Source organism: Cetorhinus maximus, unplaced genomic scaffold (assembly GCF_964194155.1).
Source record: "Cetorhinus maximus unplaced genomic scaffold, sCetMax3.hap1.1 HAP1_SCAFFOLD_882, whole genome shotgun sequence".
NCBI classification, from domain to species: Eukaryota; Metazoa; Chordata; class Chondrichthyes; order Lamniformes; family Cetorhinidae; genus Cetorhinus; species Cetorhinus maximus.
In genome coordinates, this window is record NW_027596824.1 from 1,084 (window position 1) to 71,808 (window position 70,725).

The following is a 70,725-nucleotide window of genomic DNA, read 5'->3' on the forward strand; positions in this document are numbered from 1 at the left end:
CCCTCACACCTTCTCCTTTCTCCCAGAAACATGATAGGGTCCCCCTTGTCCTCACTTATCACCCCACCAGCCTCCGCATTCAAAGGATCATCGTCCGCCATTTCCGCCAACTCCAGCATGATGCCACCACCAAACACATCTTCCCTTCACCCCCCCTGGCGGCATTCCGTAGGAATCGTTCCCTCCGTGACACCCTGGTCCACTCCTCCATCACCCCCTACTCCTCAACCCCCTCCCAAGGTACTTTCCCATGCAATCGCAGAAGATGCAACACCTGCCCCTTCACTTACCCTCTCCTCACCGTCCAAGGGCCCAAACACTCTTTTCAAGTGAAGCAGCATTTCACTTGTACTTCCCTCAATTTAGTCTACTGCATTCGTTGCTCCCAATGCGGTTTCCTCTACATTAGAGAGACCAAACGCAGACTGGGTGATCGCTTTGCAGAACACCTTCGGTCTGTCCGCAAGCATTACCCAGACCTCCCTGTTGCTTGCCATTAACACTCCACCCTGCTCTCTTGCCCATATGTCCGTCCTTGGCTTGCTGCATTGTTCCAGTGAAGCTCAACGCAAACTGAAGGAACAGCACTTCATCTTCCGACTAGGCACTTTACAGCCTTCCGGACCGAATATTGAGTTCAACAATTTTAGAGCATGAACTCTCTCCTCCATCCCCACCCCCTTTCCGTTTTTTCCCCCTCCTTTTTGTTTCTTCCAATAATTTATATAGATTTTTCTATTCCTACCTATTTCCATTATTTTTAAATGTATTTCCATCCGTTGTTTTATCTCTACCTTTTAGCTTTTTAAAAAAAATTCCTGCTCCCACCCCACCCCTACTAGGGCTATCTGTACCTTGCCTGTCCTGCTTTCTACCCTTAATTAGCACATTCCTTTATATAATATCACCACCTTCAACACCTCTTTGTTCTTTTGTCTGTGACATCTTTTGGTTATCTCCACCTATACTGGCCCTCTACCTAGCTCTTCTTGTCCCAACCAACTCCTCCCCCCCTCCTTAAACCAGCTTATATTTCATCCCTTTTCTATTTTTACTTAGTTCTGTTGAAGGGTCATGAGGACTCAAAACGTCAACTGTGCTCTTCTCCACCGATGCTGCCAGACCTGCTGAGTTTTTCGAGGTATTTCTGTTTTTGTTTTCACTAATGACATGTTCATCTTCTCCCTTTTGGGTTCAGCAGCAGGCGCTCGCACTCAGGACCCTGAAGGGCCACCCCTGACCCCGGAATATCACTATGTTCCCCACGCACCTGCCTCACACCCGCTCTGTCAAGCAGGCACCAGCGCAGATACCAGCAGCTCGGTGGGCATTAGATGGCCGTCCAGTATCTCAGTGCACATTGGTGAGGGAACTTCACACTCGTTTGAGGTGCAGGCGGAGGCAGAGAGTGCCCAGGGTGCTGGCAGTCGGAGGACTGCTGGAGACCAGGACGATGCTCAGTCGAAGGCTGATGATGAGCCTCTGGAGTCGTCCATTAGGAAGCAGATGCTGGACGTCCAGCGGGGTGTGCGGGAGGATCTAGCGGAGATCCATGAGGGTATGTGCGCCATGGTCTCCGTTATGGAGGAGTCCATGCGGAGCATGACCACTGAGCGCACTGCCTCAGCCAAGGAGAGAGTGGCGACTGTCAGGGAGAGGCTGCCCCAGGGACAGGATCAGGGGTCCCTGGGGATGCACTCGGACCTGCAAGCGCTCACACCGGCAATGACCTCAGGTGGTCAGTGTCCGTGTGTGAGATGGATGGGGTACCCAGTATACCAGCTAGGTGTCCGTCCATCAATGGTGAGCAGGGAGGTCCTGAGTGACCTCACGTTGGCGCACGAGCTGCCTGTTGTCTCTGCGGGCTCCTCTCAGGGCTCTACGGATGATGGCAGCAGCCCCTCTGCCCCTCTGCCAGTGACCGTGGCATCTGATGAGGCTGCGGCGACTGGGGAGATGGCAGCCATGGCACTGGCCGCTCCCTCCCAGGTGGGGACAGCACAGGCTCCACTGGCCAGAGGACGACCGCCAAGGTCACCCAGGCCAACAAGGCAGCAGAGTCAGCAGGCTGCCTCCAATGCCAGTGCCAGCGAGGGGGCAGCACCTAGACATAGCACCCACAAATGTAAATTTAAAGCACCTTAAGCACAAGATGGTCTTGTCACGGGTGATGTTTTGTTCCCCCATTTTGCTTTGAGTTTTTTAATGGTGTGACAAACAACACCGGTTAATGTTCAGTTCAGGAATCTGTCACCTGCAACATTAAATGACATTTGATTTTGTGTTATTGGCCTGAGTTTGCTTCATTTGTTCTGCAGGTGCAGCGTAGGCCAATATTTAATGATGCACCGAAATATCGCGAGAGTGCGCGTTGACGTTGGGACGCTCGGCTGATGTCAACATGTTTCATTTCAGGCTCGAGCGAATCGGACACGCGCCCGCCCACCAAGCCAAAAATTCTGCCCATTGAGTTCAGTCTTTAGCCTATTTTGGGCAGTGAAAGAAGTTGTTTTGGACAATGGAGCCCCAAATCCTGGAAAACCGTTCATACAAAAGCACCATTCACTTGCAAATACACCTCTCCACCACTCTCTCTCTCTCTCTCTCACTCCACTGCAGCTTTTACCTCACAACATTTTAAACCAGTTCTCTGCTGCCGCTGCTGATACCGCTCTTAAAAGTACAGCAAGCTCCCAGCTCAAAGCTCATAGACTTTACACAGCTGCTGACAAGCATCTAAATTCACGATCACACAATGGTTACGGTGCATAAGCAGGCCAATCGGCCCATCGTGTCTGTACTGGCTCTCTGAATGAGCATCTCAATACCCAGTGCCATTCTCCTGCCCTCACCCAATAACCCTACAGATTGTTTCTTTTCAACTAATTATCTAATTCCCTCTTGAATGCTTTGATTGAACCACACTCTCAGTCAGTGCATTCCGGACCCTAGCCACTCACGGTGTGAAATCGGTTTCTCTTATGTCACTTCTGCTTCTTTGACCCGTTGCTTTAAATCTGTATCCCCTCATTTTCGATCATTTCACAAGTGGGGACAATTTCTCCCTATCTACTCTCTCCAGACCTCTCATGACTTTCAATACCTCTATCAACTCTCTTCTCAGCCTTCTTTTCTCTCAGGAAAACAGTCTCAACGTCTCCAATCTTACTCCGTAACTGATCTTCCACATCCCTCTTCGGCACTCTCTCCAATGCCTTCACATCCTCCCTAAAATGTGGTGCCCAGAACTGTACGCAGTACTCCAGCTGTGGTCTAACTCGTGTCTTATACAAGCCCCTATTAATAAAGCCTAGGATACTGAATGCTGTGTTAACTGCTCTCTCAACTTGTCCTGCCACCTTTAATGACTTATGCAAATACACACCCAGGTCCATCTGTGTCGACGCCCCCTTTATTTTGTGCTGTCTCTCTATGTTCTTCCTACCAAAATGCATCAGCTCATATTTCTCCACACTGAACTTCATCTGCCACATATCCGCCCATTCGACCAACTAGTCTGTGTCCTTTTCAAGTTCTCCACTGCCCTCTTCACGGTTCACAGTTGCTTCCAAGTTTTGTATCGTCTGCAAATTTTGAAAAATTTTCCTCTACTCTAAGGTCTAAACCATTCATATATATCAGGAAAAGCAAGGGTCCAATACTGACCCCTGGGGAACTCCACTACAAACCCGCCTCCAGCCCTAAAATCATCCATTAACTATTACTCTCTGTTTCTTGTCACTCAGTCAATTTTCTATCCACATTGCTACTGTCTGTTTTATTCCATGAGATATAACTTTTCTCACAAGTCTGTGTGGCACTGTATCAAATGCCTTTTGGAAGTCCATGTACACCACATCAACAGCATCACCTTCACCAACCCTCTCTGTTACCTCTTCAGAAAATTTCAGCAAGTTAGGGAAACGCCATTTTCCCTTAAGAAATCCATGCTGGCTCTTCTTAATTAACCCGCATTTGTCCCTGAATTTTCCGTGCCCGCTGGTGGTGGGCATGATAGGTGGCGCGATCGGTTTCACGATGGTGGGAAGGCAGGTTGTGATTGTCCGCTCAGCCCGCCAACGACAGGCCGCGTTTCCCACCATCGGTCATCGGGAACCTCATTGTAATACACCAGCATATCATTATCAGGCCATCCCGCCAGGCTCTTGCACCCCCGCTGGATCATCCGTCCACGTCAGCGGGAAAGCACGCTGACGTGTTTCACAACAGCACAGAGGTGACGTGCACTTGGCGGCTGCACTTTGGGTAAACTGGAGGTGAGTGAACAGCTCACTGGGGTTGCCTGTTGCTTTCCAGGCTTCAGGGGCACAGGGGGGGTCGGGGGTATGTGCTGCCCTGCCTCGGAGGCGACTTTTGTGGGTGAGGGGGAGTGGGGGGCAAGTGCAGCCTTGCCGTTGAGGTGACTGGTGGCTGAGGGTCATCGTTTGCTGTGCCCTTTACAACCTGGCGCTCCAACAGGGAGACGAGCTGGCTGAGGAGGAGCTGGAGGAGCTGCAGACCTCCTCCGATGAGGAGGACGCCGAAGGGGATGAGGCTGAGGAGGTCCTCGGAGGCGGCGATGACGGGGATGAGGACCTCGCACAGGCTAGACGAGGCAGGCACGCTCGGGAGGCCCTCATAGTTGCTAGATTTGTGGAGGATGATGATGACATGCAGTGAGGAGACACCATAGTCCCTCACATCACATTTGTGAACGTTTGGCTCCCGTCTGGCTTATGGCAGAATGTGAGAATGCTTCTGTCATGGAGACGCAGGGGAGGCCCTAATAGTCACTCAATTGCAGGAAGATGATGATGACCATGCACTGCGCACGCTCCATAAATCTTCACACAGCTTCTGAGAATGTTGCTCCAGCAACTGTGACATGAACGAATCCTTTGCAGCCCCTGCCCTGAGCTTTAGTGCGTCCCTCAGCACATATTCCTAGACCTTGGAATGTGCCAGTCTGCAACAATCCGTCGGGGACAACTCTTTGTGCTGGAAGACCAATAGGTTTCAGGCCAAAGAGCATCCTTCACCGAGTTGATGATCCTCCAGCTGCAGTTGATGTTTGTCTCAGTGTGTGTCCCTGGGAACAGCCCGTAGAGCACAGAGTCCTGTGTCACAGAACTGCTCGGCATGAACCTCAACAGAAACCACTGCATCTCTCTCCAGACCTTCTTTGCAAAGGCACAATCCACAAGGAGGTGAACAACGGTCTCTTCCCCACCACAGCCACCTCGAGGGCAACGTGCAGAGGGGGTGAGAATGCAGGCGTTTGGGAAGGATGTGACTTGGGGGAGGTTGTGACAAAGCGGTATTGTCACTGGACTAGTTATCCAGCGACTCAGCATAGTGCTCTGGGGAGCCGGGATCAAATCCCATCACGGTAAATGGTGGAATTTGAATTCAATAAAAATCTGGAATTATAATTCTAATGATGACCATGAAACCATTGTTGATTGTTGTAAAAACCCACCTGGTTCACTAATGTCCTTCAGGGAATGAAACCCGCTCTCCTTAGTGCTCTGGCCTACATGTCACGCCAGATCCACAGCAATGTGACTCTTAAATACCCTCTGAAATGGCCCAGCAAGACACTCATTGTATCAAACCGCTAAAATGTCAAAACAGAATGAAACCGGACTGACCACCCGGCATGGACCTAGACACCGGAAATGACAATGGCAATCTCAGCGCTGTCGACCTGGCAAAGTTCCCCTTAGTAACCTGCGGGGGCTGGTGCCAAGATTGGGATAGCTGCCTCACAGACGAGTCAAGCAACAATCTGACATGGTCATACTCTGAATCATAGCTTACAGGTAATGTCCCAGACACCAGCATCACCATCCCTGGTTATGTCCTGTCCCACTGGCAGGATTATACCCAGTAGAGGCAGTAGCACAGTGGTATACAGTCAGGATGGAGTTGGTCTGGGAGTTCTCAACATTGACTCTGGACTCTGAAGTCTTATGGCATCAGGTCAAACATGGACAAGGAAACCTCCTGCTGATTAGCACCTACCACCCCTCTCAGCTGAAGAATCAGTGTTCACCAATGTTCAGCACCACTTGGAAGAAGCACTGAGGGTGGCAAGGGTGCAGAATGTACTCTGGGTAGGAGACGGCAATGTCCATTTCGCCAAGAGTGGCTCGGTAGCACCACTACTGACCGAGCTGGCCGAGTCCTAAAGGACATAGCTGCTAGACTGGGTCTGTGGCAGGTGGTGAGGGAACCAACAAGAGGGGAAAGCATACTTGACCTCATCCTCACCAACCTACCTGCTGCAGAAGCATCTGTCCATGACAGTATCAGTAGGAGTGAGCACCACACGGTCCTTGTTGAGACAAAGTCCCATCTTCACATTGAGGATACCCTCTATTGTGTTGTGTAGCACTACCACTGTGCTAAATGGGATGGATTTCAAACAGACCTAGCAACTCAAGACTGCATCCATGAGGCTCTGTGGGCCATCAGCAGCAGTAGAATTGTACTCGAAACAATCTCTAACCTCATAAACCGGCAAGTTCCCTGCTCTGCCATTACCATCAAGCCAGGGGTTCAACCCAGGTTCATTGAAGAGTGCAGGGGGGCATGTCAGGAGCAGCTCCAGGCATACCTAAAAATGAGGTGTCAACCTGGTGAAGCTACATCACAGGACGACTTGCGAGCCAAACAGCATAAGCAGCAAATGACAGACAGAGTCAAGTGACTGACCTTGATATCAAGACAGCATTTGACCAAGTGTGGAGCGGAGCACATCAGTGTAAAAGATAAGGCTGAAGCACTTGCAATAATCTTCAGCCAGAAATGCCGAGTGGATGATCCATCTCGACCTCCTTCTGAGGTCCTCAGCATCACAGATGCCAGTTTTCAGCCAAAGCGATTCACTCCACTTGATATCAAGAAATGGCTGAAGACACTGGATACTGCAAAGGCTATGGGCCCTGACAATATTGCGGTAATGGTACTGAAACTTGTGCTCCGGAACATGCCGTGCCCCTAGCCAAGCTGTTCTAGTACAGCTACCACACTGGCATCTACCCGTCAATGTGGAAAATTGCCCAGGTATGTCTTGTACAGACAAATCAGGGCAAACGCAACCCAGCCAGTTACCGCCCCATCACTCTACTCTCGTTCATCAGTAAAGTCATGGAAGGGGGTCATCAACTGCGCAATCAAGCGGCCATTGCTTAGCAATAACCTGCTCACTGACAGGTTTGGGTTTGGCCAGGGTCACTCAGCTCCTGGCCTCATTACAGCCTTGGTTCGAGCATGGACAAAAAAGCTGAACTCCTGAGGTGACGTGAGAGTGACTGACCTTGATATCAAGACAGCATTTGACCGAGTGTGGAATCAAGGAGCCCGATCAAATCTGGAGACGATGGGAAATGGGGGGAAGCTCTCCGCTGGTTGGAGTCATACCCAGCACTAGGGAAGATGGTTGTGGTTGTTGGAGGTCAATCATCTCAGTTCCAGGACAACAGTGCAGGAGTTCCTCAGGGTAGTATCCTCAGCTCAACCATCTTCAGCTGCTTCATCAATGACCTTCCGTCCATCAAAAGGTCAGAAGCGGGGACGTTCGCTGATGATTTCACAATGTTCAGGACCGTTCGTGTCTCCTCAGTTACTGAAGCAGCCCATGTCCAAATGCAGCAAGACCTGGACAATATCCAGGCTTGGGCTAACAAGTGGCTAGTAACATTTACGCCACATAAGTGCCAAGAAATTACCACCTCCAACAAGAGAGAATCTAACCATCACCCCTTGACATTCAATGGCATTGCCATCGCTGAATCACCCACTATCAATGTGCTGGGGGTTACCATTGACCAGAAAATGAACTGGACTACCATCTCAATACTGTGGCTGCAAGAGCAGGTCAGAGGCCAGAAATCCTGCGCCGAGTAACTCACCTTCTGACTCCCCAAAGTCTGTCCACTACCTACAAGGCATAAGTCAGGAGTGTGATGGAATACTCTCCAATTGCCTGGGTGAGTGCCGCTCCAACAACACTCCAGAAGTTTGACACCATCCAGGACAAAGCAGACCGCTTAATTGGCACCCCATCCACAAACATTCACTCCCAACACCACCAACGCACAGCGGCACCAGTGTGTACCTTCTGCTAGATGCACAGCAGGAACTCCCCAAAGTTTCTTAGGCAGCACCTTGCAAACCCACGACCACTACCATCTGAAGGACAAGGACAACGGACACATGGGAACACCCCCACCTACAGATTCCCCTCCAATCCACTCACCATCCTGGCTTGGAAATATGTCACCGTTCCTTCACTGTCGCTGGATCCAAATCCTGGAAGCGCTCCCTAACACAATGTGGGTGTATCCACAGCACATGGACTGCAGCGGTTCAAGAAGGCAGCTCAGCACCACCTTCTCAAGGGCAATTAGGAATGGGCAATAAATGCTGGTCTAGCCAGTGATACCCACGTCCTGTGTAAATGAATGAAAAAAGACTGGAAGAGCCTTTCTCACCACCGGCCAAGCCAAGTCTTGCTGGAAGCTGTGTAAAACCCCTCGGGCTGTATGTTTAACATGAAATGAATGCTGTAATGTAACCTGTAACTCTAAGTGTAGTGAGGCACCCTGTATGGAATGAAACTGATGTGTTAAATTTGAACTGTTCTGGAATGTAGCTTTACACATTTTATGAAACAAAATGTACTTTTTCACAAGCTTAGAGATCAACAGCAAATCAAGTACAGTGACTGTTGTTTACTGGGCTGAGGGGAGGAGTCAAGGTGTTGGGCTTCTCTCTGTCCCTGATATCTGATCGATTCAGCAGCCTGGAATGTTTATTCAAATTCAGTGTGAGGAAAAGACCAGACTAGGAGCAGTGAGCGAACAGTGTAGCGGCATTTTAATTTTCGCATGGATGTTACTGATACAAGCCTTGATTGAAACAATCAAAGGTGAGCAGCCACTGCTGAGGACAGAAATACCGAGTGTTGATCTATCACGGAGCACTCACAAGAATTGACCAGCCCAGTGCATTGCCAGGAGGAACCTGAAAACTGTGCTAAGCACAAGAGACCAAGACAAATTCAATTGAAAAGAGGAAAGCTGAGATCTGGGAGAATTGAGCAGCAAAGACACTCAGGTAAGCATGCTAGTTTGAAGATCAAGTTCAAAATGTTGTGCAAGATGTATTTACAGCGCAGATAATTTTCACTTTCCTAGAACAAGCCTTTTCCTTTCTGCAAGTTGCTCAATCTGCACGGTTGTTCTTTTCTGCTGCCCCTTCCCACTCACCTTGCCTGTCGCACAGGGGCTTCATGAAATGATGGGGAGATGATTAAAAGTAAAGTGAGAGGAAATTGGTGCAACCTGGCAGATATTGTTCTGTGCTCACAAGTGATTTTGTTCCCAAGTTTGCCTTGCATTCAAATGCAGGTTGAGGTTGAAAAATTCCTAAAATGTTGTAGAAAATAACCTTGGAGAAGGACGGATAAACATTGTAAAAATGGAATCTCAAGTGATTGTGAAGGAAATAATGGTGTGACGGCAAAAGTTGATAATTTGTCTCATTGTATTGCACGGCCTCAATTGGGCTGAGCTGTGTCATGTTGCAGCTTCTGTAATTTTGAGATTGTTTTCCGAATGTCCGGCAGTAAAGCTTTTTTTAATAGTTTACTGTCGGCCCCACATGAAGCGTCTGGGTCCTGATTTGCACATGTAAGGGAGCCATCCACTCCAACAGGTCTTGTCTCGCTTTAGCTGTTGCCCCCATCCCCCACCAGGTTCCACCTCATGGCTAGGGGAGGGGTGCTGCTGAGGTGGGATTCTTTTGAAGAACCGAAACGTTTTTTGTGAAAAATATACTTTATTCATAAAATATCTGGAAGAACATTCCAAAATATTTCAAATTCACCATCACAAAAAGTACAGTCAGATTCAACTTTTACACATGGATCACCAGGTGCATCAATACGATCAATGAATATTACAATCATTTCAATCTGGTCATTACAGACAATCAGACAATGGGGTTGGAGTTATCAACATCCATCAAGTTGCTCTCTGAGGTGCTTCAATACAATTATAATACAATTAGCATTCAATGCATTCAATGCATTGTGAGCTGGACAGCCCGAGGGGCTCTGATTTAAAGCAACTGGCAGAAGAAGCAAAAACGATTTGAGAGAAAGCTTTTTCACACAGAGTGGCTAGGGTCCAGAACGCACTGACTGAGAGTGTGGTTCAATCAAAGCATTCAAGAGGGAATTAGATAATTAGTTGAAAAGAAACAATCTGTAGGGTTACTGGGAGAAGGTAGGAGAATGACACTCGGTATTGAGATGCTCATTCAGAGAGCCAGTACAGACACGATGGGCCGATTGGCCTGCTTATGCACCGTAACAATTGTGTGATCGTGAATTTAGACGCTTGTCAGCAGCTGTGTAAAGTCTATGAGCTTTGAGCTGGGAGCTTGCTGTACTTTTAAGAGCGGTATCAGCAGCGGCAGCAGAGAACTGGTTTAAAATGTTGTGAGGTAAAAGCTGCAGTGGAGTGAGGGAGAGAGAGAGAGAGAGAGAGTGTATTTGCAAGTGAATGGTGCTTTTGTTTGAACGGTTTTCCAGTATTTGGGGCTCCATTGTCCAAAACAACTTCTTTCACTGCCCAAATCAGGCTAAAGACTGAACTCAATGGGCAGAATTTTTCGCTTGGCGGGCGGGCGCGTGTCCCATTCACTCGAGCCTGAAATGACACATGTTGACATCAGCCGAGCGTCCCAACGTCAACGCGCACTCTCGCGATATTTCTGTGCATCATTAAACATTGGCCTACGCTGCACCTGCAGAACAAATGAAGCAAACTCAGGCCAATAACACAAAATCAAATGTCATTTAATGTTGCAGGTGACAGATCCCTGAACTGAACATTAATTACCGTTAATTAAATTGCACAATCAGAAAAGTAAAATCTAAAATAAACCAACGCAATCAGGCAGAATAATAGAAAGCAATCTTTTCTTTGTTTTCCATAAGCAGCGTTCCTTGAGCTATTTAATAGAGGCAGCACTGATGTTGATTCTATTGCTACCACTGAAAATACTGTAACTCCTTCCGCTGACTGGAAAGGCGTCAGCAACAGTTGCGCCTGCGCACTCGGGCCTCACTGTTGAATAGAAAAGTAGAGAGCTGATGCTTCAGTTATTCAGGGCATTGGTGTGACCCCATCTGGAGCACTGTGTACACTATTGGTCTCCTTATTTGAGGAAGAATGTCAATGCGTTGGAAGCCATTCAGATACGGTTTACCCAGCTAGTACCTGGATTGGGCGGATTGCCTTATGAGGAAGGATTGGACAGGCTAGGCCTGTATCTGCTGTAGTTCAGAAGAGTAAGGGGCGACTTGATTAAAACATACAAGAAGCTGAGGGGCCTTGAGAGGGTGGATGTGGAGAGGATGTTTCCTCTTGTGGGAGAATCTTGTATTTGGGGCCACTGTTTAAGACAGAGGTGAGGGGAAATTCTTTTCTCTCAGAGAGTCGTGAAACTTTGGAATTCTCTTCCTCAACAGGCGATGGAAGCAGAATCGTTGAATATTTTTAATTATTGAGAAGTAAGTGGGTGAAAGGTTATCGAGGGTAGGGGGTAATGTGGAAATGAGGTTACGATCAGATCAGCCGGGAGCTTATTGAGTGGCGAAGTGGGCTTGAAAGGCTGAGAGGCCGACTCCTGTTGCTAATTCATATGTTCATGTGTTTTTGTTAGTAACATGAAGAGGTTTTCACCCTCAAAGGTATTCAGAAGGCAAGAGAGAGAGGGAGAGGCTGGGGGAACGTTTCCCGTCTCCAGAAAAACCTGAACAAAAACAAAAATACCTGGAAAAACACAGCAGGTCTGACAGCATCTGCGGAGAGGGACACAGTTAATGTTTCGAGTCCGAATGACCCGTCAACAGAACTTCTCTGTTGAAGGGTCATTCGGACTTGAAACGTTAACTGTGTCCCTCTCCGCAGATGCTGCCAGAACTGCTGAGTTTTTCCGGTATTTTTGTTTTAGTTTTGGATATCCAGCGTCCGCAGTTTTTTGCTTTTATCCAGAAAAACCTGCTCCGGCTGCAGTCGATGGGGGTCGATATCAAGGAGGAACTCCAAGAGGTGAAGAGCCAGCAAGCCTCGCTCTTTGCCTCGGAGGCCTCTCAAGATGATCTTCCGGTCCAGAGTCCGCTCCGTGGAGCAGGATGAGACGTGCTCACGTTTCTTCTTCCAAAAGGTACACAGAGAGAGCTCTGTGATCAGCAGCCTGAAGGGAGAAGACAGCTCAGTAAAGTCATCGCAGTCCGACATTTTGAGGATCAGCAAATCCTTTTATGTCGGATTGTATGATGTGATGCCCACAGACAGTACGGAGTCCCAGTCCTTCCTGTCCACCATTACAAAGGGCTTTGATAACAGTACATGGGAGAGTCTGGACAAACATGGTGGATGTGCTCTCCAAAATGGGATTTGGGGAGGGAATCCGCAACACGCCTGGAGTCTCACCCCCTCTGCATGTTGCCCTCGAGGTGGCTGTGGTGGGGACAAGATCGTTGTTCACATCCTTGTGGATTGTGCCTTTGCAAAGAAGGTCTGGAGAGAGATTTTTTTTGCAAAAATATACTTTATTCATAAAATATCTTCAATCACATTCCAAACCATTTCAAAAACAGCATTACAAGGGTACAATCCAGGTTAAACTTTTACAAAATGTATCACCAAGTGCATCAGTACAAACAATATTACAATCATTTACAGCCTTTCATTTTGAGCTGTACAGCCCGAGGGGCTCTAAACAGTTCCCAGTCTCTCGGTGCGCTGTAGCACAAAAGGTCTTAGACAGCGACCCTTCCCCATTGTGCCTTTGCGGCGGCTGCCCCAAGCTTTAGTGCGTCCCTCAGCACGTAGTCCTGGACTTTGGAATGTGCCAGTCTGCAACACTCAGTCGGGGACAACTCTTTGCGCTGGAAGACCAACAAGTTTCGGGCAGACCAAAGCGCGTCTTTCACCGAGTTGATGATCCTCCAGCTGCAGTTGATGTTCCTCTCGGTGTGTGTCCCTGGGAACAGCCAGTAGAGCACAGAGTCCTGTGTCACAGAACTGATCGGGATGAACCTCGACAGAAACCACTGCATCTCTCTCCAGACCTTCTTTGCAAAGGCACAATCCATAAGGAGGTGAACAACGGTCTCGTGCCCAACACAGCCACCTCGAGGGCAACATGCAGAGGGGGTGAGACTCCTGGCGTGTAGGAAGGATCTGACCGGGAGGGCGTTTCTCACCACCAGCCAAGCTACGTCTTGGTGCTTGTTGGAAAGTTCTGGCGATGAGGCATTTTGCCAAATGACTTTCACAGTCTGCTGGGGAACCATCCGACAGGATTCTCCCTTTATTTTTCCCGCAGGGCCTCTAAGACGATATGTGCCGACCACTGCCTGATGGACTTGTGGTCAAAGGTGTTTCTCTGCATACATTTTTCCACCAGGGACGGGTGGTACGGCACGGGCCAACTACTTGGAGCGTTCCGCGGCAGCGTGGCCAGACCCATCCTTTGCAACACTGAGGACAAGTAGAACCTCAACACATAGTTACACTTGGTGTTTGCGTACCAAGGGTCTACGCACAGCGTGATGCAGCCGCACACAGTTTGAGGGCATGTTGGGAATGTATTCTCCCCCTTTATCCAGAGGCTTGTACATCGCGTTCCTGCTGACACGATCCATTTTCGACCTCCAGATAAAGCGGAAGATGGCTCGGGTGATCGCCATCGCGCAAGAGTCTGGAATGGGCCAGACGTGCGCCACGTACAGGAACAGCGAGAGTGCCTCACACCTGATGACCAGGTTCTTACCCGCAAATGAGAGGGAGCGTCGCTCCCACATGCCCACTTTTCTTTCCACCATTGATACTCGCTCTTTCAAGTTTCTAACACATGCCTCGGTCCCTCTGAACCATATCCCCAGCACCTTCAGGCCGACAGCCCTGACGGTGAAGGGGACAAAGGATCGGTCAGCCCAGTTCCCAAAGAACATGGCCTCGCTCTTCCCACGATTTACTTTGGCTCCCGAGGCCAGATCGAACAGGTCGCAGACCTGGATCAGTCTGCGCACCGACAGCGGATCCGAGCAGAAGACAGCGACATCGTCCATGTACAGGGCGGCGTTGACCTGAGTGCCTCCACTGCCTGGGATTGTCACTCCTCATATGCCCGGATCCTTCCTGATGGACACAGCAAAGGGTTCTATGCAACTCACAAACAGGACAGCGGAGAGAGGGAAGCCCTGCCTGACTCCTGATTTAATCGGAAAGCTATCTGATTCCCAGCCATTGATTGAGACTGCGCTGTTAGTGTACAGCAGTCGGATCCAATTGGGTTTTGAAACATGTACATGTTGGAAAGTAAAGAAAGCTTCGCTGTCCTTCACCGTCACCCGAACGGTGTTACGTACCCCATGATATGGGGCTCGACTGGTTATAGCCATTGCTTCACGACTACACTTGATCTTTGCCAAAAGGCCGAGAAGCGATTCCATTTGCCTTCCTTGTTACCTGCTGTACCTGCATACTAGCTTACAGCGATTCATGCGCGAGGACACCCAGATCCCTCTGTGCTGAAGCATTTCTGAAGTTTCTCTCCATTTAAATAATAAGTCACCTTTTTATTCTTCTGACCAAAATGGATAACCTCACACTTATCCACGTTAAACTCCATCTGCCAAATTTTGCCCCATTCACCTAACCTGTCCAAATCCATTTGTAAATTTCTTATTTCTTCATTGCAACTTACTTTCCCACCTATTTTGGTGTCATCTGCAAAGTTAGCTATAGTACCTTCTACCCCTGAATCCAAGTAAATAGTTGGGGCCAAAGGACCGAACCCTGTGGCACCCCACTAGTTACAGCTTGCCATCCACAAAAGACCCATTAATCCTGACTCTCTGCTTTCTGTTGGTTAGCCAATCCTCTAGCCAAGCTAATATATTACCCTTAGCTGCGTGTGATCTTATCTTGTGTATTAATCTTTTGTGCGGCACCTTATCAAATGCCTTCTGGAAGTCCAGACATGCTACATCTACAGGATCCCCATTATCCACTTTGCTTGTCACATCTTCAAAGAACTCCAGCAAATTAGTCAAACACGATTTACTCTTCGTAAAGCCATGCCGACTCTGACGGATTGCAATTTGACTTGCATTTTAGGAAGGTAGTGAAGGCATTGGAGAGAGTGCAGAAGAGGTTTACGAGTTTGGTTCCAGGGGCGAGGAAGTTGAGTTATGAAGTAAGATTGGGGAAGCTGGGAATGTATTCCTTGGGGAAAAGAAGTCCGAGAGGAGACTTGATAGAGGTATTGAAAATCATGAGGGGTCGGGAGAGAGTAGATAGGGAGAAACTGTTTGCACCGGGGAAAGGATCGAGAAGGAGAGGGCACAGGTTTAAAGTAACTGGCAAAAGAAGCAAAAGTGACAGGAGCAGCGAGTGGCCAGGGTCTGGAATGCACCGCCTGATAGCGCGGCGGAGGCAGGTTCAATTGAAGAGGGAATGAGATGATTATTTGAAAAGAAAGCATGTGCCGGGTTACGTGGAGAAGGCAGGAGAAAGGCACGAGGTGAAATGTTCATTGGGAGAACTGGTGCAGGCACGACGGGGGGAATGGGCTCCTTGTGCAATGTAAGGATTGTGTGAATGTGGATGTAGAGGTTTCGGAGTAGCTGTGTAAAGTGTGTGAGGTTTGAGGTGTGAGTTTTGATTGTTGCTGTATCAGCAGCAGCGGCAGCGGCAGCAGAGAGCTGGTTTAAAATGTTGTGAGGCGAAAGGTGCAGCTGAGAGAGTGTTTGAGAGGTGTATTTGCAAGTGAAAGATGTTTTTATATGAGTGAGGTAGAGTGTTTGTGAGATGAGAGTGCTGTCTGTGAGTGTTGGGTGAGCGTGCATGTTTTTTGTGTGTAGCTGCTGCGGGTGAGTGAGTGAGTGAGAGAGAGAGAGAGAGAGAAAGAAAGAAAGTTGGGTTTTGGAACATGTACATGTTGAAAAGTAAAGAAAGCAGATGTTTGTAAGAAAACTATTTTTAGCATTGAAAATCCCCTGGAAAGGGGAGGGTGCACCGTTCCCAGAGATACTGCAATACCGGGTCGATGCGTGGAGTGGACGGAGCAAGCCCCTATTCCATCTCCCTGCTCCAAAAATCAATTTAATATATGGTCCCCAGATAAGGGACGTATCAGATATTAAACTGATAAGAACAGATTTTTTTTTTTGTAAAAATATACTTTATTCATAAAATATCTTCAATCACATTCCAAACCATTTCAAAAACAACATTACAAGGGTACAATCCAGGTTAAACTTTTACAAAATGTATCAGCAGGTGCATCAGTACAAACAATATTACAATCATTTACAGCCTTTCATTTTGATCTGTACAGCCCGAGGGGCTCTAAACAGTTCCCAGTCTCTCGGTGCGCTGTGGTAGAAAGGTCTTAGACAGCGACCCTTCCCCATTGCGCCTTTGCGGCAGCTGCCCCAAGCTTTAGTGCGTCCCTCAGCACGTAGTCCTGGACTTTAGATTGTGCCAGTCCGCAACAATCGGTCGGGGACAACTCTTTGTGCTGGAAGACCAACAAGTTTCGGGCAGACCAAAGCGCCTCTTTCACCGAGTTGATGATCCTCCAGCTGCAGTCGATGTTTGTCTCGGTGTGTGTCCCTGGGAACAGCCCGTAGAGCACAGAGTCCTGTGTCACAGAACTGCTCGGGATGAACCTCGACAGCAACCATTGCATCTCTCTCCAGACTTTCTTTGCAAAGGCACAATCCACAAGGAGGTGGACAACGGTCTCTTCCCCACCACAGCCACCTTGAGGGCAACGTGCAGAGGGGGTGAGCTTCCTGGCGTGTAGGAAGGATCTGACGGGGAGGGCCTTTCTCACCACCAGCCAAGCTACGTCTTGGTGCTTGTTGGAAAGTTCTGGCGATGAGGCATTCTGCCAAATGACTTTGACAGTCTGCTCGGGGAAGCATCCCACAGGGTCCACCCTCTCCTTATCCCTCAGGGCCTCTAGGACGTTACGTGCTGACCACTGCCTGATGGACTTGTGGTCAAAGGTGTTTTTCTGCATAAATTTTTCCACCAGGGACAGGTGGTACGGCACGGTCCAACTACTTGGAGCGTTCCGTGGCAGCGTGGCCAGACCCATCCTTCGCAACACCGGGGACAGGTAGAACCTCAGCACGTAGTGACACTTGGTGTTTGCGTAGTGAGGGTCTACGCACCGCTTGATGCAGCCGCACACAAAGGTGGCCATCAGGATGAGGGCGATGTTGGGCACGTTTTTTCCCCCTTTATCTAGAGGCTTGTACATCGCGTCCCTGCGGACACGATCCATTTTCGACCTCCAGATAAAGCGGAAGATGGCTCGAGTGATCGCCGTCGCGCAGGAGTCTGGAATGGGCCAGACCTGCGCCACGTACAGCAACAGCGAGAGTACCTCACACCTGATGACCAGGTTCTTACCCGCAATGGAGAGGGAGCGTCGATCCCACATGCCCAGTTTCCTCTTCACCATAGCCACTCGCTCCTTCCAGTTTCTAACGCATGCCCCGGTCCCTCCGAACCATATCCCCAGCACCTTCAGGCCGTCAGCCCTGACAGTGAAGGGGACAAAGGATCGGTCAGCCCAGTTCCCAAAGAACATGGCCTCGCTCTTCCCACGATTTACCTTGGCTCCCGAGGCCAGTTCGAACTGGTCGCAGATGTGCATCAGTCTGCGCACCGACAGCGGATCCGAGCAGAAGACGGCGACGTCGTCCATGTACAGGGAGGCTTTTACCTGAGTGCCTCCACTGCCTGGGATCGTCACTCCTCTTATGCCTGGATCCTTCCTGATGGACTCGGCAAAGGGTTCTATGCAACACACGAAAAGGACAGGCGAGAGAGGACAGCCCTGCCTGACTCCAGATTTGATCGGGAAGCTATCTGTTTCCCACCCGTTGATTGAGACTGCGCTACTGATGTTAGTGTAGAGCAGTTGGATCCAATTTCGAATTCCCTCCCCAAAGCCCATTTTGGAGAGCACATCCCCCATGTAGGTGTGCGATATTCTGTCAAAGGCCTTCTCCTGATCCAAGCTGATGAGGCAGGTATCCACACCCCTGTCCTGTACATAGGCAATCGTATCCCTGAGCAGCGCCAGGCTGTCAGAGATCTTCCTGCCTGGCACAGAGCAGGTCTGGTCAGGGTGAATCACCAATTCCAGAGCGGATTTGACCCGATTGGCGATGACCTTGGACAGAATCTTATAGTCCATATTCAACAGTGAAATGGGTCGCCAATTTCTAATTTCCTCCCTTTCCCCCTTGTGCTTGTAGATGAGGGTGATGATGCCTTTCCTCATGGATTCTGACATACTACCGGCCAGGAGCATACTCTCGTACACCCCTAGCAGGTCTGGGCCGATCAAGTCCCACAGAGCCGAATACAACTCCGCCGGCAAGCCGTCGCTTCCGGGGGTTTTATTCTTCTCGAAGGACTCGAGGGCCTTAGTCAGTTCGTCAGGAGTTAGCGGTTTGTCCAGGCTCTCCCGCGTACTGTGGTCTAAGACCTCCGTGATAGAGGACAGGAAGGACTGGGAGGCCGTGCTGTCCGTGGGCTTCACGTCATACAATCCGGCATAAAAGGATTTGCTGATCCTCAGAATGTCGGACCGTGATGACTTTACTGAGCCGTCTTCTTCCTTCAGGCTGCTGATCACAGAGCGCTCTCTGTGTACCTTTTGGAAGAAGAAACGTGAGCACGTCTCATCCTGCTCCACGGAGCGGACCCTGGAACGGAAGATGATCTTGGAGGCCTCCGAGGCAAAGTGCGAGGCTTGCTGGCCCTTCACCTCTTGGAGCTCCTCCTTGACATCGACCCCCATCGACTGCAGCCGGAGCAGATTCTGCATCTTTTTCTGGAGTCGGGACATTTCCCTCTGTTCCTTTCTAGCTTTCTAGGTGCCTTTGCGGATGAAAAACCTCTTGATGCTTCCCTTGATCACTTCCCACCAGTGTGTCAGGGACTCAAAGAGGGGTTTCACGGTTCTCCAACCTTTGTAATCCCTCTTGAGCTCCTCAATGTTCTCTGGGGTCAGCAGTTGCACATTTAGCTTCCATGCCCCCCTGCCCACCCTCAGGTCCTTCTCCAAGTGGCAGTCCGCCAGTAGGAGGCAGTGGTCAGAGAAGAACACCGGCTTGACCTCGGTGGATCTGACTGTGAATGCACGGGACACAAACAGGAAGTCTATCCTGGAACGAATGGACCCGTCTGGCCGCGACCAGGTGTATCTACGCTGCGCTCCGTCTGCAGGGTTGCTGAAGACGTCGTGCAGCTTGGCATCCTTAACTGTTTCCATCAGGGATCTGGACGTAGCGTCCAATCTGCTTCCGGCCCTGCCGGCGAGTGTTGGGTGAGAGTGCGTGTTTTTTGTGTGTAGCTGCTGCGGGTGAGTGAGTGAGAGAGAGAGAGAGAGAGAGAGAGAAAGAAGGAAAGTTGGATTTTGGAACATGTACATGTTGAGAAGTAAAGAAAGCAGATGTTTGTAAGAAAACTATTTTTAGAATTGAAAATCCCCTGGAAAGGGGAGGGTGCACCGTTCCCAGAGATACTGCAATACCGGGTCGATGCGTGGAGTGGACGGAGCAAGCCCCTATTCCATCTCCCTGCTCCAAAAATCAATTTAATATATGGTCCCCAGATAAGGGACGTATCAGATATTAAACTGATAAGAACAGATTTTTTTTTTTGTAAAAATATACTTTATTCATAAAATATCTTCAATCACATTCCAAACCATTTCAAAAACAACATTACAAGGGTACAATCCAGGTTAAACTTTTACAAAATGTATCAGCAGGTGCATCAGTACAAACAATATTACAATCATTTACAGCCTTTCATTTTGATCTGTACAGCCCGAGGGGCTCTAAACAGTTCCCAGTCTCTCGGTGCGCTGTGGTAGAAAGGTCTTAGACAGCGACCCTTCCCCATTGCGCCTTTGCGGCAGCTGCCCCAAGCTTTAGTGCGTCCCTCAGCACGTAGTCCTGGACTTTGGATTGTGCCAGTCCGCAACAATCGGTCGGGGACAACTCTTTGTGCTGGAAGACCAACAAGTTTCGGGCAGACCAAAGCGCCTCTTTCACCGAGTTGATGATCCTCCAGCTGCAGTCGATGTTTGTCTCGGTGTGTGTCCCTGGGAACAGCCCGTAGAGCACAGAGTCCTGTGTCACAGAACTGCTCGGGATGAACCTCGACAGAAACCACTGCATCTCTCTCCAGACCTTCTTTGCAAAGACACAATCCACAAGGAGGTGAACAACGGTCTCTTCCCCACCACAGCCACCTCGAGGGCAACGTGCAGAGGGGGTGAGCTTCCTGGCGTGTAGGAAGGATCTGACGGGGACGGCCTTTCTTACCACCACCCATGCCACGTCTTGGTGCTTGTTGGAAAGTTCTGCCGATGAGGAATTCTGCCAAATGACTTTGACAGTCTGCTCGGGGAACCATCCCACAGGGTCCACCCTCTCCTTTTTCCTCAGGGCCTCTAGGACGTTACGTGCTGACCACTGCCTGATGGACTTGTGGTCAAAGGTGTTTTTCTGCATAAATCTTTCCACCAGGGACAGGTGGTACGGCACGGTCCAACTACTTGCAGCGTTCCGCGGCAGCGTGGCCAGACCCATCCTTCGCAACACCGGGGACAGGTAGAACCTCAGCACGTAGTGACACTTGGTGTTTGCGTACTGAGGGTCTACGCACCGCTTGATGCAGCCACACACAAAGGTGGCCATCAGTATGAGGGCGACGTTGGGCACGTTTTTTCCCCCTTTATCTAGAGGCTTGTACATCGCGTCCCTGCGGACACGATCCATTTTCGACCTCCAGATAAAGCGGAAGATGGCTCGAGTGATCGCCATCGCACAGGAGTCTGGAATGGGCCAGACCTGCGCCACGTACAGCAACAGCGAGAGTGCCTCGCACCTGATGACCAGGTTCTTACCCGCAAAGGAGAGGGAGCGTCGCTCCCACATGCCCAGTTTCCTTTTCACCATAGCCACTCGCTCCTTCCAGTTTCTAACGCATGCCCTGGTCCCTCCGAACCATATCCCCAGCACCTTCAGGCCGTCAGCCCTGACAGTGAAGGGGACAAGGGATCGGTCAGCCCAGTTCCCAAAGAACATGGCCTCGCTCTTCCCACGATTTACCTTGGCTCCCGAGGCCAGTTCGAACTGGTCGCAGATGTGGATCAGTCTGCGCACCGACAGCGGATCCGAACAGAAGACGGCGACGTCGTCCATGTACAGGGAGGCTTTTACCTGAGTGCCTCCACTGCCTGGGATCGTCACTCCTCTTATGCCCGGATCCTTCCTGATGGACTCGGCAAAGGATTCTATGCAACACACGAAAAGAACAGGCGAGAGAGGACAGCCCTGCCTGACTCCAGATTTAATCGGAAAGCTATCTGTTTCCCACCCATTGATTGAGACTGCGCTACTGATGTTAGTGTAGAGCAGTTGGATCCAATTTCGAATTCCCTCCCCAAACCCAATTTTGGAGAGCACATCCCCCATGTAGGTGTGCGATATTCTGTCAAAGGCCTTCTCCTGATCCCAGCTGATGAGGCAGGTATCCACACCCCTGTCCTGTACATAGGCAATCGTATCCCTGAGCAGTGCCAGGCTGTCAGAGATCTTCCTGCCTGGCACAGAGCAGGTCTGGTCAGGGTGAATCACCAATTCCAGAGCGGATTTGACCCGATTGGCGATGACCTTGGACAGAATCTTATAGTCCACATTCAACAGTGAAATGGGTCGCCAATTTCTAATTTCCTCCCTTCCCCCCTTGTGCTTGTAGATGAGGGTGATGATGCCTTTCCTCATGGATTCTGACATGCTGCCGGCCAGGAGCATACTCTCGTACACTCCTAGCAGGTCTGGGCCGATCAAGTCCCACAGAGCCGAATACAACTCCGCCGGCAAGCCGTCGCTTCCGGGAGTTTTACTCTTCTCCATGGACTCAAGGGCCTTAGTCAGTTCATCAGGAGTTAGCGGTTTGTCCAGGCTCTCCCGCGTACTGTGGTCCAAGACCTCCGTGATAGAGGACAGGAAGGACTGGGAGGCCGTGCTGTCCGTGGGCTTCACGTCATACAATCCGGCATAAAAGGATTTGCTGATCCTCAAAATGTCCGACCGTGATGACTTTGCTGAGCCGTCTTCTTCCTTCAGGCTGCTGATCACAGAGCTCTCTCTGTGTACCTTTTGGAAGAAGAAACGTGAGCACGTCTCATCCTGCTCCACGGAGCGGACTCTGGAACGGAAGATGATCTTGGAGGCCTCCGAGGCAAAGTGCGAGGCTTGCTGGCCCTTCACCTCTTGGAGCTCCTCCTTGACATCGACCCCCATCGACCGCAGCCGGAGCAGATTCTGCATGTTTTTCTGTCACGTCATTTTCGCCCGACCATTTGTTTTGTCGCCACCAAATTACTCGCGCCATTTTTAACCCCACATTTGCCCACTCAAAAATCTCTCTCAAACCCCCATGTAACTCCCAACCCACCATCACAACAGTCCCCCGACTCCCAGCAGCGCCCTCCACCCCCTACCTCTCTGGACTTTTGTGTAAATACAAACTCATATCAGTCAGCTATTAACTCATATGCATTCACCATTTAAAACATGTAGCAGCAACCCCTCACTACTTCAAACATGAACAAGCAGCCTGTCCCCATGTTCATTCTAATTACCCCCCTCCGAAACGAACAGCAGCCTCCCTCCCCCTTGATCAGCCCCCTCTGTCACTCCTACCTTCTGAAACTCCTGCCCCCTCTCCCCATGTGTAAAGTCTTTCCCTGCCCCTTCTGCAGCTCACTTCCCCTGCTGTGGGTCCATCAATTCACCTGTGATTATTCCTTGAAGACTTAAATAGCGCAAAGCGAAGAAATAAACAGAAAGAAAACTGGAGAAAGGCAGATGGAAATCTAAACCCTCAGTAAAATGACCACCGGCAATCCCGTTTAACCGTCAGAATGATCGCACAGCCCAAAATACACGCATTATCCCTGAATTATAACAAGATTTTAGGCAGCTTCACATTAGGACTTTTCATTTCCTCTTGTGGGGCTCCTGTTCCTCACGCACCAGAGGCTAACATGTAAGTTTTAGATTGCAAGGCCGGGCTACTTTAACCCCAGGATTATCTTTTTGAAACTCCAGGCCTGCAGTCCAACAGGAACTGGTTAACCGGAGCCACCGAAAACCAGGGTCCCGGAGAGGAAATGAAATCTCAGGGTAAGAAACCGACACAAACTCACGTGGGCCCATGGGGCGCAGCCTTGGAGAAGGTCTCAGTCCGTCCCCTCTGGAGGAAGCTCCTGAAGAGGAAGAGTCCTTGTCCCGATCTGGATCTTCAGATTGCAAGTTTCAAAATAAAAATTCCTTGAGGGGTGGGGGAGAAAATTAATTTCATTAAAACAGAAAGCAAAGATCATTTTCAAACAAAATAGCACAAGAGCCAATGATTCACTCTCAGTTGCAACTCAGCAACATTCAAATACAAACAAGTCAAAAAGTTATAAAGCAGATTGAGACAGAGGGAACACAGACACATTAAGCCAGAGTGGGGACTAGCTCCGCACTCTGGAGGCGGTCTTCGGATTGGGTTCCTAGCCAGGTATACCCTGAACGAGCAGTTTGCAGACTCCACCCCTGGCATGTTGGGAGGTCTTTCAATCTGCTCCCCAGGAGGCCTGTCCGTTGATATGTTCAGACAAGGCCATGTTCTTCGGGAACTGGGCTGACCGATCCTTTGTCCCCTTCACCGTCAGGGCTGATGGCCTGAAGGTGCTGGGGATAGGGTTCGGAGGGACCGGGACATGTGTTAGAAACTGGAAGGAGCGAGTGTCTATGGTGGAAAGAAAAGTGGGCATGTGGGAGCGATGCACCCTCTCCATTGCGGGTAAGAACCTGGTCATCAGGTGTGAGGCACTCTCGCTGTTGCTGTACGTGGCGCACGTCTGGCCCATTCCAGACTCCTGCGCGATGGCGATCACTCGAACCATCTTCCGCTTTATCTGGAGGTCGAAAGTGGATCGTGTCCGCAGGGACGCGATGTACAAGCCTCTAGATAAAGGGGGGAAAAACATGCCCAACATCGCCCTCACACTGATGGCCACCTTTGTGTGTGGCTGCATCAAGCGGTGCGTAGACCCTCAGTACGCAAACATCAAGTGTCACTACGTGCTGAGGTTCTACCTGTCCCCGGTGTTGCGAAGGATGGGTCTGGCCACGCTGCCGCGGAACGCTCCAAGTAGTTGGACCGTGCCGTACCACCTGTCCCTGGTGGAAAAATTTATGCAGAGAAACACCTCTGACCACAAGTCCACCAGGCAGTGGTCGGCACGTAACGTCTTAGAGGCCCTGCGGGAAAAGGAGAGGGTGGATCCTGTGGGATGGTTCCCCGAGCAGACTGTCAAAGTCATTTAGCAGAATGCCTCATCGCCAGAACTTTCCAACAAGCACCAAGACGTAGCTTGGCTGGTGGTGAGAAAGGCCCTCCCCGTCAGATCCTTCCTACACGCCAGGAAGCTCACCTCCTCTGCACGTTGCCCTCGAGGTGGCTGTGGTGGGGAAGAGACCGTTGTTCACCTCCTTGTGGATTGTGCCTTTGCAAAGAAAGTCTGGAGAGAGATGCAGTGGTTGCTGTCGAGGTTCATCCCGAGCAGCTCTGTGAGACAGGACTCTGTGCTCTACGGGCTGTTCCCAGGGACACACACCGAGACAAACATCAACTGCAGCTGGAGGATCATCAACTCAGTGAAAGAGGCGCTTTGGTCTGCCCGAAACTTGTTGGTCTTCCAGCACAAAGAGTTGTCCCCGACCGATTGTTGCGGACTGGCACAATCCAAAGTCCAGGACTACGTGCTGAGGGACGCACTAAAGCTTGGGGCAGCTGCCGCAAAGGCGCAATGGGGAAGGGTCGCTGTCTACGACCTTTCTACCACAGCGCACCGAGAGACTGGGAACTGTTTAGAGCCCCTCGGGCTGTACAGATCAAAATGAAAGGCTGTAAATGATTGTAATATTGTTTGTACTGATGCACCTGGTGATACATTTTGTAAAAGTTTAACCTGGATTGTACCCTTGTAATGTTGTGTTTGAAATGGTTTTGAATGTGATTGAAGATAATTTATGAATAAAGTATATTTTTACAAAAAAAAAAAATCTGTTCTTATCAGTTTAATATCTGATACGTCCCTTATCTGGGGACCATATATTAAATTGATTTTTGGAGCAGGGAGATGGAATAGGGGCTTGCTCCGTCCACTCCACGCATCGACCCGGTATTGCAGTATCTCTGGGAACGGTGCACCCTCCCCTTTCCAGGGGATTTTCAATGCTAAAAATAGTTTTCTTACAAACATCTGCTTTCTTTACTTCTCAACATGTACATGTTCCAAAATCCAACTTTCTTTCTTTCTCTCTCTCTCTCTCTCTCTCTCTCACTCACTCACCCGCAGCAGCTACACACAAAAAACACGCACTCTCACCCAACACTCGCCGGCAGGGCCGGCAGCAGATCCCTGATGGAAACAGTTAAGGATGCCAAGCTGCACGACGTCTTCAGCAACCCTGCAGACGGAGCGCAGCGTAGATACACCTGTTCGCGGCCAGACGGGTCCATTCGTTCCAGGATAGACTTCCTGTTTGTGTCCCGTGCATTCACAGTCAGATCCACCGACGTCAAGCCGGTGTTCTTCTCTGACCACTGCCTCCTACTGGCGGACTGCCACTTGGAGGAAGACCTGAGGGTGGGCAGGGGGGCATGGAAGCTAAATGTGCAACTGCTGACCCCAGATAACATTGAGGAGCTCAAGAGGGATTACAAAGGTTGGAGAACCGTGAAACCCCTCTTTGAGTCCCTGACACACTGGTGGGAAGCGATCAAGGGAAGCATCAAGAGGTTTTTCATCCTCAAAGGCACCCAGAAAGCTAGAAAGGAACAGAGGGAAATGTCCCGACTCCAGAAAAAGATGCAGAATCTGCTGCGGCTGCAGTCGATGGGGGTCGATGTCAAGGAGGAGCTCCAAGAGGTGAAGGGCCAGCAAGCCTCGCACTTTGCCTCGGAGGCCTCCAAGATCATCTTCCGTTCCAGAGTCCGCTCCGTGGAGCAGGATGAGACGTGCTCACGTTTCTTCTTCCAAAAGGTACACAGAGAGCGCTCTGTGATCAGCAGCCTGAAGGAAGAAGACGGCTCAGTAAAGTCATCACGGTCCGACATTCTGAGGATCAGCAAATCCTTTTATGCCGGACTGTATGACGTGAAGCCCACGGACAGCACGGCCTCCCAGTCCTTCCTGTCCTCTATCACGGAGGTCTTAGACCACAGTACGCGGGAGAGCCTGGACAAACCGCTAACTCCTGAGGAACTGACTAAGGCCCTCGAGTCCTTCGAGAAGAGTAAAACCCCCGGAAGCGACGGCTTGCCGGCGGAGTTGTATTGGGCTCTGTGGGACTTGATCGGGCCAGACCTGCTAGGAGTGTACGAGAGTATGCTCCTGGCCGGTAGTATGTCAGAATCCATGAGGAAAGGCATCATCACCCTCATCTACAAGCACAAGGGGGAAAGGGAGGAAATTAGAAATTGGCGACCCATTTCACTGTTGAATGTGGACTATAAGATTCTGTCCAAGGTCATCGCCAACCGGGTCAAATCCGCTCTGGAATTGGTGATTCACCCTGACCAGACCTGCTCTGTGCCAGGCAGGAAGATCTCTGACAGCCTGGCGCTGCTCAGGGATACGATTGCCTATGTACAGGACAGGGGTGTGGATACCTGCCTCATCAGCTTGGATCAGGAGAAGGCCTTTGACAGAATATCGCACACCTACATGGGGGATGTGCTCTCCAAAATGGGCTTTGGGGAGGGAATTCGAAATTGGATCCAACTGCTCTACACTAACATCAGTAGCGCAGTCTCAATCAACGGGTGGGAAACAGATAGCTTTCCGATTAAATCTGGAGTCAGGCAGGGCTGTCCTCTCTCGCCTGTCCTTTTCGTGTGTTGCATAGAACCCTTTGCCGAGTCCATCAGGAAGGATCCGGGCATAAGAGGAGTGACGATCCCAGGCAGTGGAGGCACTCAGGTAAAAGCCTCCCTGTACATGGACGACGTCGCCGTCTTCTGCTCGGATCCGCTGTCGGTGCGCAGACTGATGCACATCTGCGACCAGTTCGAACTGGCCTCGGGAGCCAAGGTAAATCGTGGGAAGAGCGAGGCCATGTTCTTTGGGAACTGGGCTGACCGATCCTTTGTCCCCTTCACTGTCAGGGCTGACGGCCTGAAGGTGCTGGGGATATGGTTCGGAGGGACCGGGGCATGCGTTAGAAACTGGAAGGAGCGAGTGGCTATGGTGAAGAGGAAACCGGGCATGTGGGATCGACGCTCCCTCTCCATTGCGGGTAAGAACCTGGTCATCAGGTGTGAGGTACTCTCGCTGTTGCTGTACGTGGCGCAGGTCTGGCCCATTCCAGACTCCTGCGCGACGGCGATAACTCGAGCCATCTTCCGCTTTATCTGGAGGTCGAAAATGGATCGGGTCCGCAGGGACGCGATGTACAAGCCTCTAGATAAAGGGGGAAAAAACGTGCCCAACATCGCCCTCATACTGATGGCCACCTTTGTGTGCGGCTGCATCAAGCGGTGCGTAGACCCTCAGTACGCAAACACCAAGTGTCACTACGTGCTGAGGTTCTACCTGTCCCCGGTGTTGCGAAGGATGGGTCTGGCCACGCTGCCGCGGAACGCTCCAAGTAGTTGGACCGTGCCGTACCACCTGTCCCTGGTGGAAAAATTGATGCAGAAAAACACCTTTGACCACAAGTCCATCAGGCAGTGGTCAGCACGTAACGTCCTAGAGGCCCTGAGGGATAAGGAGAGGGTGGACCCTGTGGGATGGTTCCCCGAGCAGACTGTCAAAGTCATTTGGCAGAATGCCTCATCGCCAGAACTTTCCAACAAGCACCAAGACGTAGCTTGGCTGGTGGTGAGAAAGGCCCTCCCCGTCAGATCCTTCCTACACGCCAGGAAGCTCACCCCCTCTGCACGTTGCCCTCGAGGTGGCTGTGGTGGGGAAGAGACCGTTGTCCACCTCCTTGTGGATTGTGCCTTTGCAAAGAAAGTCTGGAGAGAGATGCAGTGGTTGCTGTCGAGGTTCATCCCGAGCAGTTCTGTGACACAGGACTCTGTGCTCTACGGGCTGTTCCCAGGGACACACACCGAGACAAACATCGACTGCAGCTGGAGGATCATCAACTCGGTGAAAGAGGCGCTTTGGTCTGCCCGAAACTTGTTGGTCTTCCAGCACAAAGAGTTGTCCCCGACCGATTGTTGCGGACTGGCACAATCCAAAGTCCAGGACTACGTGCTGAGGGACGCACTAAAGCTTGGGGCAGCTGCCGCAAAGGCGCAATGGGGAAGGGTCGCTGTCTAAGACCTTTCTACCACAGCGCACCGAGAGACTGGGAACTGTTTAGAGCCCCTCGGGCTGTACAGATCAAAATGAAAGGCTGTAAATGACTGTAATATTGTTTGTACTGATGCACCTGGTGATACATTTTGTAAAAGTTTAACCTGGATTGTACCCTTGTAATGTTGTTTTTGAAATGGTTTGGAATGTGATTGAAGATATTTTATGAATAAAGTATATTTTTACAAAAAAAAACAACCTGTTCTTATCAGTTTAATATCTGATACGTCCCTTATCTGGGGACCATATATTAAATTGATTTTTGGAGCAGGGAGATGGAATAGGGGCTTGCTCCGTCCACTCCACGCATCGACCCGGTATTGCAGTATCTCTGGGAACGGTGCACCCTCCCCTTTCCAGGGGATTTTCAATGCTAAAAATAGTTTTCTTACAAACATCTGCTTTCTTTACTTCTCAACATGTACATGTTCCAAAATCCAACTTTCTTTCTTTCTCTCTCTCTCTCTCTCTCTCTCTCACTCACCCGCAGCAGCTACACACAAAAAACACGCACTCTCACCCAACACTCGCCGGCAGGGCCGGCAGCAGATTGGACGCTACGTCCAGATCCCTGATGGAAACAGTTAAGGATGCCAAGCTGCACGACGTCTTCAGCAACCCTGCAGACGGAGCGCAGCGTAGATACACCTGGTCGCGGCCAGACGGGTCCATTCGTTCCAGGATAGACTTCCTGTTTGTGTCCCGTGCATTCACAGTCAGATCCACCGAGGTCAAGCCGGTGTTCTTCTCTGACCACTGCCTCCTACTGGCGGACTGCCACTTGGAGGAAGACCTGAGGGTGGGCAGGGGGGCATGGAAGCTAAATGTGCAACTGCTGACCCCAGAGAACATTGAGGAGCTCAAGAGGGATTACAAAGGTTGGAGAACCGTGAAACCCCTCTTTGAGTCCCTGACACACTGGTGGGAAGTGACCAAGGGAAGCATCAAGAGGTTTTTCATCCGCAAAGGCACCCAGAAAGCTAGAAAGGAACAGAGGGAAATGTCCCGACTCCAGAAAAAGATGCAGAACCTGCTCCGGCTGCAGTCGATGGGGGTCGATGTCAAGGAGGAGCTCCAAGAGGTGAAGGGCCAGCAAGCCTCGCACTTTGCCTCGGAGGCCTCCAAGATCATCTTCCATTCCAGAGTCCGCTCCGTGGAGCAGGATGAGACGTGCTCACGTTTCTTCTTCCAAAAGGTACACAGAGAGCGCTCTGTGATCAGCAGCCTGAAGGAAGAAGACGGCTCAGTAAAGTCATCACGGTCCGACATTCTGAGGATCAGCAAATCCTTTTATGCCGGATTGTATGACGTGAAGCCCACGGACAGCACGGCCTCCCAGTCCTTCCTGTCCTCTATCACGGAGGTCTTAGACCACAGCACGCGGGAGAGCCTGGACAAACCGCTAACTCCTGACGAACTGACTAAGGCCCTCGAGTCCTTCGAGAAGAATAAAACCCCCGGAAGCGACGGCTTGCCGGCGGAGTTGTATTGGGCTCTGTGGGACTTGATCGGGCCAGACCTGCTAGGAGTGTACGAGAGAATGCTCCTGGCCGGTAGTATGTCAGAATCCATGAGGAAAGGCATCATCACCCTCATCTACAAGCACAAGGGGGAAAGGGAGGAAATTAGAAATTGGCGACCCATTTCACTGTTGAATGTGGACTATAAGATTCTGTCCAAGGTCATCGCCAATCGGGTCAAATCCGCTCTGGAATTGGTGTTTCACCCTGACCAGACCTGCTCTGTGCCAGGCAGGAAGATCTCTGACAGCCTGGCGCTGCTCAGGGATACGATTGCCTATGTACAGGACAGGGGTGTGGATACCTGCCTCATCAGCTTGGATCAGGAGAAGGCCTTTGACAGAATATCGCACACCTACATGGGGGATGTGCTCTCCAAAATGGGGTTTGGGGAGGGAATTCGAAATTGGATCCAACTGCTCTACACTAACATCAGTAGCGCAGTCTCAATCAATGGGTGGGAAACAGATAGCTTCCCGATCAAATCTGGAGTCAGGCAGGGCTGTCCTCTCTCGCCTGTCCTTTTCGTGTGTTGCATAGAACCCTTTGCCGAGTCCATCAGGAAGGATCCGGGCATAAGAGGAGTGACGATCCCAGGCAGTGGAGGCACTCAGGTAAAAGCCTCCCTGTACATGGACGACGTCGCCGTCTTCTGCTCGGATCCGCTGTCGGTGCGCAGACTGATGCACATCTGCGACCAGTTCGAACTGGCCTCGGGAGCCAAGGTAAATCGTGGGAAGAGCGAGGCCATGTTCTTTGGGAACTGGGCTGACCGATCCTTTGTCCCCTTCACTGTCAGGGCTGACGGCCTGAAGGTGCTGGGGATATGGTTCGGAGGGACCGGGGCATGCGTTAGAAACTGGAAGGAGCGAGTGGCTATGGTGAAGAGGAAACTGGGCATGTGGGATCGACGCTCCCTCTCCATTGCGGGTAAGAACCTGGTCATCAGGTGTGAGGTACTCTCGCTGTTGCTGTACGTGGCGCAGGTCTGGCCCATTCCAGACTCCTGCGCGACGGCGATCACTCGAGCCATCTTCCGCTTTATCTGGAGGTCGAAAATGGATCGTGTCCGCAGGGACGCGATGTACAAGCCTCTAGATAAAGGGGGAAAAAACGTGCCCAACATCGCCCTCATCCTGATGGCCACCTTTGTGTGCGGCTGCATCAAGCGGTGCGTAGACCCTCAGTACGCAAACACCAAGTGTCACTACGTGCTGAGGTTCTACCTGTCCCCGGTGTTGCGAAGGATGGGTCTGGCCACGCTGCCGCGGAACGCTCCAAGTAGTTGGACCGCGCCGTACCACCTGTCCCTGGTGGAAAAATTGATGCAGAAAAACACCTTTGACCACAAGTCCATCAGGCAGTGGTCAGCACGTAACGTCCTAGAGGCCCTGAGGGATAAGGAGAGGGTGGACCCTGTGGGATGGTTCCCCGAGCAGACTGTCAAAGTCATTTAGCAGAATGCCTCATCGCCAGAACTTTCCAACAAGCACCAAGACGTAGCTTGGCTGGTGGTGAGAAAGGCCCTCCCCGTCAGATCCTTCCTACACGCCAGGAAGCTCACCTCCTCTGCACGTTGCCCTCGAGGTGGCTGTGGTGGGGAAGAGACCGTTGTTCACCTCCTTGTGGATTGTGCCTTTGCAAAGAAAGTCTGGAGAGAGATGCAGTGGTTGCTGTCGAGGTTCATCCCGAGCAGCTCTGTGAGACAGGACTGTGTGCTCTACGGGCTGTTCCCAGGGACACACACCGAGACAAACATCAACTGCAGCTGGAGGATCATCAACTCAGTGAAAGAGGCGCTTTGGTCTGCCCGAAACTTGTTGGTCTTCCAGCACAAAGAGTTGTCCCCGACCGATTGTTGCGGACTGGCACAATCCAAAGTCCAGGACTACGTGCTGAGGGACGCACTAAAGCTTGGGGCAGCTGCCGCAAAGGCGCAATGGGGAAGGGTCGCTGTCTACGACCTTTCTACCACAGCGCACCGAGAGACTGGGAACTGTTTAGAGCCCCTCGGGCTGTACAGATCAAAATGAAAGGCTGTAAATGATTGTAATATTGTTTGTACTGATGCACCTGGTGATACATTTTGTAAAAGTTTAACCTGGATTGTACCCTTGTAATGTTGTTTTTGAAATGGTTTGGAATGTGATTGAAGATATTTTATGAATAAAGTATATTTTTACAAAAAAAAAAAAAAAAAATCTGTTCTTATCAGTTTAATATCTGATACGTCCCTTATCTGGGGACCATATATTAAATTGATTTTTGGAGCAGGGAGATGGAATAGGGGCTTGCTCCGTCCACTCCACGCATCGACCCGGTATTGCAGTATCTCTGGGAACGGTGCACCCTCCCCTTTCCAGGGGATTTTCAATGCTAAAAATAGTTTTCTTACAAACATCTGCTTTCTTTACTTCTCAACATGTACATGTTCCAAAATCCAACTTTCTTTCTTTCTCTCTCTCTCTCTCTCTCTCTCTCTCTCACTCACTCACCCGCAGCAGCTACACACAAAAAACACGCACTCTCACCCAACACTCGCCGGCAGGGCCGGCAGCAGATTGGACGCTACGTCCAGATCCCTGATGGAAACAGTTAAGGATGCCAAGCTGCACGACGTCTTCAGCAACCCTGCAGACGGAGCGCAGCGTAGATACACCTGGTCGCGGCCAGACGGGTCCATTCGTTCCAGGATAGACTTCCTGTTTGTGTCCCGTGCATTCACAGTCAGATCCACCGAGGTCAAGCCGGTGTTCTTCTCTGACCACTGCCTCCTACTGGCGGACTGCCACTTGGAGAAGGACCTGAGGGTGGGCAGGGGGGCATGGAAGCTAAATGTGCAACTGCTGACCCCAGAGAACATTGAGGAGCTCAAGAGGGATTACAAAGGTTGGAGAACCGTGAAACCCCTCTTTGAGTCCCTGACACACTGGTGGGAAGCGATCAAGGGAAACATCAAGAGGTTTTTCATCCTCAAAGGCACCCAGAAAGCTAGAAAGGAACAGAGGGAAATGTCCCGACTCCAGAAAAAGATGCAGAATCTGCTGCGGCTGCAGTCGATGGGGGTCGATGTCAAGGAGGAGCTCCAAGAGGTGAAGGGCCAGCAAGCCTCGCACTTTGCCTCGGAGGCCTCCAAGATCATCTTCCGTTCCAGAGTCCGCTCCGTGGAGCAGGATGAGACGTGCTCACGTTTCTTCTTCCAAAAGGTACACAGAGAGCGCTCTGTGATCAGCAGCCTGAAGGAAGAAGACGGCTCAGTAAAGTCATCACGGTCCGACATTCTGAGGATCAGCAAATCCTTTTATGCCGGACTGTATGACGTGAAGCCCACGGACAGCACGGCCTCCCAGTCCTTCCTGTCCTCTATCACGGAGGTCTTAGACCACAGTACGCGAGAGAGCCTGGACAAACCGCTAACTCCTGACGAACTGACTAAGGCCCTCGAGTCCTTCGAGAAGAGTAAAACCCCCGGAAGCGACGGCTTGCCGGCGGAGTTGTATTGGGCTCTGCGGGACTTGATCGGGCCAGACCTGCTAGGAGTGTACGAGAGTATGCTCCTGGCCGGTAGTATGTCAGAATCCATGAGGAAAGGCATCATCACCCTCATCTACAAGCACAAGGGGGAAAGGGAGGAAATTAGAAATTGGCGACCCATTTCACTGTTGAATGCGGACTATAAGATTCTGTCCAAGGTCATCGCCAACCGGGTCAAATCCGCTCTGGAATTGGTGATTCACCCTGACCAGACCTGCTCTGTGCCAGGCAGGAAGATCTCTGACAGCCTGGCGCTGCTCAGGGATACGATTGCCTATGTACAGGACAGGGGTGTGGATACCTGCCTCATCAGCTTGGATCAGGAGAAGGCCTTTGACAGAATATCGCACACCTACATGGGGGATGTGCTCTCCAAAATGGGCTTTGGGGAGGGAATTCGATATTGGATCCAACTGCTCTACATTAACATCAGTAGCGCAGTGTCAATCATTGGGTGGGAAACAGATAGCTTTCCGATTAAATCTGGAGTCAGGCAGGGCTGTCCTCTCTCGCCTGTCCTTTTCGTGTGTTGCATAGAACCCTTTGCCGAGTCCATCAGGAAGGATCCGGGCATAAGAGGAGTGACGATCCCAGGCAGTGGAGGCACTCAGGTAAATGCCTCCCTGTACATGGACGACGTCGCCGTCTTCTGCTCGGATCCGCTGTCGGTGCGCAGACTGATGCACATCTGCGACCAGTTCGAACTGGCCTCGGGAGCCCAGGTAAATCGTGGGAAGAGCGAGGCCATGTTCTTTGGGAACTGGGCTGACCGATCCTTTGTCCCCTTCACTGTCAGGGATGACGGCCTGAGGGTGCTGGGGATATGGTTCGGAGGGACCGGGGCATGCGTTAGAAACTGGAAGGAGCGAGTGGCTATGGTGAAGAGGAAACTGGGCATGTGGGATCGACGCTCCCTCTCCATTGCGGGTAAGAACCTGGTCATCAGGTGTGAGGTACTCTCGCTGTTGCTGTACGTGGCGCAGGTCTGGCCCATTCCAGACTCCTGCGCGACGGCGATCACTCGAGCCATCTTCCGCTTTATCTGGAGGTCGAAAATGGATCGTGTCCGCAGGGACGCGATGTACAAGCCTCTAGATAAAGGGGGAAAAAACGTGCCCAACATCGCCCTCATCCTGATGGCCACCTTTGTGTGCGGCTGCATCAAGCGGTGCGTAGACCCTCAGTACGCAAACACCAAGTGTCACTACGTGCTGAGGTTCTACCTGTCCCCGGTGTTGCGAAGGATGGGTCTGGCCACGCTGCCGCGGAACGCTCCAAGTAGTTGGACCGCGCCGTACCACCTGTCCCTGGTGGAAAAATTGATGCAGAAAAACACCTTTGACCACAAGTCCATCAGGCAGTGGTCAGCACGTAACGTCCTAGAGGCCCTGAGGGATAAGGAGAGGGTGGACCCTGTGGGATGGTTCCCCGAGCAGACTGTCAAAGTCATTTGGCAGAATGCCTCATCGCCAGAACTTTCCAACAAGCACCAAGACGTAGCTTGGCTGGTGGTGAGAAAGGCCCTCCCCGTCAGATCCTTCCTACACGCCAGGAAGCTCACCCCCTCTGCACGTTGCCCTCGAGGTGGCTGTGGTGGGGAAGAGACCGTTGTCCACCTCCTTGTGGATTGTGCCTTTGCAAAGAAAGTCTGGAGAGAGATGCAGTGGTTGCTGTCGAGGTTCATCCCGAGCAGTTCTGTGACACAGGACTCTGTGCTCTACGGGCTGTTCCCAGGGACACACACCGAGACAAACATCAACTGCAGCTGGAGGATCATCAACTCGGTGAACGAGGCGCTTTGGTCTGCCCGAAACTTGTTGGTCTTCCAGCACAAAGAGTTGTCCCCGACCGATTGTTGCGGACTGGCACAATCCAAAGTCCAGGACTACGTGCTGAGGGACGCACTAAAGCTTGGGGCAGCTGCCGCAAAGGCGCAATGGGGAAGGGTCGCTGTCTAAGACCTTTCTACCACAGCGCACCGAGAGACTGGGAACTGTTTAGAGCCCCTCGGGCTGTACAGATCAAAATGAAAGGCTGTAAATGATTGTAATATTGTTTGTACTGATGCACCTGGTGATACATTTTGTAAAAGTTTAACCTGGATTGTACCCTTGTAATGTTGTTTTTGAAATGGTTTGGAATGTGATTGAAGATATTTTATGAATAAAGTATATTTTTACAAAAAAAAAAAAAAAAATCTGTTCTTATCAGTTTAATATCTGATACGTCCCTTATCTGGGGACCATATATTAAATTGATTTTTGGAGCAGGGAGATGGAATAGGGGCTTGCTCCGTCCACTCCACGCATCGACCCGGTATTGCAGTATCTCTGGGAACGGTGCACCCTCCCCTTTCCAGGGGATTTTCAATGCTAAAAATAGTTTTCTTACAAACATCTGCTTTCTTTACTTCTCAACATGTACATGTTCCAAAATCCAACTTTCTTTCTTTCTCTCTCTCTCTCTCTCTCTCTCTCTCACTCACTCACCCGCAGCAGCTACACACAAAAAACACGCACTCTCACCCAACACTCGCCGGCAGGGCCGGCAGCAGATTGGACGCTACGTCCAGATCCCTGATGGAAACAGTTAAGGATGCCAAGCTGCACGACGTCTTCAGCAACCCTGCAGACGGAGCGCAGCGTAGATACACCTGGTCGCGGCCAGACGGGTCCATTCGTTCCAGGATAGACTTCCTGTTTGTGTCCCGTACATTCACAGTCAGATCCACCGAGGTCAAGCCGGTGTTCTTCTCTGACCACTGCCTCCTACTGGCGGACTGCCACTTGGAGGAAGACCTGAGGGTGGGCAGGGGGGCATGGAAGCTAAATGTGCAACTGCTGACCCCAGAGAACATTGAGGAGCTCAAGAGGGATTACAAAGGTTGGAGAACCGTGAAACCCCTCTTTGAGTCCCTGACACACTGGTGGGAAGCGATCAAGGGAAGCATCAAGAGGTTTTTCATCCTCAAAGGCACCCAGAAAGCTAGAAAGGAACAGAGGGAAATGTCCCGACTCCAGAAAAAGATGCAGAATCTGCTGCGGCTGCAGTCGATGGGGGTCGATGTCAAGGAGGAGCTCCAAGAGGTGAAGGGCCAGCAAGCCTCGCACTTTGCCTCGGAGGCCTCCAAGATCATCTTCCGTTCCAGAGTCCGCTCCGTGGAGCAGGATGAGACGTGCTCACGTTTCTTCTTCCAAAAGGTACACAGAGAGCGCTCTGTGATCAGCAGCCTGAAGGAAGAAGACGGCTCAGTAAAGTCATCACGGTCCGACATTCTGAGGATCAGCAAATCCTTTTATGCCGGACTGTATGACGTGAAGCCCACGGACAGCACGGCCTCCCAGTCCTTCCTGTCCTCTATCACGGAGGTCTTAGACCACAGTACGCGAGAGAGCCTGGACAAACCGCTAACTCCTGACGAACTGACTAAGGCCCTCGAGTCCTTCGAGAAGAGTAAAACCCCCGGAAGCGACGGCTTGCCGGCGGAGTTGTATTGGGCTCTGCGGGACTTGATCGGGCCAGACCTGCTAGGAGTGTACGAGAGTATGCTCCTGGCCGGTAGTATGTCAGAATCCATGAGGAAAGGCATCATCACCCTCATCTACAAGCACAAGGGGGAAAGGGAGGAAATTAGAAATTGGCGACCCATTTCACTGTTGAATGCGGACTATAAGATTCTGTCCAAGGTCATCGCCAACCGGGTCAAATCCGCTCTGGAATTGGTGATTCACCCTGACCAGACCTGCTCTGTGCCAGGCAGGAAGATCTCTGACAGCCTGGCGCTGCTCAGGGATACGATTGCCTATGTACAGGACAGGGGTGTGGATACCTGCCTCATCAGCTTGGATCAGGAGAAGGCCTTTGACAGAATATCGCACACCTACATGGGGGATGTGCTCTCCAAAATGGGCTTTGGGGAGGGAATTCGATATTGGATCCAACTGCTCTACATTAACATCAGTAGCGCAGTGTCAATCATTGGGTGGGAAACAGATAGCTTTCCGATTAAATCTGGAGTCAGGCAGGGCTGTCCTCTCTCGCCTGTCCTTTTCGTGTGTTGCATAGAACCCTTTGCCGAGTCCATCAGGAAGGATCCGGGCATAAGAGGAGTGACGATCCCAGGCAGTGGAGGCACTCAGGTAAATGCCTCCCTGTACATGGACGACGTCGCCGTTTTCTGCTCGGATCCGCTGTCGGTGCGCAGACTGATGCACATCTGCGACCAGTTCGAACTGGCCTCGGGAGCCCAGGTAAATCGTGGGAAGAGCGAGGCCATGTTCTTTGGGAACTGGGCTGACCGATCCTTTGTCCCCTTCACTGTCAGGGATGACGGCCTGAGGGTGCTGGGGATATGGTTCGGAGGGACCGGGGCATGCGTTAGAAACTGGAAGGAGCGAGTGGCTATGGTGAAGAGGAAACTGGGCATGTGGGATCGACGCTCCCTCTCCATTGCGGGTAAGAACCTGGTCATCAGGTGTGAGGTACTCTCGCTGTTGCTGTACGTGGCGCAGGTCTGGCCCATTCCAGACTCCTGCGCGACGGCGATCACTCGAGCCATCTTCCGCTTTATCTGGAGGTCGAAAATGGATCGTGTCCGCAGGGACGCGATGTACAAGCCTCTAGATAAAGGGGGAAAAAACGTGCCCAACATCGCCCTCATCCTGATGGCCACCTTTGTGTGCGGCTGCATCAAGCGGTGCGTAGACCCTCAGTACGCAAACACCAAGTGTCACTACGTGCTGAGGTTCTACCTGTCCCCGGTGTTGCGAAGGATGGGTCTGGCCACGCTGCCGCGGAACGCTCCAAGTAGTTGGACCGCGCCGTACCACCTGTCCCTGGTGGAAAAATTGATGCAGAAAAACACCTTTGACCACAAGTCCATCAGGCAGTGGTCAGCACGTAACGTCCTAGAGGCCCTGAGGGATAAGGAGAGGGTGGACCCTGTGGGATGGTTCCCCGAGCAGACTGTCAAAGTCATTTAGCAGAATGCCTCATCGCCAGAACTTTCCAACAAGCACCAAGACGTAGCTTGGCTGGTGGTGAGAAAGGCCCTCCCCGTCAGATCCTTCCTACACGCCAGGAAGTTCACCTCCTCTGCACGTTGCCCTCGAGGTGGCTGTGGTGGGGAAGAGACCGTTGTTCACCTCCTTGTGGATTGTGCCTTTGCAAAGAAAGTCTGGAGAGAGATGCAGTGGTTGCTGTCGAGGTTCATCCCGAGCAGCTCTGTGAGACAGGACTGTGTGCTCTACGGGCTGTTCCCAGGGACACACACCGAGACAAACATCAACTGCAGCTGGAGGATCATCAACTCAGTGAAAGAGGCGCTTTGGTCTGCCCGAAACTTGTTGGTCTTCCAGCACAAAGAGTTGTCCCCGACCGATTGTTGCGGACTGGCACAATCCAAAGTCCAGGACTACGTGCTGAGGGACGCACTAAAGCTTGGGGCAGCTGCCGCAAAGGCGCAATGGGGAAGGGTCGCTGTCTACGACCTTTCTACCACAGCGCACCGAGAGACTGGGAACTGTTTAGAGCCCCTCGGGCTGTACAGATCAAAATGAAAGGCTGTAAATGATTGTAATATTGTTTGTACTGATGCACCTGGTGATACATTTTGTAAAAGTTTAACCTGGATTGTACCCTTGTAATGTTGTTTTTGAAATGGTTTGGAATGTGATTGAAGATATTTTATGAATAAAGTATATTTTTACAAAAAAAAAAAAAAAAAATCTGTTCTTATCAGTTTAATATCTGATACGTCCCTTATCTGGGGACCATATATTAAATTGATTTTTGGAGCAGGGAGATGGAATAGGGGCTTGCTCCGTCCACTCCACGCATCGACCCGGTATTGCAGTATCTCTGGGAACGGTGCACCCTCCCCTTTCCAGGGGATTTTCAATGCTAAAAATAGTTTTCTTACAAACATCTGCTTTCTTTACTTCTCAACATGTACATGTTCCAAAATCCAACTTTCTTTCTTTCTCTCTCTCTCTCTCTCTCTCTCTCTCTCACTCACTCACCCGCAGCAGCTACACACAAAAAACACGCACTCTCACCCAACACTCGCCGGCAGGGCCGGCAGCAGATTGGACGCTACGTCCAGATCCCTGATGGAAACAGTTAAGGATGCCAAGCTGCACGACGTCTTCAGCAACCCTGCAGACGGAGCGCAGCGTAGATACACCTGGTCGCGGCCAGACGGGTCCATTCGTTCCAGGATAGACTTCCTGTTTGTGTCCCGTGCATTCACAGTCAGATCCACCGAGGTCAAGCCGGTGTTCTTCTCTGACCACTGCCTCCTACTGGCGGACTGCCACTTGGAGGAAGACCTGAGGGTGGGCAGGGGGGCATGGAAGCTAAATGTGCAACTGCTGACCCCAGAGAACATTGAGGAGCTCAAGAGGGATTACAAAGGTTGGAGAACCGTGAAACCCCTCTTTGAGTCCCTGACACACTGGTGGGAAGTGACCAAGGGAAGCATCAAGAGGTTTTTCATCCGCAAAGGCACCCAGAAAGCTAGAAAGGAACAGAGGGAAATGTCCCGACTCCAGAAAAAGATGCAGAACCTGCTCCGGCTGCAGTCGATGGGGGTCGATGTCAAGGAGGAGCTCCAAGAGGTGAAGGGCCAGCAAGCCTCGCACTTTGCCTCGGAGGCCTCCAAGATCATCTTCCATTCCAGAGTCCGCTCCGTGGAGCAGGATGAGACGTGCTCACGTTTCTTCTTCCAAAAGGTACACAGAGAGCGCTCTGTGATCAGCAGCCTGAAGGAAGAAGACGGCTCAGTAAAGTCATCACGGTCCGACATTCTGAGGATCAGCAAATCCTTTTATGCCGGATTGTATGACGTGAAGCCCACGGACAGCACGGCCTCCCAGTCCTTCCTGTCCTCTATCACGGAGGTCTTAGACCACAGCACGCGGGAGAGCCTGGACAAACCGCTAACTCCTGACGAACTGACTAAGGCCCTCGAGTCCTTCGAGAAGAATAAAACCCCCGGAAGCGACGGCTTGCCGGCGGAGTTGTATTGGGCTCTGTGGGACTTGATCGGGCCAGACCTGCTAGGAGTGTACGAGAGAATGCTCCTGGCCGGTAGTATGTCAGAATCCATGAGGAAAGGCATCATCACCCTCATCTACAAGCACAAGGGGGAAAGGGAGGAAATTAGAAATTGGCGACCCATTTCACTGTTGAATGTGGACTATAAGATTCTGTCCAAGGTCATCGCCAACCGGGTCAAATCCGCTCTGGAATTGGTGATTCACCCTGACCAGACCTGCTCTGTGCCAGGCAGGAAGATCTCTGACAGCATGGCGCTGCTCAGGGATACGATTGCCTATGTACAGGACAGGGGTGTGGATACCTGCCTCATCAGCTTGGATCAGGAGAAGGCCTTTGACAGAATATCGCACACCTACATGGGGGATGTGCTCTCCAAAATGGGCTTTGGGGAGGGAATTCGAAATTGGATCCAACTGCTCTACACTAACATCAGTAGCGCAGTCTCAATCAATGGGTGGGAAACAGATAGCTTTCCGATTAAATCTGGAGTCAGGCAGGGCTGTCCTCTCTCGCCTGTCCTTTTCGTGTGTTGCATAGAACCCTTTGCCGAGTCCATCAGGAACGACCCGGGCATAAGAGGAGTGACGATCCCAGGCAGTGGAGGCACTCAGGTAAAAGCCTCCCTGTACATGGACGACGTCGCCGTCTTCTGCTCGGATCCGCTGTCGGTGCGCAGACTGATGCACATCTGCGACCAGTTCGAACTGGCCTCGGGAGCCAAGGTAAATCGTGGGAAGAGCGAGGCCATGTTCTTTGGGAACTGGGCTGACCGATCCTTTGTCCCCTTCACTGTCAGGGCTGACGGCCTGAAGGTGCTGGGGATATGGTTCGGAGGGACCGGGGCATGCGTTAGAAACTGGAAGGAGCGAGTGGCTATGGTGAAGAGGAAACTGGGCATGTGGGATCGACGCTCCCTCTCCATTGCGGGTAAGAACCTGGTCATCAGGTGTGAGGTACTCTCGCTGTTGCTGTACGTGGCGCAGGTCTGGCCCATTCCAGACTCCTGCGCGACGGCGATAACTCGAGCCATCTTCCGCTTTATCTGGAGGTCGAAAATGGATCGGGTCCGCAGGGACGCGATGTACAAGCCTCTAGATAAAGGGGGAAAAAACGTGCCCAACATCGCCCTCATACTGATGGCCACCTTTGTGTGCGGCTGCATCAAGCGGTGCGTAGACCCTCAGTACGCAAACACCAAGTGTCACTACGTGCTGAGGTTCTACCTGTCCCCGGTGTTGCGAAGGATGGGTCTGGCCACGCTGCCGCGGAACGCTCCAAGTAGTTGGACCGTGCCGTACCACCTGTCCCTGGTGGAAAAATTGATTCAGAAAAACACCTTTGACCACAAGTCCATCAGGCAGTGGTCAGCACGTAACGTCCTAGAGGCCCTGAGGGATAAGGAGAGGGTGGACCCTGTGGGATGGTTCCCCGAGCAGACTGTCAAAGTCATTTGGCAGAATGCCTCATCGCCAGAACTTTCCAACAAGCACCAAGACGTAGCTTGGCTGGTGGTGAGAAAGGCCCTCCCCGTCAGATCCTTCCTACACGCCAGGAAGCTCACCCCCTCTGCACGTTGCCCTCGAGGTGGCTGTGGTGGGGAAGAGACCGTTGTTCACCTCCTTGTGGATTGTGCCTTTGCAAAGAAAGTCTGGAGAGAGATGCAGTGGTTGCTGTCGAGGTTCATCCCGAGCAGTTCTGTGACACAGGACTCTGTGCTCTACGGGCTGTTCCCAGGGACACACACCGAGACAAACATCGACTGCAGCTGGAGGATCATCAACTCGGTGAAAGAGGCGCTTTGGTCTGCCCGAAACTTGTTGGTCTTCCAGCACAAAGAGTTGTCCCCGACCGATTGTTGCGGACTGGCACAATCCAAAGTCCAGGACTACGTGCTGAGGGACGCACTAAAGCTTGGGGCAGCTGCCGCAAAGGCGCAATGGGGAAGGGTCGCTGTCTAAGACCTTTCTACCACAGCGCACCGAGAGACTGGGAACTGTTTAGAGCCCCTCGGGCTGTACAGATCAAAATGAAAGGCTGTAAATGATTGTAATATTGTTTGTACTGATGCACCTGGTGATACATTTTGTAAAAGTTTAACCTGGATTGTACCCTTGTAATGTTGTTTTTGAAATGGTTTTGAATGTGATTGAAGATATTTTATGAATAAAGTATATTTTTACAAAAAAAAAAAAAAAAAATCTGTACAGAATATCGCACACCTACATGGGGGATGTGCTCTCCAAAATGGGCTTTGGGGAGGGAAATCGAAATTGGATCCAACTGCTCTACACTAACATCAGTAGCGCAGTCTCAATCAATGGGTGGGAAACAGATAGCTTTCCGATTAAATCTGGAGTCAGGCAGGGCTGCCCTCTCTCGCCTGTCCTTTTCGTGTGCTGCATAGAACCCTTTGCCGAGTCCATCAGGAAGGATCCGGGCATAAGAGGAGTGACGATCCCAGGCAGTGGAGGCACTCAGGTAAAAGCCTCCCTGTACATGGACGACGTCGCCGTCTTCTGCTCGGATCCGCTGTCGGTGCGCAGACTGATGCACATCTGCGACCAGTTCGAACTGGCCTCGGGAGCCAAGGTAAATCGTGGGAAGAGCGAGGCCATGTTCTTTGGGAACTGGGCTGACCGATCCTTTGTCCCCTTCACTGTCAGGGCTGACGGCCTGAAGGTGCTGGGGATATGGTTCGGAGGGACCGGGGCATGCGTTAGAAACTGGAAGGATCGAGTGGCTATGGTGAAAAGGAAACTGGGCATGTGGGAGCGACGCTCCCTCTCCATTGCGGGTAAGAACCTGGTCATCAGGTGTGAGGTACTCTCGCTGTTGCTGTACGTGGCGCAGGTCTGGCCCATTCCAGACTCCTGCGCGATGGCGATCACTCGAGCCATCTTCCGCTTTATCTGGAGGTCGAAAATGGATCGTTTCCGCAGGGACGCGATGTACAAGCCTCTAGATAAAGGGGGAAAAAACGTGCCCAACATCGCCCTCATACTGATGGCCACCTTTGTGTGTGGCTGCATCAAGCGGTGCATAGACCCTCAGTACGCAAACACCAAGTGTCACTACGTGCTGAGGTTCTACCTGTCCCCGGTGTTGCGAAGGATGGGTCTGGCCACGCTGCCGCGGAACGCTCCAAGTAGTTGGACCGTGCCGTACCACCTGTCCCTGGTTGAAAAATTGATGCAGAAAAACACCTTTGACCACAAGTCCATCAGGCAGTGGTCAGCACGTAACGTCATAGAGGCCCTGAGGGAAAAGGAGAGGGTGGACTCGGTGGGATGGTTCCCCGAGCAGACTGTCAAAGTCATTTGGCAGAATGCCTCATCGCCAGAACTTTCCAACAAGCACCAAGACGTAGCTTGGCTGGTGGTGAGAAAGGCCCTCCCCGTCAGATCCTTCCTACACGCCAGGAGGCTCACCCCCTCTGCACGTTGCCCTCGAGGTGGCTGTGGTGGGGAAGAGACCGTTGTCCACCTCCTTGTGGATTGTGCCTTTGCAAAGAAAGTCTGGAGAGAGATGCAGTGGTTGCTGTCGAGGTTCATCCCGAGCAGTTCTGTGACACAGGACTCTGTGCTCTACGGGCTGTTCCCAGGGACACACACCGAGACAAACATCGACTGCAGCTGGAGGATCATCAACTCGGTGAAAGAGGCGCTTTGGTCTGCCCGAAACTTGTTGGTCTTCCAGCACAAAGAGTTGTCCCCGACCGATTGTTGCGGACTGGCACAATCCAAAGTCCAGGACTACGTGCTGAGGGACGCACTAAAGCTTGGGGCAGCTGCCGCAAAGGCGCAATGGGGAAGGGTCGCTGTCTAAGACCTTTCTACCACAGCGCACCGAGAGACTGGGAACTGTTTAGAGCCCCTCGGGCTGTACAGATCAAAATGAAAGGCTGTAAATGATTGTAATATTGTTTGTACTGATGCACCTGCTGATACATTTTGTAAAAGTTTAACCTGGATTGTACCCTTGTAATGTTGTTTTTGAAATGGTTTGGAATGTGATTGAAGATATTTTATGAATAAAGTATATTTTTACAAAAAAAAAAAAAAATCTGTTCTTATCAGTTTAATATCTGATACGTCCCTTATCTGGGGACCATATATTAAATTGATTTTTGGAGCAAGGAGATGGAATAGGGGCTTGCTCCGTCCACTCCACGCATCGACCCGGTATTGCAGTATCTCTGGGAACGGTGCACCCTCCCCTTTCCAGGGGATTTTCAATGCTAAAAATAGTTTTCTTACAAACATCTGCTTTCTTTACTTCTCAACATGTACATGTTCCAAAATCCAACTTTCTTTCTTTCTCTCTTTCTCTCTCTCTCACTCACTCACTCACCCGCAGCAGCTACACACAAAAAACACACACGCTCACCCAACACTCACAGACAGCACTCTCATCTCACAAACACTCTACCTCACTTATACAAAAACAGCTTTCACTTGCAAATACACCTCTCAAACACTCTCTCAGCTGCACCTTTCGCCTCACAACATTTTAAACCAGCTCTCTGCTGCCGCTGCCGCTGCTGCTGCTGACACAGCAACAAACAAAACTCACACCTCAAAGCTCACACACTTTACACAGCTACTCCGAAACCTCTACATCCACATTCACACAATCCTTACATTGCACAAGGAGCCCATTCCGCCCGTCGTGCCTGCACCAGCTCTCCCGGTGAACATTTCACCTCGTGCCTTTCTCCTGCCTTCTCCACGTAACCCGGCACATGCTTTCTTTTCAAATAATCATCTCATTCCCTCTTCAATTGAACCTGCCTCCGCCGCGCTATCAGGCGGTGCATTCCAGACCCTGACCGCTCGCTGCTCCTATCGCTTTTGCTTCTTTTGCCAGTTACTTTAAACCTGTGCCCTCTCCTTCTCGATCCTTGCCCCGGTGCAAACAGTTTTTCCCTATCTACTCTCTCCAGACCCCTCATGATTTTCAATACCTCTATCAAGTCTCCTCTCGGACTTCTTTTCCCCAAGGAATACAGTCCCAACTTCTCCAATCTTACTTCATAACTCAACTTCCTCGCCCCTGGAACCAAACTCGTAAACCTCTTCTGCACTCTCTCCAATGCCTCCACTACCTTCCTAAAATGCAAGTCAAAATGCAATCCCTCAGAGTCGGCATGGCTTTACGAAGAGTAAATCGTGTTTGACTAATTTGCTAGAGTTCTTTGAAGATGTGACAAGCAAAGTGGATAACGGGGATCCTGTAGATGTAGTATGTCTGGACTTCCAGAAGGCATTTGATAAGGTGCCGCACAAATGATTAATACACAAGATAAGATCACACGCAGCTAAGGGTAATATATTAGCTTGGATAGAGGATTGGCTAACCAACAGAAAGCAGAGAGTCAAGATAAATGGGTCTTTTGTGGATGCCAAGCTGTAACTAGTGGGGTGCCACAGGGTTCGGTCCTCGGGCCCCAACTATTTACTTGGATTCAGGAGTAGAAGGTACTATAGCTAAATTTGCAGATGACACCAAAATAGGTGGGAAAGTAAGTTGCAATGAAGAAATAAGAAATTTACAAATGGATATGGACAGGTTAGGTGAATGGGCCAAAATTTGGCAGATGGAGTTTAACTAAGTTAAATAAGTTTAATAAGTGTGCGGTTATCCATTTTGGTCAGAAGAATAAAAAGGCGACTTATTATTCAAATGGAGAGAAACTTCAGAAATGCTTCAGCACAGAGGGATCTGGGTGTCCTCGCGCACGAATCGCTGAAAGCTAGTATGCAGGTACAGCAGGTAACAAGGAAGGCAAATGGAATCGCTTCTCGGCCTTTTGGCTAAGATCAAGTGTTGCAGGGGCGACACCATGGTCCTGTGGGATGGAAGGGCGATAACCAATCGCAATCCAAATCCATACCGTGGGTTACCTATCACCGTCCGAGTCACGGTGAACCACAGCGAAGGAGGATCACCTATGGATCGGGGCTTCTTCACCAGGAGGATCCTGTTGAAGGCGTGCGGCTTCCAAGCTACGGAGATCTTCACCCTGCACGACTCCCGCAAAGGCGGTTATTTTGACGTGACGTTCAAGCGGGTGGCAGACTGCGTCCGGCTCCTGAGGGTGTTCGAGGAGAAGAGAGACCTGCCGGAGATGAAAATCCTGACGGCGGAGCCGCACTTTTCTCTGCCGTTGCAACGGGAACGTGTGGTGATGGTGCATGTGTACAACCCCTTCGTCCCTGTCGCCGACGTGGTCACCTTCCTCACCAGGTACTTCGATAAGGTGGGGAGCGGCACCGAGATTCGAGACGACTTGGGGATCTGGACAGGCAAACGCCTGTTTAAGGTCACGCTAAAGACCGATGGTAAGTGAGCCATTTTCCACCCTCCTTCCAGTTTCGCTATCGGGGGAAACCGTGGCTACCTGGTCTACGCTGGGCAACCCAAGCATTGTCGCTCATGCGGCAAGTCTGGTCATGTGGCGGCCAACTGCAGCGCCTCCCTCTGCAAGATCTGCAAACAGGAAGGGCACCAGACAAAAGACTGCAAACAGGCCAAGTGCTGCAACCTGTGTGGCGAGGCAGGTCACCTCTACAGGACCTGCCCCAAACGCTGCCGTACTTACGCACAGGCAGCCAAAGCCGACCAGGGGGAAGCAGAAGAAATGTTTCGTGTCACTCCAACCACCAAGGCCCCCAGGGAGCTCAACGGGACAAAGGAGGACACAGAGAGAGACAAGGTGGAGAAAGAGATTGAGGCAACAGAGAGCCAACCAACAGCACTACCCCCTGAACCTCCCAGTCCTCAGGACAGCGAATCAATGGAGGAGGAGGCAGCAGTGGAAAAGCAGCAGGGGGAGTGGCGGACGGTGAAGAACAAGAACAAGAAAAGTAAGAGGGAGCGAAGAAGAAGCAAAGGCGTTTCCCAGAGAAGCGGCAAGAGGCGTCTCCCATCCGACACGGACGACAAGGGCAGCAGCTCTTCGGATGATGAAGTGCCAGGGCGGCACCGACAGAAGAGGCGGCAAAGCTCCAGGGCGTTGGAGGACGAGACACCCGAGCTCCAGGAAATTGGAGACAACAAGGAGACCAGCGCACCCCAACTTTGCCTGCAACCTGAGGAGGCCAGTGCACCACAGCCCCTGGAATCTGGGAGCAGTGAGGCAATCATCGCACCCCAGCTCCAGGAAGCCGGGAACAGCAACACCCCAGAGGGGGTGAGTTTTGGAGAAGCTTCTCCAGCAAAGGTCATCTCAAAACCCGCTCTCTACGAGAACCTCCAGATGCCACTGGAGCAGAACACGGCCAAGGAGATCTACCTCAGCCCATCCAAAGTGAAGGAATTTGAGCTCACTACGGGTATGAAGGAGCAGACTAAAGGTCTGGGACTCTCAGAGACAGTGGGTTTGGTAGGAGAATAAATGCTTTAAAATGGGTTTAAAGATTGTATCCATAAATGTGCGTAGCATTAAATCTACTACGCGATGTGTTGCGACCTTGGACTACCTAGCCAAGGTCAAAGCTGACCTGTTGTTTCTGCAGGAGTGTGCGATACCGCACCTCAGCTCCTACAGGCAATGGTCACGATGGTGGTCCCACGGGCCATCGATCTGGTCGGGCGGAAACGACTCTCGTTCCTCCGGCCTGGGTATTCTGCTGCGGGGAGGCAACTTCACCGTCTCCGAGGTCAAGGAGGTGGTGGGCGGGCGCCTCCTCGTAGCAGACGTAATGTACAAGAACGCTCCACTCCGGTTAATTAACGTGTATGGCCCGGCACAAGGGGCTGAGCGGCTGGAGGTTTTTCAGCAGCTCCCACTGCTGCTGGCGACCTCCAGGCCGGTCATTCTGGGCGGGGACTTCAACTGCATCATCGATGCGGCTGGACGATCCGGCAGGGCCGGAAGCAGATTGGACGCTACGTCCAGATCCCTGATGGAAACAGTTAAGGATGCCAAGCTGCACGACGTCTTCAGCAACCCTGCAGACGGAGCGCAGCGTAGATACACCTGGTCGCGGCCAGACGGGTCCATTCGTTCCAGGATAGACTTCCTGTTTGTGTCCCGTGCATTCACAGTCAGATCCACCGAGGTCAAGCCGGTGTTCTTCTCTGACCACTGCCTCCTACTGGCGGACTGCCACTTGGAGACGGACCTGAGGGTGGGCAGGGGGGCATGGAAGCTAAATGTGCAACTGCTGACCCCAGAGAACATTGAGGAGCTCAAGAGGGATTACAAAGGTTTGAGAACCGTGAAACCCCTCTTTGAGTCCCTGACACACTGGTGGGAAGTGATCAAGGGAAGCATCAAGAGGTTTTTCATCCGCAAAGGCACCCAGAAAGCTAGAAAGGAACAGAGGGAAATGTCCCGACTCCAGAAAAAGATGCAGAATCTGCTGCGGCTGCAGTCGATGGGGGTCGATGTCAAGGAGGAGCTCCAAGAGGTGAAGGGCCAGCAAGCCTCGCACTTTGCCTCGGAGGCCTCCAAGATCATCTTCCGTTCCAGAGTCCGCTCCGTGGAGCAGGATGAGACGTGCTCACGTTTCTTCTTCCAAAAGGTACACAGAGAGCGCTCTGTGATCAGCAGCCTGAAGGAAGAAGACGGCTCAGTAAAGTCATCACGGTCCGACATTCTGAGGATCAGCAAATCCTTTTATGCCGGACTGTATGACGTGAAGCCCACGGACAGCACGGCCTCCCAGTCCTTCCTGTCCTCTATCACGGAGGTCTTAGACCACAGTACGCGGGAGAGCCTGGACAAACCGCTAACTCCTGACGAACTGACTAAGGCCCTCGAGTCCTTCGAGAAGAGTAAAACCCCCGGAAGCGACGGCTTGCCGGCGGAGTTGTATTCGGCTCTGTGGGACTTGATCGGCCCAGACCTGCTAGAAGTGTACGAGAGTATGCTCCTGGCCGGCAGCATGTCAGAATCCATGAGGAAAGGCATCATCACCCTCATCTACAAGCACAAGGGGGAAAGGGAGGAAATTAGAAATTGGCGACCCATTTCACTGTTGAATGTGGACTATAAGATTCTGTCCAAGGTCATCACCAACCGGGTCAAATCCGCTCTGGAATTGGTGATTCACCCTGACCAGACCTGCTCTGTGCCAGGCAGGAAGATCTCTGACAGCCTGGCGCTGCTCAGGGATACGATTGCCTATGTACAGGACAGGGGTGTGGATACCTGCCTCATCAGCTTGGATCAGGAGAAGGCCTTTGACAGAATATCGCACACCTACATGGGGGATGTGCTCTCCAAAATGGGGTTTGGGGAGGGAATTCGAAATTGGATCCAACTGCTCTACACTAACATCAGTAGCGCAGTCTCAATCAATGGGTGGGAAACAGATAGCTTTCCGATTAAATCTGGAGTCAGGCAGGGCTGTCCTCTCTCGCCTGTCCTTTTCGTGTGTTGCATAGAACCCTTTGCCGAGTCCATCAGGAAGGATCCGGGCATAAGAGGAGTGACGATCCCAGGCAGTGGAGGCACTCAGGTAAAAGCCTCCCTGTACATGGACGACGTCGCCGTCTTCTGCTCGGATCCGCTGTCGGTGCGCAGACTGATGCACATCTGCGACCAGTTCGAACTGGCCTCGGGAGCCAAGGTAAATCGTGGGAAGAGCGAGGCCATGTTCTTTGGGAACTGGGCTGACCGATCCTTTGTCCCCTTCACTGTCAGGGCTGACGGCCTGAAGGTGCTGGGGATATGGTTCGGAGGGACCGGGGCATGCGTTAGAAACTGGAAGGAGCGAGTGGCTATGGTGAAGAGGAAACTGGGCATGTGGGATCGACGCTCCCTCTCCATTGCGGGTAAGAACCTGGTCATCAGGTGTGAGGTACTCTCGCTGTTGCTGTACGTGGCGCAGGTCTGGCCCATTCCAGACTCCTGCGCGACGGCGATAACTCGAGCCATCTTCCGCTTTATCTGGAGGTCGAAAATGGATCGTGTCCGCAGGGACGCGATGTACAAGCCTCTAGATAAAGGGGGAAAAAACGTGCCCAACATCGCCCTCATACTGATGGCCACCTTTGTGTGCGGCTGCATCAAGCGGTGCGTAGACCCTCAGTACGCAAACACCAAGTGTCACTACGTGCTGAGGTTCTACCTGTCCCCGGTGTTGCGAAGGATGGGTCTGGCCACGCTGCCGCGGAACGCTCCAAGTAGTTGGACCGTGCCGTACCACCTGTCCCTGGTGGAAAAATTGATTCAGAAAAACACCTTTGACCACAAGTCCATCAGGCAGTGGTCAGCACGTAACGTCCTAGAGGCCCTGAGGGATAAGGAGAGGGTGGACCCTGTGGGATGGTTCCCCGAGCAGACTGTCAAAGTCATTTAGCAGAATGCCTCATCGCCAGAACTTTCCAACAAGCACCAAGACGTAGCTTGGCTGGTGGTGAGAAAGGCCCTCCCCGTCAGATCCTTCCTACACGCCAGGAAGCTCACCCCCTCTGCACGTTGCCCTCGAGGTGGCTGTGGTGGGGAAGAGACCGTTGTTCACCTCCTTGTGGATTGTGCCTTTGCAAAGAAAGTCTGGAGAGAGATGCAGTGGTTGCTGTCGAGGTTCATCCCGAGCAGTTCTGTGACACAGGACTCTGTGCTCTACGGGCTGTTCCCAGGGACACACACCGAGACAAACATCGACTGCAGCTGGAGGATCATCAACTCGGTGAACGAGGCGCTTTGGTCTGCCCGAAACTTGTTGGTCTTCCAGCACAAAGAGTTGTCCCCGACCGATTGTTGCGGACTGGCACAATCCAAAGTCCAGGACTACGTGCTGAGGGACGCACTAAAGCTTGGGGCAGCTGCCGCAAAGGCGCAATGGGGAAGGGTCGCTGTCTAAGACCTTTCTACCACAGCGCACCGAGAGATTGGGAACTGTTTAGAGCCCCTCGGGCTGTACAGATCAAAATGAAAGGCTGTAAATGACTGTAATATTGTTTGTACTGATGCACCTGGTGATACATTTTGTAAAAGTGTAACCTGGATTGTACCCTTGTAATGTTGTTTTTGAAATGGTTTTGAATGTGATTGAAGATATTTTATGAATAAAGTATATTTTTACAAAAAAAAAAAAAAAAAAAAAATCTGTTCTTATCAGTTTAATATCTGATACGTCCCTTATCTGGGGACCATATATTAAATTGATTTTTGGAGCAGGGAGATGGAATAGGGGCTTGCTCCGTCCACTCCACGCATCGACCCGGTATTGCAGTATCTCTGGGAACGGTGCACCCTCCCCTTTCCAGGGGATTTTCAATGCTAAAAATAGTTTTCTTACAAACATCTGCTTTCTTTACTTCTCAACATGTACATGTTCCAAAATCCAACTTTCTTTCTTTCTCTCTCTCTCTCTGTCTCTCTCTCACTCACTCACTCACCCGCAGCAGCTACACACAAAAAACACGCACTCTCACCCAACACTCGCCGGCAGGGCCGGCAGCAGATTGGACGCTACGTCCAGATCCCTGATGGAAACAGTTAAGGATGCCAAGCTGCACGACGTCTTCAGCAACCCTGCAGACGGAGCGCAGCGTAGATACACCTGGTCGCGGCCAGACGGGTCCATTCGTTCCAGGATAGACTTCCTGTTTGTGTCCCGTGCATTCACAGTCAGATCCACCGAGGTCAAGCCGGTGTTCTTCTCTGACCACTGCCTCCTACTGGCGGACTGCCACTTGGAGGAAGACCTGAGGGTGGGCAGGGGGGCATGGAAGCTAAATGTGCAACTGCTGACCCCAGAGAACATTGAGGAGCTCAAGAGGGATTACAAAGGTTGGAGAACCGTGAAACCCCTCTTTGAGTCCCTGACACACTGGTGGGAAGTGATCAAGGGAAGCATCAAGAGGTTCTTCATCCTCAAAGGCACCCAGAAAGCTAGAAAGGAACAGAGGGAAATGTCCCGACTCCAGGAAAAGATGCAGAATCTGCTCCGGCTGCAGTCGATGGGGGTCGATGTCAAGGAGGAGCTCCAAGAGGTGAAGGGCCAGCAAGCCTCGCACTTTGCCTCGGAGGCCTCCAAGATCATCTTCCGTTCCAGAGTCCGCTCCGTGGAGCAGGATGAGACGTGCTCACGTTTCTTCTTCCAAAAGGTACACAGAGAGCGCTCTGTGATCAGCAGCCTGAAGGAAGAAGACGGCTCAGTAAAGTCATCACGGTCCGACATTCTGAGGATCAGCAAATCCTTTTATGCCGGACTGTATGACGTGAAGCCCACGGACAGCACGGCCTCCCAGTCCTTCCTGTCCTCTATCACGGAGGTCTTAGACCACAGTACGCGGGAGAGCCTGGACAAACCGCTAACTCCTGAGGAACTGACTAAGGCCCTCGAGTCCTTCGAGAAGAGTAAAACCCCCGGAAGCGACGGCTTGCCGGCGGAGTTGTATTCGGCTCTGTGGGACTTGATCGGCCCAGACCTGCTAGGAGTGTACGAGAGTATGCTCCTGACCGGTAGTATGTCAGAATCCATGAGGAAAGGCATCATCACCCTCATCTACAAGCACAAGGGGGAAAGGGAGGAAATTAGAAATTGGCGACCCATTTCACTGTTGAATGTGGACTATAAGATTCTGTCCAAGGTCATCGCCAACCGGGTCAAATCCGCTCTGGAATTGGTGATTCACCCTGACCAGACCTGCTCTGTGCCAGGCAGGAAGATCTCTGACAGCCTGGCGCTGCTCAGGGATACGATTGCCTATGTACAGGACAGGGGTGTGGATACCTGCCTCATCAGCTTGGATCAGGAGAAGGCCTTTGACAGAATATCGCACACCTACATGGGGGATGTGCTCTCCAAAATGGGGTTTGGGGAGGGAATTCGAAATTGGATCCAACTGCTCTACACTAACATCAGTAGCGCAGTCTCAATCAATGGGTGGGAAACGGATAGCTTTCCGATTAAATCTGGAGTCAGGCAGGGCTGTCCTCTCTCGCCTGTCCTTTTCGTGTGTTGCATAGAACCCTTTGCCGAGTCCATCAGGAAGGATCCGGGCATAAGAGGAGTGACGATCCCAGGCAGTGGAGGCACTCAGGTAAAAGCCTCCCTGTACATGGACGACGTCGCCGTCTTCTGCTCGGATCCGCTGTCGGTGCGCAGACTGATGCACATCTGCGACCAGTTCGAACTGGCCTCGGGAGCCAAGGTAAATCGTGGGAAGAGCGAGGCCATGTTCTTTGGGAACTGGGCTGACCGATCCTTTGTCCCCTTCACTGTCAGGGCTGACGGCCTGAAGGTGCTGGGGATATGGTTCGGAGGGACCGGGGCATGCGTTAGAAACTGGAAGGAGCGAGTGGCTATGGTGAAGAGGAAACTGGGCATGTGGGAGCGACGCTCCCTCTCCATTGCGGGTAAGAACCTGGTCATCAGGTGTGAGGTACTCTCGCTGTTGCTGTACGTGGCGCAGGTCTGGCCCATTCCAGACTCCTGCGCGACGGCGATCACTCGAGCCATCTTCCGCTTTATCTGGAGGTCGAAAATGGATCGTGTCCGCAGGGACGCGATCTACAAGCCTCTAGATAAAGGGGGAAAAAACGTGCCCAACATCGCCCTCATACTGATGGCCACCTTTGTGTGCGGCTGCATCAAGCGGTGCGTAGACCCTCAGTACGCAAACACCAAGCGTCACTACGTGCTGAGGTTCTACCTGTCCCCGGTGTTGCGAAGGATGGGTCTGGCCACGCTGCCGCGGAACGCTCCAAGTAGTTGGACCGTGCCGTACCACCTGTCCCTGGTGGAAAAATTGATGCAGAAAAACACCTTTGACCACAAGTCCATCAGGCAGTGGTCAGCACGTAACGTCCTAGAGGCCCTGAGGGATAAGGAGAGGGTGGACCCTGTGGGATGGTTCCCCGAGCAGACTGTCAAAGTCATTTGGCAGAATGCCTCATCGCCAGAACTTTCCAACAAGCACCAAGACGTAGCTTGGCTGGTGGTGAGAAAGGCCCTCCCCGTCAGATCCTTCCTACACGCCAGGAAGCTCACCCCCTCTGCACGTTGCCCTCGAGGTGGCTGTGGTGGGGAAGAGACCGTTGTCCACCTCCTTGTGGATTGTGCCTTTGCAAAGAAAGTCTGGAGAGAGATGCAGTGGTTGCTGTCGAGGTTCATCTCGAGCAGTTCTGTGACACAGGACTCTGTGCTCTACGGGCTGTTCCCAGGGACACACACCGAGACAAACATCGACTGCAGCTGGAGGATCATCAACTCGGTGAAAGAGGCGCTTTGGTCTGCCCGAAACTTGTTGGTCTTCCAGCACAAAGAGTTGTCCCCGACCGATTGTTGCGGACTGGCACAATCCAAAGTCCAGGACTACGTGCTGAGGGACGCACTAAAGCTTGGGGCAGCTGCCGCAAAGGCGCAATGGGGAAGGGTCGCTGTCTAAGACCTTTCTACCACAGCGCACCGAGAGACTGGGAACTGTTTAGAGCCCCTCGGGCTGTACAGATCAAAATGAAAGGCTGTAAATGATTGTAATATTGTTTGTACTAATGCACCTGGTGATACATTTTGTAAAAGTTTAACCCTGGATTGTACCCTTGTAAGGTTGTTTTTGAAATGGTGTGGAATGTGATTGAAGATATTTTATGAATAAAGTATATTTTTACAAAAAAAAAAAAAAAATCTGTTCTTATCAGTTTAATATCTGATACGTCCCTTATCTGGGGACCATATATTAAATTGATTTTTGGAGCAGGGAGATGGAATAGGGGCTTGGTCCGTCCACTCCACGCATCGACCCGGTATTGCAGTATCTCTGGGAACGGTGCACCCTCCCCTTTCCAGGGGATTTTCAATGCTAAAAATAGTTTTCTTACAAACATCTGCTTTCTTTACTTCTCAACATGTACATGTTCCAAAATCCAACTTTCTTTCTTTCTCTCTCTCTCTCTCTCTCTCTCTCACTCACTCACTCACCCGCAGCAGCTACACACAAAAAACACGCACTCTCACCCAACACTCGCCGGCAGGGCCGGCAGCAGATTGGACGCTACGTCCAGATCCCTGATGGAAACAGTTAAGGATGCCAAGCTGCACGACGTCTTCAGCAACCCTGCAGACGGAGCGCAGCGTAGATACACCTGGTCGCGGCCAGACGGGTCCATTCGTTCCAGGATAGACTTCCTGTTTGTGTCCCGTGCATTCACAGTCAGATCCACCGAGGTCAAGCCGGTGTTCTTCTCTGACCACTGCCTCCTACTGGCGGACTGCCACTTGGAGGAAGACCTGAGGGTGGGCAGGGGGGCATGGAAGCTAAATGTGCAACTGCTGACCCCAGAGAACATTGAGGAGCTCAAGAGGGATTACAAAGGTTGGAGAACCGTGAAACCCCTCTTTGAGTCCCTGACACACTGGTGGGAAGTGATCAAGGGAAGCATCAAGAGGTTCTTCATCCTCAAAGGCACCCAGAAAGCTAGAAAGGAACAGAGGGAAATGTCCCGACTCCAGGAAAAGATGCAGAATCTGCTCCGGCTGCAGTCGATGGGGGTCGATGTCAAGGAGGAGCTCCAAGAGGTGAAGGGCCAGCAAGCCTCGCACTTTGCCTCGGAGGCCTCCAAGATCATCTTCCGTTCCAGAGTCCGCTCCGTGGAGCAGGATGAGACGTGCTCACGTTTCTTCTTCCAAAAGGTACACAGAGAGCGCTCTGTGATCAGCAGCCTGAAGGAAGAAGACGGCTCAGTAAAGTCATCACGGTCCGACATTCTGAGGATCAGCAAATCCTTTTATGCCGGACTGTATGACGTGAAGCCCACGGACAGCACGGCCTCCCAGTCCTTCCTGTCCTCTATCACGGAGGTCTTAGACCACAGTACGCGGGAGAGCCTGGACAAACCGCTAACTCCTGACGAACTGACTAAGGCCCTCGAGTCCTTCGAGAAGAGTAAAACCCCCGGAAGCGACGGCTTGCCGGCGGAGTTGTATTCGGCTCTGTGGGACTTGATCGGCCCAGACCTGCTAGGAGTGTACGAGAGTATGCTCCTGACCGGTAGTATGTCAGAATCCATGAGGAAAGGCATCATCACCCTCATCTACAAGCACAAGGGGGAAAGGGAGGAAATTAGAAATTGGCGACCCATTTCACTGTTGAATGTGGACTATAAGATTCTGTCCAAGGTCATCGCCAACCGGGTCAAATCCGCTCTGGAATTGGTGATTCACCCTGACCAGACCTGCTCTGTGCCAGGCAGGAAGATCTCTGACAGCCTGGCGCTGCTCAGGGATACGATTGCCTATGTACAGGACAGGGGTGTGGATACCTGCCTCATCAGCTTGGATCAGGAGAAGGCCTTTGACAGAATATCGCACACCTACATGGGGGATGTGCTCTCCAAAATGGGGTTTGGGGAGGGAATTCGAAATTGGATCCAACTGCTCTACACTAACATCAGTAGCGCAGTCTCAATCAATGGGTGGGAAACGGATAGCTTTCCGATTAAATCTGGAGTCAGGCAGGGCTGTCCTCTCTCGCCTGTCCTTTTCGTGTGTTGCATAGAACCCTTTGCCGAGTCCATCAGGAAGGATCCGGGCATAAGAGGAGTGACGATCCCAGGCAGTGGAGGCACTCAGGTAAAAGCCTCCCTGTACATGGACGACGTCGCCGTCTTCTGCTCGGATCCGCTGTCGGTGCGCAGACTGATGCACATCTGCGACCAGTTCGAACTGGCCTCGGGAGCCAAGGTAAATCGTGGGAAGAGCGAGGCCATGTTCTTTGGGAACTGGGCTGACCGATCCTTTGTCCCCTTCACTGTCAGGGCTGACGGCCTGAAGGTGCTGGGGATATGGTTCGGAGGGACCGGGGCATGCGTTAGAAACTGGAAGGAGCGAGTGGCTATGGTGAAGAGGAAACTGGGCATGTGGGAGCGACGCTCCCTCTCCATTGCGGGTAAGAACCTGGTCATCAGGTGTGAGGTACTCTCGCTGTTGCTGTACGTGGCGCAGGTCTGGCCCATTCCAGACTCCTGCGCGACGGCGATCACTCGAGCCATCTTCCGCTTTATCTGGAGGTCGAAAATGGATCGTGTCCGCAGGGACGCGATCTACAAGCCTCTAGATAAAGGGGGAAAAAACGTGCCCAACATCGCCCTCATACTGATGGCCACCTTTGTGTGCGGCTGCATCAAGCGGTGCGTAGACCCTCAGTACGCAAACACCAAGCGTCACTACGTGCTGAGGTTCTACCTGTCCCCGGTGTTGCGAAGGATGGGTCTGGCCACGCTGCCGCGGAACGCTCCAAGTAGTTGGACCGTGCCGTACCACCTGTCCCTGGTGGAAAAATTGATGCAGAAAAACACCTTTGACCACAAGTCCATCAGGCAGTGGTCAGCACGTAACGTCCTAGAGGCCCTGAGGGATAAGGAGAGGGTGGACCCTGTGGGATGGTTCCCCGAGCAGACTGTCAAAGTCATTTGGCAGAATGCCTCATCGCCAGAACTTTCCAACAAGCACCAAGACGTAGCTTGGCTGGTGGTGAGAAAGGCCCTCCCCGTCAGATCCTTCCTACACGCCAGGAAGCTCACCCCCTCTGCACGTTGCCCTCGAGGTGGCTGTGGTGGGGAAGAGACCGTTGTCCACCTCCTTGTGGATTGTGCCTTTGCAAAGAAAGTCTGGAGAGAGATGCAGTGGTTGCTGTCGAGGTTCATCTCGAGCAGTTCTGTGACACAGGACTCTGTGCTCTACGGGCTGTTCCCAGGGACACACACCGAGACAAACATCGACTGCAGCTGGAGGATCATCAACTCGGTGAAAGAGGCGCTTTGGTCTGCCCGAAACTTGTTGGTCTTCCAGCACAAAGAGTTGTCCCCGACCGATTGTTGCGGACTGGCACAATCCAAAGTCCAGGACTACGTGCTGAGGGACGCACTAAAGCTTGGGGCAGCTGCCGCAAAGGCGCAATGGGGAAGGGTCGCTGTCTAAGACCTTTCTACCACAGCGCACCGAGAGACTGGGAACTGTTTAGAGCCCCTCGGGCTGTACAGATCAAAATGAAAGGCTGTAAATGATTGTAATATTGTTTGTACTAATGCACCTGGTGATACATTTTGTAAAAGTTTAACCCTGGATTGTACCCTTGTAAGGTTGTTTTTGAAATGGTGTGGAATGTGATTGAAGATATTTTATGAATAAAGTATATTTTTACAAAAAAAAAAAAAAAATCTGTTCTTATCAGTTTAATATCTGATACGTCCCTTATCTGGGGACCATATATTAAATTGATTTTTGGAGCAGGGAGATGGAATAGGGGCTTGCTCCGTCCACTCCACACATCGACCCGGTATTGCAGTATCTCTGGGAACGGTGCACCCTCCCCTTTCCAGGGGATTTTCAATGCTAAAAATAGTTTTCTTACAAACATCTGCTTTCTTTACTTCTCAACATGTACATGTTCCAAAATCCAACTTTCTTTCTTTCTCTCTCTCTCTCTCTCTCTCTCTCTCACTCACTCACTCACCCGCAGCAGCTACACACAAAAAACACGCACTCTCACCCAACACTCGCTGGCAGGGCCGGCAGCAGATTGGACGCTACGTCCAGATCCCTGATGGAAACAGTTAAGGATGCCAAGCTGCACGACGTCTTCAGCAACCCTGCAGACCGAGCGCAGCGTAGATACACCTGGTCGCGGCCAGACGGGTCCATTCGTTCCAGGATAGACTTCCTGTTTGTGTCCCGTGCATTCACAGTCAGATCCACCGAGGTCAAGCCGGTGTTCTTCTCTGACCACTGCCTCCTACTGGCGGACTGCCACTTGGAGAAGGACCTGAGGGTGGGCAGGGGGGCATGGAAGCTAAATGTGCAACTGCTGACCCCAGAGAACATTGAGGAGCTCAAGAGGGATTACAAAGGTTGGAGAACCGTGAAACCCCTCTTTGAGTCCCTGACACACTGGTGGGAAGCGATCAAGGTAAACATCAAGAGGTTTTTCATCCTCAAAGGCACCCAGAAAGCTAGAAAGGAACAGAGGGAAATGTCCCGACTCCAGGAAAAGATGCAGAATCTGCTCCGGCTGCAGTCGATGGGGGTCGATGTCAAGGAGGAGCTCCAAGAGGTGAAGGGCCAGCAAGCCTCGCACTTTGCCTCGGAGGCCTCCAAGATCATCTTCCGTTCCAGAGTCCGCTCCATGGAGCAGGATGAGACGTGCTCACGTTTCTTCTTCCAAAAGGTACACAGAGAGCGCTCTGTGATCAGCAGCCTGAAGGAAGAAGACGGCTCAGTAAAGTCATCACGGTCCGACATTCTGAGGATCAGCAAATCCTTTTATGCCGGATTGTATGACGTGAAGCCCACGGACAGCACGGCCTCCCAGTCCTTCCTGTCCTCTATCACGGAGGTCTTAGACCACAGTACGCGGGAGAGCCTGGACAAACCGCTAACTCCTGACGAACTGACTAAGGCCCTCGAGTCCTTGGAGAAGAGTAAAACCCCCGGAAGCGACGGCTTGCCGACGGAGTTGTATTCGGCTCTGTGGGACTTGATCGGGCCAGACCTGCTAGGAGTGTACGAGAGTATGCTCCTGGCCGGTAGTATGTCAGAATCCATGAGGAAAGGCATCATCACCCTCATCTACAAGCACAAAGGGGAAAGGGAGGAAATTAGAAATTGGCGACCCATTTCACTGTTGAATGTGGACTATAAGATTCTGTCCAAGGTCATCACCAACCGGGTCAAATCCGCTCTGGAATTGGTGATTCACCCTGACCAGACCTGCTCTGTGCCAGGCAGGAAGATCTCTGACAGCCTGGCGCTGCTCAGGGATACGATTGCCTATGTACAGGACAGGGGGGTGGATACCTGCCTCATCAGCTTGGATCAGGAGTAGGCCTTTGACAGAATATCCCACACCTACATGGTAGATGTGCGCTCCAAAATGGGGTTTGGGGAGGGAATTCGAAATTGGATCCAACTGCTCTACACTAACATCAGTAGCGCAGTCTCAATCAACGGGTGGGAAACAGATAGCTTTCCGATTAAATCTGGAGTCAGGCAGGGCTGTCCTCTCTCGCCTGTTCTTTTCGTGTGTTGCATAGAACCCTTTGCCGAGTCCATCAGGAAGGATCCGGGCATAAGAGGAGTGACGATCCCAGGCAGTGGAGGCATTCAGGTAAAAGCCTCCCTGTACATGGACGACGTCGCCGTCTTCTGGTCGGATCCGCTGTCGGTGCGCAGACTGATCCACATCTGCGACAAGATAGGATATAAAGCAGTGTAAAGTAAGTTAATAACAAATTGAGAAAGTAAATATGGAACACAAAATATTTTAAAACGAGGGCACAGGTTAAAAACATGATCCTAATTTCTGTTGAACTGAATGAGGCGAGTCATTACAGTGCGTGACCGATTTGTTTAAGTGTGCGGGCCCATTAAATTTTTTGCACAGCCGCGCAAATTTAAAGGGGCTTATGTGGCGGTGTGTCTGTGAGGAAACGTTGACTGTGACCTCTCCTCATATCTTGTATCCCACTGTGAAACCATCTTCAGCTCCCAAATTGCACTCAGACAATGTGCTATATTTGCATATTGTGCAGGAGTCGGGGGAGGGGTCATGGGGCTGCCCCTTGTCTCTGTACTTGAAAACTGTCTCTAATGGCAGCCAGGCAGCAACTGTTGTGCTTACTCAAAGCCAACCTGAAGAAAAGGCAAGACATGTTGGGTGCTGAGAGGGAGAAGCATTGCCACTTTAGGTTCTACTTGGATTTTACTGAGGTAAAAGGTGATTGAAAAAGTCAAGCATTTCTCCCCTAGCAGTTACCACTGAGGACAAATAATAGCGAGCGCTGATCTGTCACTGAGCACTGAGGCCGGCCAAGGGGAGGCATCTGAAAGCTGCAGAGAAAGCAAGAAGCCAGGATGGACGACTGAGAATACAGAAAAATACTGGCTGAGGTAGACAGCAAAAACTGTGACACAAGCTCAGGTAAGCGTGGTGTTTTGCAGTTCAAGTGCATCACTTTGTGACAGTATAGATATTTTTCACTTTCCTAGGATAAGGCTGTTCCCTTTCTAGAAGTTAGAAGCAGCCGTGCAGATGTATTTTCTGCGCTCCTTTGCTTGCCTGCTGAATAGGACTGATTGGAGGTGAAAAGGTGATTAAAAGAGAGCCGACATCATTGCAGGCTGGCAGATGGTGTGCTGTGCTGTGCACGCAGGTGGTTTTGTTGTTTGGCTTGTATGTGACTTCTGGTTGAAGCTGAAAGATTTCTAAAATTTTGAAGGAAATAATCTTTGAGAAGGGGAGAAACATTTTCAACATTTTAACAGGATCTAAGGCTGTTCACTGTGTCGTACCTGTACTTATCCTTGCTGCCACCTGTCTTCTCACTGCTGATCATCATCTTGTGTTATTATAATGATATAATGCATTGGACCTATTTACTGTGACTTCATAACATGACACATTTCCCTTCTGGTGATGTCATGCTGACATCCCGTAAAGGAAATAGACCAACAGTCAGCCCAAAAGAAGGCCCAATGCCAAGCAAAGGAAGCCCATAACGAGGATGCTAGACAGCTCGTACAAAAGAAAGCAGGGCATCAGGAAACAACTCAACAGCAGCTGACGTAGTACTCTCCAGGTTCAGTGCAGGAGAAGTACTGGAATCAGTAAAAACTAATGCCCCTACATGTACGAACATACAACTTAGGAGCAGGAGTAGGCCACTGGGCCCCAAGAGCCTGCTCCACTATTCAGAAGATCATGGCTGATCTGATTGCAACCTCAACCCCACATTCCTGCCTACCACCGATAACCTTCCACCCCGCCTTGTTAATCTATCCAGCTCTGTCTTGAAAATATTCAAAGACCCTGTTTCCACCACCTTTTGAGGAAGAGAGTTCCAAAGACTCACTACGCTCTGAGAGAAACGCTCCTGACTTTGCCTTCCCTGTAGATGTGGAAGGAGTTTAGCTGCATGCCAGGTCAGCCGGCAAGCTCCACAGACTGATCGGCGCAGGCTTGGAGGGCCGAAATACATGTTCCTGTGCTGTACGTTTTTTTTGTTCTTTGTTCTTTGACTGCCCAAACTGAAAGCAAAGACAAAAATACAGCAGGCCTCGATCGAAGAACTCCTCTGCGCTGTGAGCTAGTTGCTCACACGGAAACTCAGCTACAAAGACTCGTGGATTGTCTCTCATGCCTGTCACGTGTTCTCCCTTGTGACTGACCGTTTCTCGAAATTTCCCATTACCTGCCAGTTACACGACACATCTAGCGCAACCATTGCAGGAAGGAACATTGCAGACATTTCAAAATGGTCATAACAGACAGTCAGACAGTGCAATGGTATTTAAGTTGCCTACATAGATCATGTTTCACTCTGAGGTGCTTCAAGGCAAAAGTGATACATGTAGTATTCACTGGAAACATTCACCGTGTGTCTTACAGCCCGAGGAGCCTATGCAAATCCCAGCCCCTTGGTGCACTATGGCTGAAAGGTCGTAGACAGCCACCTTTCCCCATTGCGCCTCTGCCCCAAACTTTAGTGCGTCCCTCAGCACGTAGTCCTGGACCTTGGAATGTGCCAACTCTTTGCAATGGAAGACCAAGAAGTTTCAGGCAGCCAAAGAGCGTCTTTCACCGAGTTGATCCTCCGGCTGCAGTTGATGCTTGTCTCGGCGTGTGTCCCTGGGAACAGCCCGTAGAGCACAGTGTCCGGACCTGTGTCACGGAACTGCTCGGGATGAACCTCGACAAGAACCACGGCCACTCTCTTCAGACCTTTTCTGCAAAGGCAGATTCCACAAGGAGGTGGGCAACGGTCTCTTCCCCACCACAGCCACCTCGAGGGCAACGTGCAGAGGGGGTGAGGCTCCTGGCGTGTAGGAAGGACCTGACGGCAAGGTCCTTTCTCACCACCAGCCAAGCTACGTCTTTGTGCTTGTTGGAAGGTTCTGGTGATGAGGCATTCTGCCAAATGACCCTGACAGTCTGTTCGGCGAACCATCCGACGGGATCCACCATCTCCTTTTCCCGCAGGGCCTCTAGGGTGATACGTGCTAACCACTGCCTGATGGACTTGCGGTTCCTCTGCATAATTTTTCCACACGGGACAGGTGATATGGCACTTGGAGCTTTCCGTGGCAGCGTGACCAGACCCATCCTTCGCAACACCAGGGACAGGTAGAACCTCAGCACGTAGTGACGCTTGGTGTTTGGGTCTACACACAGCTTGATACAGCCATACACAAAGGTGGCCATCAGGATGAGGGTGATGTTGGGCATGTTTTCTCCCCCTTCATCCAGAGGTTTTTTACATCATGTCCCTGCAAACATGGTCCACTTTTGACCTCCAGACAAAGCGGAAGTTGGCTCGCGTGATCGCCACAGCGCAGGAGTGAGGAATGGGCCAGACCTGCGCCATGTACAACACTGAGAGTGCCTCACGCCTGATGAGCAGGTTCTTACCCGCAATGGAGAGGGAGCTTTGCTCCCACAAGCCCAGTTCTTTTCTCACCATGGCTACTCGCTCCTTCCAGTTTCTAACGCATTCCCTGGTCCCTCCGAACCATATCCCCAGCAGCTTCAGGCAGTCTGACCTGCTGGTGAAAGGGACAAAGCTTAGTTCAGTTCCCAAAGGGCACGGCCTCGCTCTTGCCACGGTTTACCCTTGGCACCCGAGGCCGGTTCGAAGTGGTCGCAGGTGTTGATCGGTCTGCGCACCGATGTGTGAAAAGTGGGGAGTTGACCGTACTACCGCATCACCACACTGCCCCAGGTCCAATAGCATGGCGGAATGTATATACTGTAAAGTGCTTACTTATGAAATGTCAGCAAAGTAAACAAGGCTTGTGACGGCCTGTCACAATGCTACACCTTAGAGCGACAGCGCTCAGTGCAACCACTCCTTCACCAGCAGAATTACAGTGCGAACAACCCTTCCCAGTCATCATTGGACAAAAGGTATGACTACAACACCCAACCGATGGAACATGAAATCCGGCAGAAATCAGCAGCATCTGTCCAGAACCATGATCAGATCAAGTACGAGCACCCATTGTGAAGAAACCGATGGCGAATCAGGGAAGTACCAGAACAAGAAACACCAAGTAACCCCATCGCAAGCAGAACGCGATCTAAGACACGATCCCAGCGCAAGACTCCTACAGACAACCAGAATTGTGAGAACGTACGGCAATCTCAAACCAACTTCACAGTATCAACGAACCACCATTCCGTCCCAGGGACTCATAAGGTGATCACTTTGTACAATTGTAGGTTCAAACACAGAAGAGCAATTTGTTGTAATGTAAATAGTTCTTATTATTTAAGGGTACAGCTTGGAGTTGTTGTGGTATACCTTTAAAGAGCGTATCTAAAATTGCTGTGCATCGCCAGGCAGGGTGTGACGTGTATATACTCATGTATAATTCTCGGGCCGATGATAGGAGCTGTCCTAGAGACCTAGATATTGTTGTATATATTTCATCTCTTCAAATCAAAGAATTGAGTTAGCGATCCTCTTTGTGTCGTCGGTGTGTTTGCGTAAGGTGGAAAACACAACATGGAGGACCCCCATTTAAAGTGAATGGCAAAAGAACTAAGGCGACATGAGGAGAAACCTTCTTGCGCAGCGAGTGGTTAGAATCTGCAATGCACTGCCTGAGAGTGTGCTGGGGGCACTTTCAAGAGTGGCTTTCAAAAGAGAATCGGATAATTATCTGAAGAGAAAATATTTGCAGGGCTATGGGGAAAAGGCAGGTGAGTGGCACTAGGGGAGTTGCTCTTGCAAAGAGCTAGCACAGACACGACAGGCCGAATGGCCTCCTTTTCTGCTCTAACCAATCTAGGACTCTATGTGTGCAGCTCTGCACACTTGCTTGCTGCATTGTCACTCACGCCCTGCAAGACACGCAACTGCTTTCAAAAGCTTCTTCCACAGCAGCCTCTGACACTGACGTCCATGTGGATAGGCACAACCCTCTCCCATCTGATTGGTGGAATACTGCCGATCTACATAACTCTGATGCAGTCTCACTGAAAGAGAGAGAACAAAGGCAACTTTTCCAATTAGAAATCCCGGGACAAATATGCCAACAGTGAAACCGTCAGTGCTTAGATATATATATACATAAGTCTTTGAACGCTGTCAGTCTGCTTTAAAGGAGGGAAGGCAGATGGCACTCGGGGAAGTCAAGGGCGGCGCCGGCATCGCTTCTCGGCCTTTTGGCTAAGATCAAGTGTAGTGTTGCAGGGGCGACACCATGGTCCTGCCATGGCAAGGTCGGGATGGAAGGGCGAAAACCAATCGCAATCCGAATTCATACCGTGGGTTACCTATCACCGTCCGAGTCACGGTGAACCACAGCGACGAAGGAGGATCACCTATGGATCGGGGCTTCTTCACCAGGAGGATCCTGTTGAAGGCGTGCGGCTTCCAAGCTACGGAGATCTTCACCCTGCACGACTCCCGCAAAGGTGGTTATTTCGACGTCACGTTCAAGCAAGTGGCAGACTGCGTCCGGCTCCTGAGGGTGTTCGAGGAGAAGAGAGACCTGCCGGAGATGAAGATCCTGACGGCGGAGCCGCACTTTTCTCTGCCGTTGCAACGGGAACGTGAGGTGATGGTGCATGTGTACAACCCCTTCGTCCCTGTCGCCGACGTGGTCACCTTCCTCACCAGGTACTTCGATAAGGTGGGGAGCGGCACCGAGATTCGAGACGACTTGGGGATCTGGACAGGCAAACGCCTGTTTAAGGTCACGCTAAAGACCGATGGTAAGGGAGCCATTTTCCACCCTCCTTCCAGTTTCGCTATCGGGGGAAACCGTGGCTACCTGGTCTACGCTGGGCAACCCAAGCATTGTCGCTCATGCGGCAAGGCTGGTCATGTGGCGGCCAACTGCAGCGCCTCCCTCTGCAAGATCTGCAAACAGGAAGGGCACCAGACAAAAGACTGCAAACAGGCCAAGTGCTGCAACCTGTGTGGCGAGGCAAGTCACCTCTACAGGACCTGCCCCAAACGCTGCCGTACTTACGCACAGGCAGCCAAAGCCGACCACGGGGAAGCAGAAGAAATGTTCCGTGTCACTCCAACCACCAAGGCCCCCAGGGAGCTCAACGGGACAAAGGAGGACACAGAGAGAGACAAGGTGGAGAAAGAGATTGAGGCAACAGAGAGCCAATCAACAGCACCACCCCCTGAACCTTCCAGTCCTCAGGACAGCGAATCAATGGAGGAGGAGGCAGCAGTGGAAAAGCAGCAGGGGGAGTGGCGGACGGTGAAGAACAAGAAAAGTAAGAGGGAGCGAAGAAGAAGCAAAGGCGTTTCCCAGAGAAGCGGCAAGAGGCGTCTCCCATCCGACACGGATGACAAGGGCAGCAGCTCTTCGGATGATGAAGTGCCAGAGCGGCACCGACAGAAGAGGCGGCAAAGCTCCAGGGCGTTGGAGGACGAGACACCCGAGCTCCAGAAAATTGGAGACAACAAGGAGCCCAGCGCACCCCAACTTGGCCTGCAACCTGAGGAGGCCAGTGCACCACAGCCCCTGGAATCTGGGAGCAGTGAGGCAATCATCGCACCCCAGCTCCAGGAAGCCGGGAACAGCAACCCCCCAGAGGGGGTGAGTTTTGGAGAAGCTTCTCCAGCAAAGGTCACCTCAAAACCCGCTCACTACGTGAACCTCCAGATGCCACTGGAGCAGAACACGGCCAAGGAGATCTACCTCAGCCCATCCAAAGTGAAGGAATTTGAGGTCACTACGGGTATGAAGGAGCAGACTAAAGGTCTGGGACTCTCAGAGACAGTGGGTTTGGTAGGAGAATAAATGCTTTAATATGGGTTTAAAGATTGTATCCATAAATGTGCGTAGCATTAAATCTACTACGCGATGTGTTGCGACCTTGGACTACCTAGCCAAGGTCAAAGCTGACCTGTTGTTTCTGCAGGAGTGTGCGATACCGCACCTCAGCTCCTACAGGCAATGGTCACGATGGTGGTCCCACGGGCCATCGATCTGGTCGGGCGGAAACGACTCTCGTTCCTCCGGCCTGGGTATTCTGCTGCGGGGAGGCAACTTCACCGTCTCCGAGGTCAAGGAGGTGGTGGGCGGGCGACTCCTGGTAGCAGACGTAATGTACAAGAACGCTCCACTCCGGTTAATTAACGTGTACGGCCCGGCACAAGGGGCTGAGCGGCTGGAGGTTTTTCAGCAGCTCCCACTGCTGCTGGCGACCTCCAGGCCGGTCATTCTGGGCGGGGACTTCAACTGCATCATCGATGCGGCTGGACGATCCGGCAGGGCCGGAAGCAGATTGGACGCTACGTCCAGATCCCTGATGGAAACAGTTAAGGATGCCAAGCTGCACGACGTCTTCAGCAACCCTGCAGACGGAGCGCAGCGTAGATACACCTGGTCGCGGCCAGACGGGTCCATTCGTTCCAGGATAGACTTCCTGTTTGTGTCCCGTGCATTCACAGTCAGATCCACCGACGTCAAGCCGGTGTTCTTCTCTGACCACTGCCTCCTACTGGCGGACTGCCACTTGGAGGAAGACCTGAGGGTGGGCAGGGGGGCATGGAAGCTAAATGTGCAACTGCTGACCCCAGAGAACATTGAGGAGCTCAAGAGGGATTACAAAGGTTGGAGAACCGTGAAACCCCTCTTTGAGTCCCTGACACACTGGTGGGAAGTGATCAAGGGAAGCATCAAGAGGTTTTTCATCCTCAAAGGCACCCAGAAAGCTAGAAAGGAACAGAGGGAAATGTCCCGACTCCAGGAAAAGATGCAGAATCTGCTCCGGCTGCAGTCGATGGGGGTCGATGTCAAGGAGGAGCTCCAAGAGGTGAAGGGCCAGCAAGCCTCGCACTTTGCCTCGGAGGCCTCCAAGATCATCTTCCGTTCCAGAGTCCGCTCCGTGGAGCAGGATGAGACGTGCTCACGTTTCTTCTTCCAAAAGGTACACAGAGAGCGCTCTGTGATCAGCAGCCTGAAGGAAGAAGACGGCTCAGTAAAGTCATCACGGTCCGACATTCTGAGGATCAGCAAATCCTTTTATGCCGGACTGTATGACGTGAAGCCCACGGACAGCACGGCCTCCCAGTCCTTCCTGTCCTCTATCACGGAGGTCCTAGACCACAGTACGCGGGAGAGCCTAGACAAACCGCTAACCCCTGACGAACTGACTAAGGCCCTCGAGTCCTTCGAGAAGAGTAAAACCCCCGGAAGCGACGGCCTGCCGGCGGAGTTGTATTCGGCTCTGTGGGACTTGATCGGCCCAGACCTGCTAGAAGTGTACGAGAGTATGCTCCTGGCCGGCAGCATGTCAGAATCCATGAGGAAAGGCATCATCACCCTCATCTACAAGCACAAGGGGGAAAGGGAGGAAATTAGAAATTGGCGACCCATTTCACTGTTGAATATGGACTATAAGATTCTGTCCAAGGTCATCGCCAACCGGGTCAAATCCGCTCTGGAATTGGTGATTCACCCTGACCAGACCTGCTCTGTGCCAGGCAGGAAGATCTCTGACAGCCTGGCGCTGCTCAGGGATACGATTGCCTATGTACAGGACAGGGGTGTGGATACCTGCCTCATCAGCTTGGATCAGGAGAAGGCCTTTGACAGAATATCGCACACCTACATGGGGGATGCGCTCTCCAAAATGGGGTTTGGGGAGGGAATTCGAAATTGGATCCAACTGCTCTACACTAACATCAGTAGCGCAGTCTCAATCAATGGGTGGGAAACAGATAGCTTTCCGATTAAATCTGGAGTCAGGCAGGGCTGCCCTCTCTCGCCTGTCCTTTTTGTGTGCTGCATAGAACCCTTTGCCGAGTCCATCAGGAAGGATCCGGGCATAAGAGGAGTGACGATCCCAGGCAGTGGAGGCACTCAGGTAAAAGCCTCCCTGTACATGGACGACGTCGCCGTTTTCTGCTCGGATCCGCTGTCGGTGCGCAGACTGATGCACATCTGCGACCAGTTCGAACTGGCCTCGGGAGCCAAGGTAAATCGTGGGAAGAGCGAGGCCATGTTCTTTGGGAACTGGGCTGACCGATCCTTTGTCCCCTTCACTGTCAGGGCTGACGGCCTGAAGGTGCTGGGGATATGGTTCGGAGGGACCGGGGCATGCGTTAGAAACTGGAAGGAGCGAGTGGCTATGGTGAAAAGGAAACTGGGCATGTGGGAGCGACGCTCCCTCTCCATTGCGGGTAAGAACCTGGTCATCAGGTGTGAGGTACTCTCGCTGTTGCTGTACGTGGCGCAGGTCTGGCCCATTCCACACTCCTGCGCGATGGCGATCACTCGAGCCATCTTCCGCTTTATCTGGAGGTCGAAAATGGATCGTGTCTGCAGGGACGCGATGTACAAGCCTCTAGATAAAGGGGGAAAAAACGTGCCCAACATCGCCCTCATACTGATGGCCACCTTTGTGTGTGGCTGCATCAAGCGGTGCGTAGACCCTCAGTACGCAAACACCAAGTGTCACTACGTGCAGAGGTTCTACCTGTCCCCGGTGTTGCGAAGGATGGGTCTGGCCACGCTGCCGCGGAACGCTCCAAGTAGTTGGACCGTGCCGTACCACCTGTCCCTGGTGGAAAAATTTATGCAGAAAAACACCTTTGACCACAAGTCCATCAGGCAGTGGTCAGCACGTAACGTCCTAGAGGCCCTGAGGGATAAGGAGAGGGTGGACCCTGTGGGATGGTTCCCCGAGCAGACTGTCAAAGTCATTTGGCAGAATGCCTCATCGCCAGAACTTTCCAACAAGCACCAAGACGTAGCTTGGCTGGTGGTGAGAAAGGCCCTCCCCGTCAGATCCTTCCTACACGCCAGGAGTCTCACCCCCTCTGCACGATGCCCTCGAGGTGGCTGTGGTGGGGAAGAGACCGTTGTTCACCTCCTTGTGGATTGTGCCTTTGCAAAGAAAGTCTGGAGAGAGATGCAGTGGTTGCTGTCGAGGTTCATCCCGAGCAGTTCTGTGACACAGGACTCTGTGCTCTACGGGCTGTTCCCAGGGACACACACCGAGACAAACATCAACTGCAGCTGGAGGATCATCAACTCGGTGAAAGACGCGCTTTGGTCTGCCCGAAACTTGTTGGTCTTCCAGCACAAAGAGTTGTCCCCGACCGATTGTTGCGGACTGGCACAAT

General features: G+C 51.7%; 1 non-coding gene and 10 pseudogenes across 1 annotated transcript; 9 read left to right on the forward strand and 2 right to left on the reverse strand.

Annotated features, from left to right (window-relative positions):
* Positions 1-16,096: 16,096 nt before the first annotated feature.
* LOC144674988 (U2 spliceosomal RNA) lies at positions 16,097-16,270 on the reverse strand (annotated as a pseudogene).
* Positions 16,271-19,616: 3,346 nt separating this feature from the next.
* Positions 19,617-19,790, reverse strand: LOC144674990 (U2 spliceosomal RNA; annotated as a pseudogene).
* Positions 19,791-25,230: 5,440 nt separating this feature from the next.
* LOC144674987 (U2 spliceosomal RNA) lies at positions 25,231-25,405 on the forward strand (annotated as a pseudogene).
* A 3,328-nt stretch (positions 25,406-28,733) lies between these two features.
* Positions 28,734-28,908, forward strand: LOC144674992 (U2 spliceosomal RNA; annotated as a pseudogene).
* Positions 28,909-32,250: 3,342 nt separating this feature from the next.
* On the forward strand, positions 32,251-32,431 carry LOC144674984 (U2 spliceosomal RNA; annotated as a pseudogene).
* A 3,350-nt stretch (positions 32,432-35,781) lies between these two features.
* LOC144674982 (U2 spliceosomal RNA) lies at positions 35,782-35,961 on the forward strand (annotated as a pseudogene).
* A 3,348-nt stretch (positions 35,962-39,309) lies between these two features.
* Positions 39,310-39,490, forward strand: LOC144674985 (U2 spliceosomal RNA; annotated as a pseudogene).
* A 5,217-nt stretch (positions 39,491-44,707) lies between these two features.
* Positions 44,708-44,885, forward strand: LOC144674978 (U2 spliceosomal RNA; annotated as a pseudogene).
* A 6,811-nt stretch (positions 44,886-51,696) lies between these two features.
* LOC144674991 (U2 spliceosomal RNA) lies at positions 51,697-51,881 on the forward strand. The gene has a single exon (XR_013574710.1). It is a non-coding gene; the product is annotated as a U2 spliceosomal RNA (small nuclear RNA).
* Positions 51,882-55,232: 3,351 nt separating this feature from the next.
* LOC144674995 (U2 spliceosomal RNA) lies at positions 55,233-55,411 on the forward strand (annotated as a pseudogene).
* Positions 55,412-58,762: 3,351 nt separating this feature from the next.
* On the forward strand, positions 58,763-58,941 carry LOC144674994 (U2 spliceosomal RNA; annotated as a pseudogene).
* Positions 58,942-70,725: the final 11,784 nt, after the last annotated feature.